The 70849-nt window shown below is 48.9% G+C and overlaps 3 protein-coding genes and 1 pseudogene across 4 annotated transcripts; 1 reads left to right on the top strand and 3 right to left on the bottom strand.

Annotated features, from left to right (window-relative positions):
* Window positions 1-4295: 4295 nt before the first annotated feature.
* Window positions 4296-5303, bottom strand: LOC109758566 (glycine-rich RNA-binding protein GRP1A). The gene is made up of 2 exons (XM_020317429.4): window positions 5025-5303; window positions 4296-4946 (listed from the first exon to the last, which is right to left on the bottom strand). The coding sequence occupies exons 1-2, from the start codon at window positions 5139-5141 to the stop codon at window positions 4596-4598; spliced, it is 468 nt and encodes a 155-aa protein (XP_020173018.1). The 5' UTR covers window positions 5142-5303; the 3' UTR covers window positions 4296-4595.
* Window positions 5304-15068: 9765 nt separating this feature from the next.
* LOC109758557 (uncharacterized) lies at window positions 15069-16379 on the bottom strand (annotated as a pseudogene).
* Window positions 16380-17735: 1356 nt separating this feature from the next.
* On the bottom strand, window positions 17736-23342 carry LOC109758573 (tRNA (guanine(37)-N(1))-methyltransferase). Its single transcript, XM_073501507.1, has 11 exons — window positions 23105-23342; window positions 22849-22946; window positions 21639-21743; window positions 21281-21342; window positions 21111-21185; window positions 20003-20525; window positions 19838-19912; window positions 19494-19640; window positions 18903-19009; window positions 18681-18755; window positions 17736-18184 (listed from the first exon to the last, which is right to left on the bottom strand). Exons 1-11 carry the CDS (start codon window positions 23206-23208, stop codon window positions 18101-18103), a joined length of 1455 nt encoding a protein of 484 aa, XP_073357608.1. The 5' UTR covers window positions 23209-23342; the 3' UTR covers window positions 17736-18100.
* An 18994-nt stretch (window positions 23343-42336) lies between these two features.
* Window positions 42337-46366, top strand: LOC109758575 (uncharacterized). Of its 2 annotated transcripts, none has more exons than XM_020317440.4 (6): window positions 42337-42522; window positions 43213-43327; window positions 43401-43727; window positions 43826-43911; window positions 45745-45832; window positions 45960-46366. In XM_020317440.4, the coding sequence occupies exons 2-6, from the start codon at window positions 43270-43272 to the stop codon at window positions 46097-46099; spliced, it is 699 nt and encodes a 232-aa protein (XP_020173029.1). In that variant the 5' UTR covers window positions 42337-42522; window positions 43213-43269; the 3' UTR covers window positions 46100-46366. The 2 variants fall into 2 exon arrangements, with proteins under 2 accessions (XP_020173029.1, XP_020173028.1); XM_020317439.4 differs by having other exon boundaries at window positions 42362-42522; window positions 43216-43327.
* Window positions 46367-70849: the final 24483 nt, after the last annotated feature.

Here is a 70849-nt window from a genome sequence, read left to right as displayed (position 1 = left end):
CGGTAACGAGATTGAACTAGGTATGAAGATACCAACGATCGAATCTCGGGCAAGTAACATACCGATGACAAAGGGAATAACATATGTTGTCATTACGGTATGACCGATAAAGATCTTCATAGAATATGTGGGAACCAATATGAGCATCCAGGTTCCGCTGTTGGTTATTGACCACAGAGGTGTCTCGGTCATGTCTACATAGTTCTCGAACCCGTAGGGTCCGCACGCTTAACGTTCGATGACGATTTTGTGTTATATGAGTTATGTGTTTTGGTGACCGAATGTTGTTCGGAATAGCAGATGAGATCACGGACATGACGAGGAGTCTCAAAATGGTCGAGAGGTAAATATTGATATATAGGACGATAGTATTCGGACATCGAAAGTGTTCTGAAGTGTATCGGGTACATATCGGGTCACCGGAAGGGGTTCCGGGCACCCCCGACAAAGATATGGGCCTAATGGGCCAAGAGGAGAAAACACAGCAGCCAGCAGGGGCTGCCGCTCCCCCCATATGGGCCGCACCTGAGGGGAAGGAAAAAGGGGAAGAGAGAAGGAAGGGCAGGGATTCGGCATCGCCTCCTTGGTTGTCCCCTCCCCCTCTCACCTATATATACGTGGGGAGGGGGCGCCTAGAACACACACCATCAATTGTTAGCCGTGTGCAGCGCCCCCCTCCACAGTTTACACCCCTGGTCAAATTCTCGCGGTGCTTAGGAGAAGCCCTGCGCGGATCACATCACCATCACCGTCACCACGCCATCGTGCTGACAGAACTCATCTACTACCTCGACACCTTGCTGGATCAAGAAGGTGAGGGACGTCATCAAGCTGAACGTGTGCAGAACTTGGAGGTGTCGTATGTTCGGTGCTTGATTGGTCGAGACGAGAAGAAGTTCGACTACATCAACCGCGTTGTTAAACGCTTCAGCTTTCGGTCTACGAGGGTACGTGGACACACTCTCCCCCTCTCGTTGCTATGCATCTCCTTGATAGATCTTGCGTGAGCGTAGGATTTTTTTTGAAATTGCATGCTATGTTTCCCAACAATAATAACCTGGATAGTGGGCATTTGAGAAAAATATGTTGAATCATATCCTCTTAATCACAAAAACAACATCGTTTACTATCTTCCCATCTATGTTTCGCCAAGTTCTCTTTAGTCAAAATCATTCCCTTGTGCACAAACAACATAAAGACCTTGATTTTTAATGGCACCTTGAGTTTTCAAATATGAATCGACCTTGGGATTGGTTCAATGTTAATCAAGTCGACATACATAGATTTGATTGACAAAACGCCTAAAACCAAAAGTTTCCAACATAATGTATATGACACATTAGACAGATCGATCTCCATCAACCTACGCACTAAATGTAACCATATATCCCAATGTTACCCCACTAGTACCCTCCTGAACTGAATGTTTAAGTGAACGGAACATAACATTATACTCAGGAAGATGTCTTTTCGCTATACAATATAATATAGCATCGGATACTGCAAGGCTAGATGTGTCTCCTTCAGCCAAGTATCTTCCCAGAATCTAGTAGTGGAATCATTCCCGACTATGAATTTACTCATGTTAAAGAAAACGACCTTTGTCCTCGTCAACCCCTCGAAAAAGGGGAATCATGCGGTTGGGCCGTAACTTGTGCTAGAGTTTTGGAATGCAGATATTTATTATGCAATAATTGCATTCACACCCCCATCCTCTTCTACAGACATCAGATATAACCATTTGCTAAGTAGACACTTGTTCTTTACTTTGAGGTTTTCAATACCCAAGCCCCTCCGTCTTTCAGTCTACAAAGCATGTCCCGCTTAGTTAGTTAGTATTTAGATTTATTCTTGTCACTTTGCAAAAAAAAATCACAGTCGATAAAAGTCAAACCTTTTCCGTAACCCTACACGTACCTCAAAGATGGATAACAGAAATATCGACATGCTTGTAAACACGGAATTAATAAGAATTAACGACCCCCGTAAGACATAAGTTTGCCCTTCCAACGACTTAGCTTTTCTCAAATCGATTTTCAATGCACTTTCATTCTTTATTGGTCAACTTTTGGTCATGGATTGGGATCCCTAGATAATGAAAAGGTAGGGCTCCAAGTCCACATCCGAACAATTGTCTATAGTTTACCTGTTCCTCCTTGGCGCGCTCAAAGCAGAACAGTTCGCTTTTAAGGAAATTTATTTTCAACCTGGAGAGTTGTTCGAAGAGACATAAAACCAACTTCATATTTTTAGCTTTTGCCATACCATGTTTCATGAAAATAATTGTATCGTCAGCATATTGTAGTATTGACACACTTCATCCACAAGATGTGGAATGCGCCCACCTACCTGACCGTCCTTCTTGGCTCTACCAATGAGGATCACCAGCATATCGGCAACAACATTGCACAGGATAGGAGACATCGGACCCCCCCCCCCCCCTGTCGCGGTACCTTTTGTGTATGATATAATGACCTATATCATCAAACAACTTAATTATGAACAAAATTTCCCTGGCAGATGCATATTTAAAAATTGCCATGGCATTGTAATTAATATTGCCATGTTTTTATGAGAAAATTGCCATGTATGTAAAATAACACAAATTATGAGCCAAAAATGTCATGGAAAATGCATATTAAAATTTGCCATGGTTATTTTAATTAAAATTGTCATGCTTGTGTAAGAAAATTGCCATGGGCGTACTTTTTTGGATGAATATGCTTTGCATAAAGAAAGTGCACATCATGGCAAATTTTAGGTTTTTATTTCTTTAAAAAAAAACATGTCAAATTTTGGAAGTTCCCCGTGGGGCATTGTAATTTAGGCATTTGGTTCTCTAAAAAACATGGCTAATTTAGGTATTCCAAAATGTAGAAGATAAATTTGCCACATGATTAATAATTGATAATGTCATGGTAGAGACAATTTGCCATGGTATCTACATACAAAAGCCATGGGGAATGCAAAAAAATTGTCATGGTCAAATAAAAAAACAGAATACCTGCATTTTTGCCCAATAGATGTGTAGATAAACATACTTTCTCTAGATAGTTTGATCAGGTGAAGAATTTCAATTTCTCTGTTGGTGATGATTTACCAGTTTGGATGCTTGATCCTTCTAGTATCTACTCTATAAAATGATTAATTTTGGAGGTGCTACCTCTGACCTGAAAGATTGTATTTGGAAAATTGAAAGTTCCACCTAACATTCACATTTTTCTTTGACTTGTGCTGCATAGTAAGAGTTTAACCAGAGACAATCTTTGCTAAGCGTTGACATGTAGCTGATATTACGTGTGTCTTCTATAATGAACCCGAAACTATACAACATCTATTTTTTGACTGCATTGTTATAGGACATATCTGGTCTATAGTTCCTGACATCATCAACATACTTGTTCCTTGTTCTTTTTCCTCTTTGCATTCCATTTAGAAGCAAAGAAAACCGGTGATATTGTTAATTTTGTCACATCTGCTACCTTGTGAGGCTTATGGCTTTTTCGAAATGAATTTGTCTTTCAGGGTTGAAAATGGCGAAGCTTGCGTTGCATCTTGGATTGGTAGGTTCGCTGATCAGCCAATGGGAGGTTTTGTGCTCCGACAGTCAAGTTGCGCTACGCCTCCGCTGCATAAGGTTACTTGATCGTTGCCGCAGGGAGCTTCTTGGGATTGTTTGGTCCAGTAATGTGTAGGTAGTTCGATAGGCTCTTTTTGCTGTGCCAAATGGTATTCCTGTTGAATGCCTATCTATCTGGCTTTAAAACTCTGTAACTTGTAATAATCCATTGCAGCTACTTTCTAGTTTCGGCAGAGAGCTGTGAAACGTTTTGATTGATATTGCCTTGGCTTTAGTAAAAGTTGTGATGGGGAGAGGGGGAACCCCTTTGATTTTTATTTAAAAAAGAGCAATGCTAGAGCTACGTAAAAAGTTCTACGTAATTAACGTAACGAACCAGGTGGATGAATATGATAGGAGATAAGAGGAAGGACGGGCCTACCCCTTGAAAATCAAGGGAGGGGGGGAGGTTTAGTTGTTAGGTAGTTGATTCTCGAAAAAAAAATGTTAGGTAGTTTACGTAAAATGGTACGTAGCTCTTCATAGATGTAGGATTTTCATTTAGAAAATATGGATAGGGGGTGACGGGAGACAGAGTTTAGGCGTTCGCAACGGCTCGCCCATATTTCACAGAAAAATCATGCGTTGACGTGGCTAATTTGCGCTGACCCAAGACTCGTGCAAAATCCAGTAGTTCACAAAACGTTTGCCTCAAAAGTGTAACGGTTCCGTAAAATTTGGAAAAGCCGAGATAGATTTTTTTATTTTTTTGGTAACAGAGTTTAACATTAGCATCACATCCCCACATTGGGATTGCGTCAAAAGTGTAACAAGATAGCACGATACTGACTCCACTGCCTGATCGAGTTTCTTCACCGGGACAGCTAACTAATTTTTCCATAACAGCCAACCACCGACGAGCTTGCGATCAAAAACACAAATGGGAAACCACATAACACAAGAGACAAGATAACTCGGGATCACGACGGCGAACTCGCAAGATGACTGGCCGCGTGGGGCCGTCCCCTCAGCTCCTTCAGTATCCGTCGGAGTTGCCTCCGCGGCCGTAGCCGCCGTCACGCCGCCCGCCGTACCCCCTGCCACCGCCATAGCGTCCGCCTCCGTAACCCCGGCCACCGCCGTAGCCGTCATCCCCGTAGCCATCGTCGCGGCGCTGGCCATACCCGCCACCACCGCCGTACCTGCCACCACCTCCGCCGCCACCCCCGCCGCCGTACCCGCGGGACTGGGCCTCGTTGACAACGATGCTGCGGCCGTCGAGCTCCTTACCGTTCATCCCCTCGATGGCGTCCTGCATCGCCTGCTCGCTGGAGAAGCTGACGAACCCGAAGCCGCGGGACCTCCCCGTCTCGCGATCGTTGATGATCTGCACGCGCCATACATGGTCGAGTCAGAAAGCAGCTAAGATATCGAGAAGAGCGAGAAGAATGGGTGTACGGCGGACCTTGGCGTCGAGGATCTCGCCGAAGGGGCTGAAAGCAGCCTCGAGGCCGCGGTCGTCGGTGTTCCAGGACAGGCTGCCGACGAAGCAGCGGTACTCGGCACCGTCCGACTCTGCCATTCCCGCGGGAACCTCACACGAACCAAGCGTACCGGATGGAGAGAAGGAGACAACCCACCACACTCTGCGAGAGCAATGAGAGGAAGGCGCCGCGCGCGGCCGAGCTTTATAGCGACGTTGACGCACCGTCCGGATCGCGTCCAGCTGACACCGATCATGGCAGAATACCAACATAGTGACGACATACATATACCAAACTGAACCATGGTGTCGACATTGTAGATCGAGAAATAAGAACGCTCTCTAAAACCAGCTAATATTGTGAAGCTACGTTGAGACACTACGTCACTATACATGGAAGGCTCAAGGAGGGTTCGCTACCGTAGAAAGCAAAATGTCTCATTTAAAAAAAAAAAGCAAAATGTCAATGGGCTCAAAGAGTTTCTCATGCCTGCTGTGCTCAAGACGATGCATGTAAATCTCACAAGAAATCGACACAAACACGCCGCGATGTACTTGATGATATTGCTTCAGCGACACGGAAATTATCATAGTCGTGGAAGATAGAGTAAATTGCTCAAAGCCACCACATTTGTGGCTAGGGTTCAAAAATCACAAAAAACCACCAACTCTGAGGTAAGTGAGTAACAAATCACACCGATTCACAGATTAGCTCGCACAAACAGCAAAACTGACTGGTGGGACCCACTTGTCGGTCCAACATGGCATGTCTGTGTACACTTTGTTGAGGTGGAACGTGGGTCCCACATGTCATCCACCCACCTCCTTTTCCCTCTCTTCTTCTTCCCCATCCTCTTCTCCTTCCCCGTCCTCCTCAGGTGCGGCCATGGAGCTCCAGCGGAAGCGGCGGGCTGCGGTGGTGCATCTCAGGTGCGGCCATGGCTGCGGTGCTCCCGCTGGGACACGCGCACTCGGCCCGGCCTTCTCTCGCTGGGACACAGGCAGCCGACCCGGCCTTCTCCCGCTGGGCGAGCGCGTTGATGGGAGGCGGCCGGAGGAAAGGGAGGAGCCGACGGCGGATCCCGACGGCTGTAGCCGGATCTCGGCCGCGGGCATCGGGACCACCCCGTGCGTGCGCGGGATCCAGACGACAGGAACAGATTGGGCGGCGTCGCGGCAGGACTGCCTCCGGCAGCTCGGGCTCCCGGCACGGCTCCCTGCGCACGTGCGCCGCTGGCATGGCTACCTCGACGGGAGGGACACTCGCCGGAGCTGGAGCGGCGCTGCTCGCCAGCTCGGACTCCGGGCATGGCTCGCCGGGCTCGTGCGCCACCGGCATGGCTACCTCGACGGGAGGCGTGCTCGCCGGAGCTGAAGCGGCGCTGCTTGCCTACCTCGCCTGGAACCAGGAACCAGGAGTCGAGGCTGTCGCCGTCAGGGCAAGGCCGGAGTCAACGGGGGAGAGGGGGAAGGGAAGAGAGATGTAAGAGGCATGGAGCTGTCATGTGGGACCCTTGGCCACATCAGCGTATTGTCCATGTAGATATGCCAAGTGGACCCGACAGGTGGGCCAGCCCTGTAAGTTTTCCTATTAGTAGCGGCTTGCAGCTCGTTTAGTGCAATCTGTTACTCACTTGCCTCAGAGTTGGTGGTTTTTTGTGATTTTTGACAAAAACGGTAGTTTTGCAGTACCCCAGCCACAAATGTGGTGGCTTTCAGCAATTTACTCTGGAAGATAGCATGGATTTTGATGTTTGCATGCCACCCCTTAGAACACCAAGGCTTGCACAAGGAGTTAGTTTTTTTTACAATCGAAGTCGCTCACACACGAGCACACTCACTCACATGAACGCACACACAACACATCCCTCCTACCCCTATGAGCACCTCCGAGAGACTGAAACGGCATAGCATTTTGAGATTGACAAAGTCATCATAGACACCTCGTAATTGACGGAAACGTCTCTTCCACTGAACGAACATCACCCAAAAGTCTGAAATAAATTCAAGAAAATGCGAGCACCAATGGACATCTTCAACATGGGCCCGTAAAATGGATATGGTATCCATGTATGGACGTGTTTACGGACAGTGATACGGAACTGGCCTCCAACCGTGTACCTTAAACGTCCACGCACATTTCAAAAGGAATTTGGATAAGGCGAATGGTTTTCATGCACATCGATGATTTTCATTTAAACCTGATCACATCCATCTCATTTTTTCATTAAACGAAAGCGTTCGGAAGTTACCTAGTCTAAATCTTCGCCCGCATCTGTGCTCCAAGTCCTTGTTGTTTCCCATGTCTAGCATCTTCGCCCATCGTGAGCCCCGGGTGAAGCTGTGAGTCGCCGGCGAGGAAGAGTAAAACATCGGACACATACGCTTTCATCTCCCATGTCCTACTCTTCCTCATCGGAGTTTGTGGCCTTGACGTCGCCGGTAGAGGTGATGTCCATAATTGACTTGGACGGGTCGGCCTCGCATTCGTAGCAGCCCGGCGTGAATCGTGCGGGCAGTGTGGTGCGAAGCAGCTGGTGTTTCCCGTCCATGGTCGCCGGTGCCACCTTCTCTTCCGAATGCGTCGCGACCACGTTGCTGCCGCTGCTCGGGCACGAAGTTTGGATTCTCCGCGGCCAAGACCTGCTCGCTCGCGAACTCACTGTAGATTTGACCCTCCGCCGGCCGATGATGCGCGAGGAGGGTGAGGTGGTAGCGCTCCTCCTCTTGCGCCTGCCGGAACACCGACACCAGTGGCGCCAGCTGCTCCTCCGCCATGACGGCGCTGAAGCGCATCTGCGCCCGCTCCATGGTGAAGTCGGCATGGACAGGCATGGGTGCGGGCGCCGGCTCATCGTCTAATGCCTCCTCCATCGTGGGGTCGTCGTCTCTCACCTCCGGCAAGCTCGCTGGCAAGCCAGCCTCTATCTGTCGCGCATGATGGGTCTGCCAGCTAGCCTCAAGGCCAGCTAACTCGTGGTTCTGCTCCGTCAAGAAGCTCTCCCACATTGCTCTAGAGCTCGCGGTCACTGCTGAGGTGGTGCCTGAAGGAGGAAAGGAAGCGGACGTGGTGTCGTGCGGACCGTGCCGGATGTGGCCACATATAAATAGCGGGCGTCGGAGTTGGTTTCTCCAACGCCATGCATGTTTAATGTCGACAGGCGAACAAATGGGTAGCTGGTTTGATTGCGGTAGATAGTCATACCATCTTGTCCAGTCACGTCTCTCCGGCATTGAACAGGTGCACAGACCGGGACGTGGTGATGGCGGACTCTCGGCCAACGCTTCGCTTCATGCTGGCTCCAGTGACCGTCCGCGTCTGCTCTAGACTAGCATGAATGCGGCACGGAGAGCGGAGCTGCGTTCGCACGGGAAAGGGCGCGGGCACGTGAGATGTTTTTGGGTAGGGTGGGGTGTCATACGCCTAGATGGTGGTGGTCCGGACGCCCGCAAAGCTCCCCTGGTTTGCATTTTGTTGGCGGAATTCTGGACAACCAGACGCGTCTGTGGTCAGATGGTACTGCGTTCGATAGCAAACTGCGTCCGAATAGCTTGGTCAGGACGTTTGCAGGCGATTTGAGGGTTCTCGTTAGAGGTCATCTCTAGCATGGGCCCCTTAAATGGACAAAGTATTTGTCTACCGACAATGATATAGAAACCGGCCACCCAACCGTGAACATTTCAAGCTGAATTTGAACAAACCGGATGATCTTCATGCAACCAGACGATTTTCATTTAAACCGGAGCAAATTCGTGATTTTTTTACATATATTTCAGTAAACAAAAGTTAACCTAATCTAAATCTTCACCTGCGTGCGTGTCCAAATTCTTGTTGTTCCACATGTCCGGCATTTTCGCCGGTCATGAGCTCCGAGAAGTGAAGCTGTGGGTCGTCGCGGAAGAGTAAGACATGGAACACAAAAGTGCCACATGGGACAGACCACTCTGTCACCTATGCCCTACTCTTTTTCATCGAAGTTCTCAGCCTAGACGTCGCCGGTCGAAGTGAGGTCCATGATAGACGTGGATGGCCAGCCTCATGGAGGTAGTGGCCCGGCTCAAACCGTGTGAGCGGCGTGAACAACATGGAGTTGCCAGCGTTCCTGTCTGCTGCAATCGCGTGCACCGCCAAGACCGCCTATGTCCTACTGGGCCGCGGCCGCGTTGTAGTTGGTGCAAGTGCTACATGCAGCCTCGTAGAGCACCCATTATTCAGCAACAAAGTCTGGGTCTTCCGCGGCCATGGCCGTCACGGCCTCCTTGCTCGCGAACTCACCGCCTCAAGTTGACTCTAGTGACCGGCATGAACGTGAGGTAGAGAGCGGAGGAGTGGTTGTGCGGGGGAGGGCACGGTCGCAAAAGATGTTTTTGGATGGAACCGGGTACACTGCGGTGGTCCGGACGCTGCGTCCATACATTGTCATAGATGCCCTAAGCTGGACTGTTAACTTGAGGGGTGTTTAATGCTCCACGCAGTTTGAACTGCCGTGGTTTAGAGTATCTCCAGCCGCGTCTCCAACAGGCCCCCCAGGCGAAATTTTAGCGCCGGTGGCCGAAAATCGGCCCAGTCGCGCCCCCACAATCTCGTTTAGCGCCGGTTTGGGCGAAATACAGAACCGATGATCCCGCCCCGAACCCAAGCGGCCGGGAGTCGCCTGGGCACGCCGGCACAAGCGAAAAGCGGCGTAGGGCCGCTCTGTCGGCGAGGGAAGCCTGTTTCCCGCCGTTTTCTCCCGCTTTCCCGCCTAGGATCCCATCTCTTCTCCATTCCTCCCGCCAAACGCTCGCCTCCTCCCTACCCTTCCGCCCGCCATGCCACCGAAAAAGTACGTGATGCCGTGCGCCGCGGATCCCACAGCCGCCGTCGCCGCCGCGGCCGCCGCCCAGCTGAAGCAAAGGAAGCCGAGGGCGCCGCTATCCAAGCCCACCGGCATGACCAACGCCGAGTGGAAGGCGGATGTGGAGCGCCGTGAGGCCGTCACCGCCGACAGGCACAACAGGGCCAAGAAGGCCAAGGAGAAGGCGGCGCACGCTAAGGCTGCGGCGGCGGCGGAACAAGCGGAGGCGGCGCGCGCGACGATGATGAATCCACCCGGTGGGCACACGTACGCGGCCTGGAGCCAGCAAAGCGTCGGCTCTCCGGCCGGATTCTCGTCGTCGCCGCACCCATGGAGCACGTCGTTGTCGGGCTATGCCGATGGGGACGCCCATGGTGGCTTCAACCCCAACATCACCTTCCCCCATGGGCACCCTGTATAGCGCACGCCCTCACCCGCGTTCGCCGGTGTGCAGTACCCACCGTACACGTACTCGCCGCCGGACTACGCAGCCTCACCGACGCCACCTCTTCGCCGCGTCCTCTACTCGCAAGCCGCCTCCTCGACGCATCTCGGCGACGCCGACGCGACGGAGGCCGACATGGAGGACATCATCGCAGCCGGCTCGGCTACCGCCGCCGCTTCCCCCGGGTTCACTACCCAGGACGGCTCGATTGACCTCGGCGACATGGACGACGAGCTCGACTACGGCGAGGAAGAGCCGGAGGAGGAGGAAGAGGGGGAGGAGGAACCGGTGCCGACGAGGAAAGGCAACAAGAAGAAGAAGAATGCCAAGCCCGGCGAGCCACGCATCAAGTGGGCGTCCAAGGAAGAGGAGTGCCTCACCGAAGCGTGGAAGGTCGTCTGCCTCGACCCGGTCACCGGCACGAACCAGAGCATCGAGACGTATTGGGACCGCATCAAGGCCGAGTTCGACGAGCAGAAGCTCGTCGACCCCTACTTCAAAAGCGTGCACATGCAGCGTGGGTCGAAGGCGATGGCGAACCATCGGGGGCTCATCGAAACGACGTGCAACAAATGGCATGGGATCGTCAAGGAGGTCGCGGCTCGCCCGGAGAGCGGCACCAGCATCGAGGATCAGGTATCGCATACTGTTGCCTTCAGCCGTGCGCGCCGCGTGCGCGTCGAGGACGCCGACTGATGTTCTTTCCTTCGGCGCAGCTGCTTCGCATGTTCGCCATGTTCCGCGATGACAATAGCGACGCGGAGTTCAAGTACCTCCACGTCTTCAGGCGGATCGACAGGTGCGAGAAATGGGCGGCCGTCCGACGCACCCTCGCCAAAGCCAAAGAGACGTACAAGCCGGACGCGCCGACCGGACGGCAACAAAGGTGCCAAGAACGCGAAATACGCCGAGTTGGCTGCCGCGCGCGTGCAAGATTCCATCGAACACTGCCTCGCCGACGCCAAGACCAGGGCCGCCCAGCGAGAAGAGAAAACTGAGGCGAGGTGGGCTGTTTTGATAACGAACAGCGCCGTCAAACTCGACTTGCTCCGGACCAATGCCGCCACGAAACTCAAAGCTCAAGACGCGAAGAAGAGGAACAACGACCTCGCCTTCTTGATGGGCGGCGCTGACATGCTCCAGAGCGGCGACGAGAAGCTCAAGGCGTGGTTCTTGGCGGAGTGCGGCCTCATCCTGAATCAGATACCGGCGACGCCGCCGCCGCCGCCCAGCCCGGTGGCTAATGACGATGCCTCCGCGACGCCCAGCCCCACCGATGATGCCTCCGCCGCCACGCCCAGTAGCACAGAAGCCGCGCCGACCAGCCCGGAAGCCGCGCCGACTCCTTACAGCCCGCATACGCCGACGACGACGCCGCCGGAGGTTGAGCTCGACGTTTGATGCACTCCTTCCGCGTCCTTCCTTTTCTGTACGCCGAACTACTTCGTGTCCTTTTATTTGATCGCCGAACTGTGGCACCGAATCGCCGAACTATTGCGATGATCGCCGGTTTGTTGTTTCTTTGAGCTGGAACGATGGAGTTCGAATATGGGGCGCCTTGGGGGCGGCACCTGGGGGCCTGGCTGGGGAGAAACGAACCCCAGGGGCCGATCTAGCGCCGGCTCGCCCCCAGGCCGCTCTTTTTCGGCGCCCTGGGGGGCCGAATGGCTGGAGATGCTCTTAGCTATCAAGAAAGGGAAACGTTTCAGCTCGGCGCCCCGGCGGAACGCTCGACCGGTCGCCTCCCTCACGCGTGTCCTGCATGGGCCCCACGAGCTTATCCTTTCCACCGCTTTCCTTCTTATCCCCACGATTCTCTCCCTTCCGGTCTCCTCTTTCTCTAAATCTAGCCAGAGATTTGCCCTTCGATAAGAGACCTTCACCGTAGCATATGAGGTAAAAGCACCCCAGGTACACTAAATAGCAGAGAATGTGATGATTTAGTCCCAAACTTGCAAAATGCAACTCCACCATACCCCAACTTGCACTGGATGTGACGATTTGGTCCTGGGCCTATCACAGCGAATCGTCCTGGGCCTATCACAGCGCGACAAGTGGCAGCCAGATGGGTGGACCGGTCTTTGCCTGCACTTTTACAAAAAACACCATGCCATCTTGTCTAATTAACCCGCGCTACATGGTGAACGATCAGTGTTCGGTGGTTGGACTAAAATTTTCAACATCGATCCTTTGGATGGGAGCACCATCAGTAGCACCTCCCGTGCAAATGGGCATCAAGAACTACAGAATCTATTCTATGAAAAGAACATAAGTCCAGTTTGATTTGATTCCTTACCTCAAGAACCTTCTCCATTATGCCCATGTCCAAAATGTCCGGCTTGAGTCCCACTCCATTTGCAGTGATTAGGTGAGGCCCTGCAGATTGGTTCAGTTAGCAGCATGAGTATATAGAAACTAAAAGAAGAAGAATACATCATTTACAAAAAGCCCGATAGGCTACCTGGCTTGCCACCATTCAGAATATTTGCTTGGGCGGTAGGTTCAACTCCATAGATCTTCGCATTGGGATTCTTCTCCTTGAGGTACTTGCCGACACCGGTGACAGTACCGTCACTGCCGATCCCCATGCTATAAACAATTGGACAAATGCTAATTTGCTATAAACAATTGGACAAATGCTAATTTGCTATAAACACTAAAGTTTGCACAAAACAATACTGGATGGAAATTAGCACTGAAAGCTTTAGTGTGCATCATGCCAATATATTTATCTACGGGTAATTGCAAGTGGCAACGTACTCCTCATGGTTCCTGAGTTAACTGCCTGCTGCATGATTTCCGAGTTGTACAAGGACTATTCACTCCGTAATTTAGCAAACACGTGTCTGTAACCTCAACCATCTCTAGTACAAAATAAAAAGAAGTGCACACCACGATCTGTTTTATTTCCTTGCAACTACTAGTAAATGGTTCTCAAGAAATAGTGTCACTAACTTTTTTTTAGAAATGGTGGATGACCCCCGGCCTCTGCATCTAGGAGATGCATACGGCCACTTTATTGATTATTCTCGAGGACCTTACAAAGTATTACAAACAATAAACCTGAATCCACCATCTTGGCAACATATGCCGCTACTCATATCCATATAATGAAGGGATGCTAGTTGGGCCACTACCCAAACCACTCACCTAAACCTAACATCAAAAGCCGAAAGCCCCAGCCGAGCCACATACCGGGTCTGGGGCACAATCCGGTCAGACGCACTCGTGTGTCGTCGCAGCCATCTTTCACAGGTTCGTCTTCAGATTATATTGAGGCTTCTACCTTGTCTGGCCACTCTGCCATCGACGTCACCATGACGCCAGACAGCTACCTCCTCCTGCGCGAGTCCATCTCCGCACATCGGACGCCGAGCCTCCACAGCGCCATGCCGCCGATCGCCGCCGCCATCAATGTGTGAGATGAAGTACCGCTCCACCACGGCAGGTACAAGGTAAGGAAGGGCGAGGTCCCCATCGGAGACACGACCGGAAGAGGAGCACCACAGCCACGAGACAAAAACACCTGCCCGGAGCTGCGACGCAGTAGATCAGACGGGCCGCCACCAGGAACCAGACAAGCTCGCCATGCACGCCCAACATCCCCATGCCCAAGTCGGCGCCTTCAAGAAGGTGACGACGTTGTGGCGCCGCCGCCGCTTATCCACCGGGGCTAGGGTTTTCACCCGAGCGCAGGGAAGGGGGGAGGCAGGGGAAGTTGAGCCTCGGCGCCGCCACCAAGGAGGGAATGGCGTCCGGGACGCCATCGACGCCGTGACCGCCACCGGCGGCCAAGGGTTTCCCCCGGCCAAGCACCCTGCCGCCACCTCCGAACCAGCCACATTATCAGCAGGCGCGAGCACGCCAGAGATCCAGGCCGGCCGGAGGTCATACGTCACGAGCGGCCCAGAACGCCTCAGATCTGACTAGGGGAGCCCGGGGCCTCCCCGTGCCACGACCAGCACCCACCAGGACCTCGCTGGCCGCGCAGCCGAGGGGACCCGGCCAACCTCACCGACGAGCACTCCCCGCCGCCGGAGGAGCGCCGTCCGCACCAGCGAGGCCGCCGCCTCAGATCCGGGCCCTCACCACCGAAAGGGAGCGGCCAGAGGCCTCGCCGCCGCCCTCACAAGCAGCCGCGCGGGGGCCCCGGCGACCGCCTCCGGCAGTGGCGAGGAGGAGGGGGAGGTGGCGGCGCGAGGGAACCCTAGGTCGCCCCTGAGTCGCCCTCGGGAGAGCGACGCGGGGGAGTCGTCAGCAGATGTAACCTGTCTATGTAATTGCAACTGGAACTGCAACTGGAACTCAAAACATAGCTATGTAATTCTGTATTTTTAACAGTATAGATAAATTTGATATACGCAGAAACTATAATGCCACGGAAATATCACAATTGTAATTTAATCATTTCCCCTAGTTTCTGCATGCAACAGGTAAATGACAATTTCAACAACAACTTGAACTGAATGGAATGGGAATTGTTTTGTGCAAAACTATAATGATCAGTACACTAACAAAGATGATAAAAAATGGAGCATGAAAAACACGATTTGTCAGACCATGGCAGTTCAGCAGTGAGAACACAATCAGATTGGAAGAACATATTGAGCTTAGTAGCTTACCTTTTGCTTCTACGATGAACCGGCCATCTTTGTGGCCTTTCGACCATCAGCTTCAGTAGCACATATACTTTCCCGCGCATATTCTAGCAGCCAAGGCTGTAGTGGCGGAGTGAGCATCGAATCAATAAGGCAAACGGATTTTATTTCACCTTCGACAACTGGCTAAAGTACATAATGAACCATACAATCCGTTATTTTACAGGATGAACGACAGATTGCCGGCAAACACTAACAGCATAACGAGAAGCGACAAGACTTAACAAACTTAGGAGTGACTCGATTCCTTCTACAACTAGTATTGGCCAAGGAGCACGACTGCTTAGAGCTAAAACAGCTGCTCTAAGCAAACAAAGCAGTAGAACAAGAACTTGACTGAAGAACATACCCAAAACTGATCCATAATAAGCAGCCGGCTCAGAGGTTTCATGGTCTGGAGCAGAGAGGACAAATCCATCTCGTGCAGGCAAACCTGCGAGATGTAGGCCGTATCGCTGCGGTGGTAGACGACAACCGCCTCTTTTGTGGCAAGGTTGAGGCGAATGAGGCCAACTCTACCGACATATAAGATGACAGTGCCACTCCTCAGCCCGAACCCCTCAAACTGAACTGAGCTGTGCACGCCCCAGTCCTGCTTGTCTATCAGCACCTGCCGGATCCATCTCGGCGGCGAGCTCGGCTCCCCCTCGATGGGTGGTAACATGGTCCACATTGATATAACCTGGGTCTCCGAGACCACAACCTTGAGCTCCCGTCCACCGAAGCGGCCAGGAGGAGGCCCCGGTGGCTCATAGAGGCAGTCATTCTGCTAGTGCAGCCCCGCGGCAGATCAATCACGGTGGCCTCCATGGTGTCGACGTCCACGGCGACGATGTACGGCTCCGGGCCAGACAGGTGCCTCCCCGGCGGCAGCGGCTCCGGATTGCAGTGTTGCACAGCCAGTGGACGGTGCGGCCGATGACCAGGGGGTAGGAGTCGTGGAACGGCCTGGACTGGCGGCGGGGGAGCGCCGCGCGGACGGGCCCCAGCGGCCCTCCCTGGAATAGTAAATCTGGATGCGCAGGCGCTCGTCGGCGACGAGGAGCTCGAAGGCGCGGAAGAAAACTTGTACTGTTTCTCTAGGTTTGTAACTTTCTTATCCAACTCCTCCCGGAGCCCACGCGCCGCCGCCGCCGCAATCCCCGCGTCCGCCTTGGTCTCGGCGAGCACGGCCTTGGCCTTGCGTAGCTCCGCCCGCAGCGCATCCACCTCGGCGGTGTCGCGCTCCCGCGCCTTCATTTTCCTGCACATCTCCTCCCGCGCCGCCGCCGCCTTGGTCGTCTCGTCGAGCTCGGACTTGGCCTTTGCGCAGCTCCGCGCGCAGCGCGTCCGCCTCGGTCTCCCGCGCCTTCAGCTTCCTGCGCAGCTCCCCCTTGGCTGCTGCTAGAATTTGCATGGGAGGTGCTACTGAAGCCGTGCTCCCATCGAAAGGATCGATGTTGAAATTTTCAGTCCAACCACCGAACACTGATCATTCACCCTCTAGCGTGGGTTAATTAGACAAGATGGCAGGGTATTTTTTGCAAAAGTGCAAGCGAAGGCCGGTGCAAGTTGGTGTATGGTGGAGTCGCATTTTGCAAGTTAGGGACTAAATCATCACATTCTCTGCAAGTTAGGGTACCTGGGGTGCTTCTACCTCGTAGCATATCCTCTAGCCACGCCGCTCTGCCCTTTCTCCTCTAGCCAGCGGAACCCATTGCCGCAGCTGGGGGGCTACGAACTGCGTGGGGTGTGGGGTGAGCGGTATGCTGTGGCCGGCGGTGTGCTAGCAGCCTAGCACGGCGTGACGGTGGTGTTTTGCTGCGACCAAGGGCTGCCGGCGCCGGTGTTTTGCTGCGAGCTGCGACGTGCAGGCGACGGTGGGTGAACTGCGCCCGCCGAGTGCTACAACGGTGGTAGCCAGATGCTGGAACCAGCGGAATTTTTTGCTTCCACCGAAGTTTTTGTTTGCTGGAACCAGGGTCAATTTTGCTTTTTTTTTTTGCTACCATCATTGTTGTGGTTTGCTGGAACAGCGTCATTTTTTTGCTACCAGCCACTTTTTTGATTTTTGCTACAACCAGTGCTCAACTTGTGTTTTTGCTACCACCGGCGTTTTGGTTTGCTAGAACAAGCTAGAATTTTTGCTACCACCAGGTTTTGGGTTCGTTGGAACGGCCGCGATTTCAATTTTTGCTACCACGCGTCATTTGGTTTGCTGGAACCATCGCCAAATTTTGCTACCACAGCCGTTTGCTGCGAGACCATGGCATGGTCGCCATTGATTTCTGCAGGGTGGGTGTGATTTTTTTTGCTCGAACTGACATGATTTTTGTTGCTACCAGCATTGAGGCCATCTCCACGGGAGCTGCAACCACAAGCGCACGTTGTTGCATGCGTAGAGTCGGCGAGACGCGCAGGAGGCGACCGGCGGCGGTGCTTCAAGATTTGTTACCTGGGTCATCCATGGCGAGCGTTGACGGCGACATTGCTTTGTTTTTTCCTCTGCTTTTGTTGGATCCCTTTTTTTCCGTGGGGAGAAAACGATTCGGGGCCATCTGACGGTCAAACGCAATCAAATCAGACGGCTGCGCGTCCACCGGCCGAAATTTGGGCCGGTGCCTAGCACTCGCCATCAAGAAATAAACTGACGTAGTTACCCAAACAAGACACAGCCTCGCATAAAATTGCATTCCCATTTTTTTTCTTTTTTGCGGTCAGTGTTGCCATTGTATTGCTAGCCTGACCAACATTGAAGATATGAAACAGATAGTGTTCAAACTGCTAATATTTCGGATTTCATCACGACTCAATCACATGGTAAAAAATCTGGAAACAGGAAACCAATCTCTCTCTCTCTGTACTTACGTGAAGCCTTACAAAACCACCTAACAAACACTTCACTGTTTGCTCATGTAAGCAGAACTCAAATCAGTGCTAAATTTCAGCCCCGAACAACAAACCTCCCAGGTTAAATCTGACAGAACATCCTATTAATCCCCTTCATCATGGAATGGTGATTCAGTTCAGACTGCACCGCATAGCTCGAAGATTGCTAGGAAGATAGACATTTCTTCAGAAACCTCTTGGAAGTACCAGGAAACAGCCGTAGCTTCAGAAGCAATGCATGGAAGAAGGCTAACCGTCAACTGATCGAATGTGATCTTCAGTTTCCTCCTTAAGACATTCCACGGGTAACCTAAAACTTAAGCAAAACATAGCCTGCAACAAAAATCAAACATCACAACAAGTCCAGGCAAGGTTTACCATGTGTCCATGATCAACGTAAAGTAGCAAAACTAGTACTGGTGGCCAAAAAGACAAAGTCGCACAGATGATTTTGGAACAATCTATCCATGCTTCATGTCTAAATAAAGCTCATCATCTTCTCCTATCCATGTATTCCATTCATCACATAAATATATCATACTCCCTCCGTCCGGAAAAGCTTGTCCCAAGTTTGTCCCTCAAATGGATGTATTTAGCACTAACTTGGTGCTGTATACATCCATTTGAGGGACAAATTTTTTCGGACGGAGGGAGTAGTACTGTTTAAAGACCATTCCCCATGAGCAGTTTTGGTCTGGGTCTTACACTGCTCAAATCCGGAGAAAGGGGAAAGGAGGGGAAAATGCATGTGCTAACATCAACGAAACAAAACGAAGTACGCACAAAATTTTGCAGACAATTAATATGAATCTTTTACTAGATAATCTACCTTGTTAGGTGCAACATCACGAACCCTATGGAATATTGGTTCTGCTATCTTGGCATTCAGTTTATTTTGTGCTTCCTGCGAAGAGGGAAAGAGCTGTCAAAAGAAAAGCAAACACCTCGTAACACAGATATGAGCATACGGAAACTGTCAATACTGTTGTATGGTATGATCAAATGGAACATTTATCATTTACTGAGAAATAACCAGCGAGGATAGGCTTACACATAATATAGATTCTTCAGATTCACTTGAACGGATGAAACAATAACAGTGGATCCAAGGTAATGATCCTTTCCAGTATCTCTTATGAACAAGACCATCAAAACAATCTGCAGAATATATATACAAACAATGAAACTAAAACATAGAGCAACTGTATGTCTGTAAATGTTAAATAATATGAAATCAGTTGCACCAAATATTAACAATAGAACTACATGTTTGTTACTTACAGGCAGCAACCAAAGGTATTTTACACAGAAGGGAAATCCTATCGTAAGGGGGAGAAAAACTTATGTTTCCAATGGGCTGAACTGAAATGTGCATACTGACGCAGGACCAGGATCTAAGAGGTGAAAGTGGCTGACAGGTTGAGAGATTTTCCAGAAGCAGATGTGTTATGTTTATGTAGGGAGCCAGTTTATCACAGCCATATTCACAATGTACGGTTATGGTGTTGGAGTTTAAAAGGCAGGGGAAAAGTTCATATAAGAGGTGATATAATTTAAGTCTTTAGCAAAAGTGATTAATGCATACGAAACAAATTGTGCTGTGCAGAAATGCTATGATAAAGTTTACAAGACAGAACATTACCGAGAAACTGCAGTGCAGAAGCAGGGAGATTCATTAATACATGGTCAATGTGCTCCCAAGGCTTGACAGGTAGTGGCCCTGAGCTTTTTACTTTCTTATTGTTCCTCTTTTTTGTCTGATTGGCATCTTCTTGGCAGGCAACATCACCTACAGGAAGCATAACAGTGTGACTCTACCACAAGAAACAGAATAGCTAAACTTGCCATGCTTATTAAGCTGCTGAACTCACTCATACGGCAGTTTCAGTTAGCATAAACTACCAGGCTATAAACACTTAAGAGAAATTCAGAAGGAGAATAGATTTCTAGCAAGGTTCTTACAGACATAACATACAATGACATTACCTTCGTTAGAGGTTTCTTGACGCCTTTTGGCACTAGTGTTTACCATGGAGGAGCCATCGAAACTCTCCTGTACATCTATTATAAAGTAGCCTTATCGTGAGTTGAGCAAAAAAAGAATCACCATACACTACAGGGGGGTGTGGGGGGAGGAGGTGTAGAAAGTACCATTCTGATTTTCATTTGACGTAGAATGTTCATTACCAGAAACCATTTCTTCAGAACAACAATTAGCAGCAACAAATTGACACTTGGACTTAGTTTCTGGGTCAGGTACTGCCATTAAACTTTGCATGAATACTCTAGCATCCATGTTATATGTGAAGATATAATCCTCCACCTTGTTAATCTTTGCATTTGTCTTCAGATAAAGAATACTGTCTGGATTTAAATCATTTGCATATACAACACATCCTTTCTGTCCGGCTGGGATAGAAAATGGGCCAATACCAGCAAACATGTCACAGATAACATCTCCTTTCTTGAAAAGGGAAACCAATCTGATGTGTTCGTGCTCAAGTCTTGAATTCCAGTAGACCAAACCATAGTCAAGTCTAAATGTAGCACCATACTGTTTAACTTCAGTCACCATATCCTTTTTCCCTGCTAGAATCTCAAACTGTGGAACTCTAAATTCATTTGAAATTGCCCCAACTTTATTCACCACTGTTTGAATCCTTGGATGATTTTTCTACATATAAGCACAACAGGAAATGTTAGCTGGATAATAGAAGTAGGCAGACTATTCTAGAATGTTCTAAATCGTTCTAAATGACCACATGTTCATTACACAGTTTTTACAGTGCCTACTGCCTTACAGATGTGACAACCTTTTTAGCCTACTTATCATGTGAAAGTTGCATCATCGGCTCATATGCTGAAAATGAGTAAACATTTAAGAGCGGTATAAAGGTTAAAGTGGAGGTATGCATGGGCAGGACCTTGCACTTATATGAAGTATATGCTGAAAATGAGTAAGCAATTCGGAACAGTATAAAGGTAAAAGTAAAGTATGAGCAGGACCTTCCACTTTGTGATATGTGAAGTAATAAAGTATGTAAATACAACAGAATGCTAGGTGATTTTTTTTTGGCACATTATGACTTTATGAGTAGTACTACTCGAGATGTTTTGTCCTTATACATTGAGAGGTAAATTCCAGCTGTAGTTCATGTACATGAACAAGCACTTTGCTCCAAATTAAGTGTCCCTGATTGTGTAGGAATTAGTATAAGAGCGAGTTATTCAGTAATAAAAATAGGACAAGCAGCCTTACATCATAGATAACCTTTGCTATGACATCTTTGTATGCTAGCAAGTCATCAGGTATGTTTAAGTGAGCAACATGGCCTGCAAAATTCATACAAAGCACTATTAGTAACAAGATCAAACAAAAATGAAACAACAGAAAGGAAGCATCATGAAGTAAAGTTTATTATACTTAACAATTGTTTCAAAAGAAGAGGGCACCTCTACTCCTTCAGGCAATATTTGCTTCAGAATATGATCTGCGCAAAATAAAAAGATAAGCATCTAACCAAAGACATGAAGCACATTTACTGGGAAAAAATGACTCCTGCAAGATGAAATCCTAAACTCTAAAGAGTGGGGTTATTAGCAGAATTCCTGATTTCTGATGAGCAAGCCAGAATGTTCAAAATGTGCTTGATTTCAATTAAGAAAACTGATTTACCATCTGCACTTGTAGAAGAATGACATACAGGAACACAATAGATCACGACTAAGGTGCACACCACAACAAAAGTATAGGTATCAGATGACCTAGAACAGAAGAGAAACTTACCAACACTCCAGTAAGAATAACCAAGAGTCAACATGTAAGGTACAACATCAACACTGCACAGTTGCTTCAAGGAATTGTAAACCTGCTCCGGAATGTCGGACAAATCTACATATGCCAGATATAATGGACATAAGAGAAATGTTAATACATTTAGTACGTGTTTGGTTACTGCTTTAGTCACATAATCTGATTACAGCGTTAAGAATACCATGAAATCATGTTTGGTTCGGTGGCTCTGTAATCTAGTAACATGGTTTCAATTCCCAGCCCAAGGCAAATCTGATTCCGCCAGAAATCCTCCATAACAGAAAACGTTACAGGTTACAACTATGTCCTCTCCATATTCCCATCTCACACACGAGCGATGTCACCATGGCCCAAGCGTGACCAAAGAATCAGGCTGTCGGCGGCTAGGCGCTCGAACCGATTCTCACCTCTGGACAGCCATGCATCACCACGCTCTGGTTCAGGAGCTTGAAGCCCCGCAGGCGGCAGCCGGTCATGCTCATGTCCAGCCGGCAGTGGACCGACGCCGACGGCGGCGGCGGCGCGTCACCCCTCTTCGTCGACAACGTAATGCGCCTCAGCTCGACCTTCAGCCTTGATGAAACGCCACGGTGCCGGGAATGACCAGTGGTGGCCGCTCGCCGCCCCAGGCCAGCAGCCATATCGCCAGCGTTCATCTCTGTATTGCCACCGCATCATCGCCACTAACGTCAAGCACTCGAGCATGACCTCTACGTACCCATTCTCCTCCTCATCCGCCTCCTTCAACCGCATGCTCGCACTACTTTGCTGCCACCTCCAGCAGATGAGTTGATGCACGACAAACTCCAGTGTTTATTGCCATTACAGTAGATAACCAAACATACATTTAAAAAAAATCCCATCACGTTTACATTACTAGTGTAAACTCATTGCGTTTACGTTTGCGTTACCAATCTGGAACCAAACATGTGCGTAAGTTTCTCGTTTGACACAATAGAACCCAACAAGCACAACAGGGTACAGCAGTAGCAATTGAGACATGGGCGAGCAAATGGGTTTAACAAGTCTAAATTCTTGCTATGGTTTTCAAGCTTTGACGGTAACTAAAAGTTCTAGGTTAATTCACAGAAGCAGGTTTGATGTCAGTAGTTCTTACAAACAACAGACAAGCACCTCACAAGTTTAAAAATCTGCTTGGTTCCAGGGAGAGGTTAAGGCATACCTTGGTTCTGAATCTTCTCCGACAGCACCACGAGTCTGTTCTTGTCACTCCCAGGGTCCTCAACTACAGGCTTGACCCGCGGCATGTCCAGTAGGGGCCTGGAAGCAGGGGGGCAAGAAAATTCAGCGCTGCGCTACTACTCCGATGCCCCTACCGCTGTTAAACACGACGGCCACTTGGAAGTTGGAACCATCAAGATGTTGTGCTATCCTCCAACTGGGACCATTAGATCATAGAGGTGAGCGGCGGGTGTTACCCGGAGCGAAGCAGGCGAGTGACGGCGGAGGCGAGCTCGCGGGGGATGCGGAGAGCCCAGAGCTGCAGCTGCTGCTCGAACTTGCTCTCATCCAGCTTCTCCATTGCCGCCCACCCAGACACGCGCCCTCCTTTCCCTGAGGTTTCTAGGGTTTTGGACGCGGGGTGGGGGGAGGAGAGACGGCGGTCGGTGGGACAGAACTCGCTCTCGGCCGGAGTCGTGTGGGGCAAGAGGCTAACCGTCGTGAATTAGGACGCTTAATGGGCTGGATGAAGCATTACTCGGCCCAAATCATTTTTAGGTTTTATTTTTTATTTTTTTTGCATGGTAATACATGTCTCATTTATAAAATAAAGATCCGGTTACAAGGCACGTAAGCACCGACATTACAAGACTGAAAATATAGGATAATCCTATGCAAAATACTGGCGCCTGTTCCTCTCCTCCGACATCACCGAAGCGGCTACCAAAGGGAAAGAAAACAGATCACCTCTTCACCCGAGCTCGACGCGGCTCCATCGCTGATCAGCAGCTTTACAGACCTCGAAAGTAGTTTTCCAGAAGCAAAACCATTGCCGTTGAAAGAATCAGACCGGGGCAACATGTCCCCAGACACGCCATCAAACTCTAGATCTGACACCCCCGTACGACAACGACGTCGATGGAGGAAACCAGAACTGTCAGCCACCAACCACAAACCCAGCACGGGATGCACCATCTTCCAGCTGTCACTTGCGCGGACAACCATCTGTGCGTACTCCTGGATGACAAAACCTCCCTGCTCCACCATGACGTCGGAGCAACGCCACAGCAACGGGGACAGAGCAGAAGGAGAGACACACCTGATGGAGTCGGCGCCGCCGCCTCGCCGACACCATCCATCAACCCTAACACAGCCAATCTGAAGGATCGGCAATCACACGATGCCATCAACTCCGAGACGCCACCATGAAGGGCACCGCCGGTATGGGAGTGAAGCTGAGGCAGATTTATTCATCCGGGCGCCGCTCCCACCACCCCAACAGCGCACCACGACCTACAAATCTAAAAGCTAACTACAGAGCGAAGGAACGGGGTCCCCCCTCCCTCCTGCCACCGGAGCAGCCGGAGGGAGAGGGGGCCGACGCCCTGGCCGGCTGAGATCGGAGGAAGAAAATCGCCTCCCTAGTCGCTTGGCGTGGTGGCGGCTAGGGTAGGGAAGACATACATGACATTACCTTCTTAGGTTTTGTTTTTTAGACAAGTATTTTTTAGTTGTTGATTGTTTTTTGAGGTAGTTGCCTACTTATTCCAAGCGGGTTTTAGACAAGCACTTTTAGTTCACCACTTCGGAGGACGCGCGACGCAGGGTTGCCAACCGCGCATTTTTGGCCCCGCTCGTTGGGCCCGTGATGCGTCGGTTCCCATCTGTTTCGGTTTTGAAAAGGTCCTACCCCTATAACTTTTCCTGGACAAGTTTCCATTTTTTATATTTTTCCCTTTTTATTGAGTCCAAGCAAAGTACATTACCCTCATCAAGGACACGCATGATAATGTTGTGACAAGTGTTCGAACAAGTGGTGGCGACACTGTTGACTTCCCGGTTAAAATAGGACTGCACCAGAGGTCAGCTTTGAGCCCTTATCTTTTTGCTAGGGTGATAGATGAGGTCACGAGGGATATACAAGGAGATATCGCATGATGTATGCTCTTTGTGGATGTTGTGGTGCTAGTTGATGATAGTCGGACGGGGTCAATAGGAAGTTAGAGCTATGGAGACAAATCTTGGGATTCAAAGGTTTTAGACTTAGTAGAACTAAAACCAAATACATGAGGTGCGGTTTCAGTACTACTAGGCACAATAAGGAGAAGGGGGAGGAGGAGGAGGTTAACCTTGATGGGCAGGTGGTGCCTCATAAGGTCACCTTTAGATATTTGGGGTCTATGCTGCAGAAAGATGGGGATATCGATGAAGATGTGAGCCATAGAATCAATGTGTGGCGCCAAGCTTCTGGCATTCTCTGTGACAAGAGACTGCCACAAAAGCTAAAAAGGCAAGTTCTATAGGACGGCGGTTCGACCCGCAATGTTGTATGGCACTAAGTGTTGGCCGCTAAAAGACGACATGTTCAACGGTTAGGTGTGGCAGAGATGCTGTAAGGGCATATTTATCCCTAAGATGTTTTGGTGCTTGATGACAATGCTTTTGCGGACTAATCGTGTGCGTTGAGTGTTTTTCAGAGATTCATTCTTTTGGCACGAGACGATTTCCTCCCCTCGGAGCTTAAAGCGAAGACGGTGTAGTCCTTTCGGATTAGTTTGGTGGACTAGTTTCATAGGGATCACCGTACTATCAAGAGGGGGTCCGTTTTGGAAAGGCTGGGGCGGAATCATCACGTACACTTCCTTTGCCCCTCCCTCCGAGTCTTTCCGTTTCGATGATGGGCTTGGTTCTCCTCTCTTTGTGCCCTCTCTGGTCCCAGCGGTAGTACTGCAGGCCAGAGCGGTAGTACCGCTTGGGTGCTACAAGCGGTAGTACCGCTCTGGAGCGGTAGTACCGCCCAGAGCAGTAGTACCGCTAGTAGCCCCATGTGTGTACTATCTCTGGTCCCAGCGGTAGTACCGCGGGACGGAGCGGTAGTACCGCTTGGGTGCCACAAGCGGTAGTACCGCTCTGGGCGCGGTAGTACCGCTCTAGAGCAGTAGTACCGCTCTGGGCGCGGTAGTACCGCTCCAGAGCAATAGTACCGCTAGTGGCCCCAAGCCGTAGTACCGCGGTGGTCTCGTGCTAGTACCGCCTCGATTCGAGGGCTCCTTTTTCGTGTCGGGTTTTAGGTACTGGCCGCGGCTGTGGGGGGCCATAGTACCGCTCCTGTGCGGTAGTACCGCCCTCCCTCCGCGGTAGTACCGCTGTGGGCCAAGCGGTAGTACCGCGCTTTGGAGCGGTAGTACCACTTATAGTGGCAAGCGGTAGTACCGCTGGCACAGCGGTACTACCGCTCTCTTCGGGGCAGAAGGGGGGTAACGGTTGGTTTGTTCCCCCACTATATAAAGGGGTCTTCTTCCCCAAAGTTGACCTACCTCTTCCCCCAAAAGCTCCATTGTTGCTCCAAGCTCCATTTTCGCCCGATCTCTCTCCCTAGCCAATCAAACTTGTTGATTTGCTCGGGATTGGTTGAGAAGGCCACGATCTACACTTTCACCAAGAGAAATTTGATTTCCCCCACTTATCCCTAGCGGATCTTGTTACTCTTGGGTGTTTGAGCACCCTAGACGGTTGAGGTCACCGCGGAGCCATAGTCCATTGTGGTGAAGCTTTGTGGTGTCGTTGGGAGCCTCCAATTAAGTTGTGGAGATTGCCCCAACCTTGTTTGTAAAGGTCCGGTCGCCGCCTTCAAGGGCACCAGTAGTGGAATCACGGCATCTCGCATTGTGTGAGGGCGTGAGGAGAATACGGTGGCCCTTGTGGCTTCTTGGGGAGTATTGTGCCTCCACACCGCTCCAACGGAGACGTACTTCCCTTCAAAAGGAAGGAACTTCGGTAACACATCCTCGTCTTCACCGGCTCCACTCTTGGTTATCTCGTTCCTTTACTTTAGCAAGTTTACTTGTGCTATATCTCTTACTTGCTTGCGTGCTTGTTGTCGTTGCATCATATAGGTTGCTCACTTAGTTGCATTTCTAGACAACCTATTTGATGCAAAGTTTAATTTGGTAAAGAAAAATTAAAAATTGTTAGTTGCCTATTCACCCCCCCCCCCTCTAGTCAACTATATCGATCCTTTCAGATGCCCATGTTGAGATGGATGTATGGCCACACAAGGAAGGACCGAGTTCTGAATGATGATATACGAGATAGAGTTGGGGTCACGCCGATTGAAGAGAAGCTTACCCGACATCGTCTGAGACGGTTTGGGCATATTCAGCGCAGGCCTCCAGAAGCGCCAGTGCATAGAGGACGGCTAAAGCGTGTCGATAAGGTCAAGAGAGGTCGGGGGTAGACTAAACTTGACATAGGAGGAATCCGTAAAGAGGGATGTGAAGGACTTGAGTATCGATAGAGAATGGTCATGGACAGTGGTGCGTGGAAGCTTGCTATCCATGTGCCAAAACCATGAGTTGGTTGCGAGATCTTATATGTTTCACCTCTAGCCTGCCCCAACTTGCTTGGGACTAAAGGATTTGTTGTTGTTTGTTGTTGTATTGATTTCCCGGTACTTTTTTTCTAGCATTTTTACTATTTTCCATTTTAAATTTTCTGTATATTATTAAAACTTTGAAACAAAATATTTAATTTCGCAAAGGTTTTTGAATTTGTGAATATTTCCGAAATCCATTACATTTTATTATATGCAAACATTGTTGGAAATCACGAATATTTTTTCAAATACTTTAATTGTTTGACATTCTTCAAAATAGCAAACATAATTTTAAATTCAAAAAAGCATCATAGATTTTTTTATCAATTCTTGTAGATTTTTTGAATTCAGAGACATTTTTTATTAGTGATTATTTTTACAAATCCATAATTAAATTTTAACTCATAAACATTTCTTAAATTTTGAGATTTTTTAAAATTCGGGGATATTTTCAAATTCAATAACTTTTTTTAATTTAGATACGTATTTTCAAATTCATGATTTTTTTGAATTAGCAAACATGTTTTGGTTTCATTATATATTTTTTGAATTCATAGTAGATTTTTCGAATTTGTGAAGATCTTTTCAAATTCAGGAACATTTAAAACTCTTGTTTTTAATTAAAAATATTTTAAAATCAGGACCATTTTTTAAAATTCGTGAATGCTTTCTAAAACCATGTAATTGTTTCTTCAAAAAGGAAAAAATAATTAATATTGCACATTTTAAATACCTTTTAAAAATACAACCTATTTTTATACTTTTTCCATGAATTAAAAAAAGGGCAAAAAAGGAGGGTAACATGTAAGTTTTTTTTAGACAATCTCATAAAACTTTATTAAATCGTCACAATGATTACATGAACAAAAGTACGGGATCTGGACTAACCTAACCAAACATGGTGATTAGCCCCCAAAGATAAAGTATGCCTCACTAAATTTTGAGGCTCGACATTCAAGCTCCTAATTTCATGTATGAAATTACACCTAGCAAAGACTCTAGAACGACAACGATTTATTGGATAATTGACCATAACTTGTTGTACTTTCTTGCTTGATATCGTCTATGACCACATTGCAATCTGAAGCAACATGGATCTAATGAACATATAGATCGTCATCTAGTGCCAAAGCTTCCCTCGCTGATAGAGCTTCCAAAGCTATTGGATCCTCCATCCACACAAAAACTATAGCAGATGTCCCCCAAAAACCTTCAAGCTGGCCCCTGCATACTACTCCAACGGCTCCAATCGATATGTTCCTCGTCAGTGCTGCATCAACATTTTTTTGCATTATCCATCAGGTTCAGCCAGCTAATGGTCTGGTTGTGGAGGGGCTGATCTAGTGCTCGCTAAGGTAGGTTTCTCCAAAATATATATCTCAGACATAAAAGAATTTATGAAACGGCACGGGCTTTGGAATATAACCTCGTGTATCGCCTTTCTTAGCATGCTAAACAACCTAAGGTGTCACCATTATTTTGATGAACTCATCACGTGGTATAGAATCGTGCAGCGTAAAGATCCAACTTTTTGCATCTAGATCCTAATTAGGGCCCATGTGTTTAACCAAACCCGCGAGAGAAAAAGCCCAGGCACTCCTGACCATGGAACAATCAAGGAGTGTGTAAGTGCATCTAGTGCCCCTTAGTGATTTTGGTGTATTGAAGACTTATAGGTTAAGGGACTAATGCGTTTGTGAGTGTACACAGATCTATAAGTCTATGAGGAGTTTGATAATTACAGTGAAAGTCGACCCCTAAAAATGAAGTTCTTCGACTGAAGACTTTGGATTTCTGAAGACTTTGAAAGTGAAGAAATTGGTGTGACCTTGAAGACTTGGTATTCATTTGAGGAATATGAAGCGTGAAGACTTTTGTTTTCGTAGTTTCATTTTCTCTTTCTTGAGTCATAGGAAACACCGTACTGTTAAAGGGGGTCGAGGAAATACTAAGGAAAAAATTCCATGTGATGCTCAACTCAAAATCCTACACCTACCAATCCCTTCGAGTGAAGCTATTGGAAATCTCATACAGTTCAGTCATAGTCTTCAGTGACAGAGACGAAGTTCTTCTGGTCTCTGAGGAATTTGTTCTGACTGAGGAGTTAGGAATTCGCCAGTGCGGATTGCCTACACAGTGAGGAATATGATAGCCCTGAGGAATTTGAACCTCAAATTTCCGACCGTTGCTATGCTATGCGCCAGCTATCCCAAAATATCTACCCACCTAACGGTCATATCATTGAAGGGCATTTATGTCTTATCATGCGGGCTGCTCCCTAGGCTATAAATAGCCGCCCCCTACAACCACTAGCTGGTTGGCTGCTCCGAGAGAAACTGACACTTGTCATTTGAGAGCATCCCATCCTCCGAGGACTTTGAGCGAAAATCATCAAGTGAGGAAAACCCCCAAACCCAAACACCTACAAACCCAAAGTGATTGAGCATCACTGAAGAGATTGATCCTGCGTGGATCCGACGCTTGTTACCTTTGAAGACTGTGCTTCTTCCAGACGGTTAGGCGTCATGGTCTAGAGCATCCAAGAGGAAATTGTGGATCGCCGAGTGACCGAGTCTGTGAAGGTTTGGAAGTCACCTGAAGACTTACCACGAGTGATTGGGCGAGGTCTGTGTGACTTTAGCTCAAGGAGAATACGGTGAGGACTAGGTGTCCTGGACTGTGTGTTCAGGACTGGGTGTCCGGGACTGTGTGTCCTCAGGTTTAAATACCTAGCTGCTCCAACCAGATGTACAACTGAGATAGCAGTTGGAACTGGTCTACCAAATCATTGTCTTCACCAAGCTTACTGGTTCTATTTCCTCAACTCTTTCATTTCCTCATAACTGTGTTGTGTAATTGTTCATATCTGTGTTTGAAGACTTTGACTGAAGACTTTCTCAATTTCCTCAGTTCAATTTCTTCAGTCTGTTTGTCTTCATCCTGTGCCATCCTATGTTTACGCTTCTGTACTCTGTGCTTGTCTTCAATTCATCATGATGACCATGCTTGTGTTCTGCTATGCATACTTTTGAGTACTTATTCCGCTGTAAGTAGTTCTTCGCTAAGGAATTTCCTCACCCATAAATTCCTCAGTGAAGAATTTATAAAAATCGCCTATTCACCCCCCTCTAGTCGATATAACGCACTTTCAATTGGTATCAGAGCAAGGTACTCCCTTGTTCTGTGTGATTTTGGTTTAACCGCCTGGAGTTTTAGTTATGTCGACCGCAGGTATGATCAAGGTCTCTGCTGGGTGTCCTACCTTCGATGGGACGGACTACCCCTACTGGAAGAATAAGATGCGAATGCATCTTGAGGCAATTGATAACGATCTCTGGTATGTTGTGGAAAAAGGTGTTCCCTCTGTCTCACCCTCACTGAATGCTGCCGATGTGAAGAGATTCAAGCAACTCGATTCTCAAGCGAAGAATATCATATGTGGCCATCTGAGCAAAGGACAGTATGGAAGAGTGAGTGCTTTGGAAACTGCTAAGCTTATCTGGGATAGGTTGTCCAAAGTAAATGAAGGAGTCTCAACACAGCGTGACTCTCGAGTTGATGTTCTTCGCAATCTCTTCAACCGCTTCAAAAGACTCGACAATGAGAATGTTCAACAAACCTTCGATCGCCTCACTGACATCTCAAATGAGCTTCAAGCACTTGGTGCCACTGACATCACCGACCACGAGGTGGTGAAGAAACTGCTGAGATCGCTTGATTCCTCATTTGATACTCTGGCCTTGATGATACAAGAGTGTGCTGATTACAAGTCACTTGATCCCGCTGATATCTTCGAAAGCCTAAACACTCATGAGTTCCAGCTTGCTGAAAAGAGAAATCTCTATGGTTCGAGCTATGGCAGATCACGTGCACTGAAGGCCAAGGCAATTTCTGAGTCTGAAGATGAAGACTCTGAAAGCAGTCTTGGTGATCCTAAAGAACTGAGCCATGATCTAGCACTGCTTGTGAAGAAATTCCAGAAGCTCTCAAGACATGGTCGCTTTGGAAGACTCTCAAGGAGCAATGATTCCTCATCCAGTGACTACAAGAAGAGGCTTTGTCACAAATGCAAGAAACCAGGACACTACATTCAAGATTGTCCTCAGTGGAAAAAGGAATCAAAGAAGAAGAAATACAAGGATTACAGTTCTGATGATACGAAGAAAAAGAAGAAATCCTCAAAATCTTCATCATCAAAATCCTCAAAGTCTTCATCTCACAAGAAGAGTAGCTCCAAGAAGGCTCGGGCATTCATTGGCAAGGAAATGGACTCTGAGGCTGAATCTGAAGAAAATGAGGAAGAGGAGGCATCTGAGGATTCCGAATCCGGTGTGGCAAGCCTAGCCCTCGCTACTGCATTCGTCAGCAAGTCTATCTTCAACTCTGAAGAAAATGACCTCACCAACAAGGCTGATGAAGGCAATGATGACTACGCTCCCACCTATTGCTTCATGGCAAAGGGTGCCAAGGTACTCAAATATGCCTCATCTGAATCAAGTAAAAATGAATATGATGAAAACCTTAAGCCTAGCTATTCTAAACTTGCTAAGATTGCTGTGAAACAACAAAGGGCCCTTGAAAAGGTTCAAAACATGCTAGACAAGAGTGATGATATGTTGGGTGAAGAAATGGATCGCACTAAAACCTTGACTGAAAATCTTCAGAGACTTCAGACTAGGTATGACAACCTTCAAGGTCATCATAACACTCTTTTGTCTGATCATGAGAAGCTTTCTTATGAATTTCTTCAAAGAAAGCAAGATCTAGAGAAGCTAAAAGTGAGTTATGAAGATCTTCAGAAGGAGCGTGATTCATTACTTGCTCAACAAATCAGCGCTGCTCAGGAAGAATTTGTTCCTCCATGTTTGAAATGCATTGAACGTGAATCTGCTAATTCTTCACCTGAATGTTCAAATGCTCCTAATGCTACAAATTCCTCAACTGTCTCTGCTATCATTACTTCCTCATCTGAGGACATTGCTAATATCACTAACGATGCAGGGCTGAAGGAATTGTACATGACAGGCATGTACAAAAGTCTCAAAGGGCATCAAACTCTTTGTGATGTGCTTAAAAAGCAGATCCTCAACAAGAACCCTAGGAAAGAGGGTATTGCCTTTGAAAGGAAACTCAATGCTGATGGTACATATTGGAAGCCTGAGCAGTACCCCAAAACCTCATGGGTTGCTGCAAAGGGACCTCCAGTTGATCCATCTAATTTATCTGGCTTTACATGTGAATCTTCTCATTCTTCTGATGAGTCATTTGACTCCAACTATAAACTGTTTAAAAATCAGAATGGTGAAGTATTTGCTAGATATGTTGGCACTAACTGCAGGAACGGTTCTCCTACGAAGAAAATCTGGGTTCCCAAAAGGTGCCTTGAAAGTCTTCAGGTGAATGTCCTCATGACACCACCTGTGAAGAATAGGAACCCCAGATCAAATTCTTCATATGGATCCAAGTCCTCGTACGAACCAAATTCCTCACATGGATCAAATTCCTCAAAAGGATCAAAGTCCTCATATGATTATCATCGTGCCAACAATTCTGTTTCGCAGGGAAGAGCCAATGGCTATGAATATGAGCATTATTCTTCTAATCATTTTGTTCATAAGTCCTCAAAGAATTTCTCTGCTTATTCATATGCTTACCCTAACTTCTCTTATGTGAAACAAAACGGATTGGCTTCTATGCCACCTTTCTCATATGGAGCTCGCAGAGTGATGAACTCTTTGCCATCCCTTCAGATGTGGGTGGTGAAGAAAAAGAACTAATCTCTTCTGCAGGGTCGGGTCTCCAGACGTACTTGAACGTCTGAAGAATTTGCTGGAGACCTGAAGTTTGCCTGAAAGGACGCAGGCTAATCATGAAGAAATGAACTTTCATTTCTCACGTCCTCATACTGCTTTATCTGTTCTATTGCTTGATGAAATTGATCTGATGAATTGATGTCATATTCTTCACTGATGAAGTATATGAAGTTCGTAAGCTGCACTAATTCATCTGCAGGATGATCAACCCAAAGCCACTGAGTGGGTCCTCGATAGTGGATGTACAAATCACATGACTGGTGACAAGAATCTATTGATTGATGCTCCCTTATCACCATCGCATCTGAAGCATATCATCTTCGCTGACAAAGGCAAAAGTTAGGTATTGGGTCTAGGTAAGGTTGCGATCACAAAGGATCGACACATGGACAAAGTCATGCTTGTCGAGTCCTTAGGATACAACCTCATGTCTGTCTCAATGCTTTGTGATCTTGATATGGTAGTTGTCTTTGGCAAGTATCGTTGTGTTGTGGTTATGGAAGCTGACAATTCCAAAGTCTTCGAAGGCTTTAGGAGAGGAGACTTGTATATTGTTGATTTCTCTACAGGACCGCAACCAGCCGTGTGCCTACTGGCAAAAGCTTCAGAAGGATGGCTATGGCATTGACGACTTGGTCATGCGGGAATGAGGAATTTGCACACGCTTGCGAAGAAGAAGCATGTCATTGGCATTGAGAATGTCAAATTTCTCAAGGATCACCTATGTGGAGCTTGTGAAGCTGGAAAGATGACCAAGGCTAAGCATCCAGCGAAGACTATCATGACCACTACTCGACCATTCGAATTGCTTCACATGGACCTCTTTGGTCCTAACCATTACTCAGCTGTCACAAATGACGCATCTCTCTATGGGCTTGTTATTGTTGATGATTACTCTCGTTACACATGGGTACACATTGTTACTTACAAACATGAAGTGCAGGAAGTCTTCAAACGATTTTCCTCGATGGCTTCAACCAACTTTGGTGTGAAGATCAAGCACATCAGAAGTGACAATGGAACTGAGTTCAAGAATTCTGGTCTTGGTGACTATCTTGATGAACTTGGTATTACTCATGAGTTATCTGCTCCTTACACTCCTCAGCAAAATGGCGTCGTGGAGCGCAAGAACAGAACTCTTGTTGAGATGGCTCGCACTATGCTTGATGAGTACAAGACGCCTCGTCACTTCTGGATTGAGGCAATTTATACTGCGTGCCACATCATCAACAGGGTATATCTTCACAAATTCTTCAAGAAGACTGCCTATGAACTCCTCACTGACAAGAAACCCAATGTGAGTTATTTCAAAGTCTTCGGTGCTAAATGTTGGATTAGAGATCCTCATCACAATGCTAAATTTGCACAGAAAGCACATGAAGGTTTTATGCTTGGTTACGGAAAGGACTCGCACACCTACAGAGTCTTCAACACCGTTCTTCACAAGGTTGTTGAAACTGTAGATGTGCGGTTCGATGAAACTAATGGCTCGCAAAGAGAGCATCTACCCTCTGTGATAGATGAACCAGCACCTGAGGAAACTATCAAGTTCAAGGCTACTGAGGATGTCATTCGTACCGAAGAATCTGCTGAAGAATTCATTCTAGAACGTGAAGAACGTCGAGCTAATGCACCTGAAGAAATTGCTGAAGAAAATGGTGCTGAAGAAAATGCTGATCAAATTCCTCGACGACAACCTACTCATCCTCGCGTTGCAAAAGAAGTGCAAGTTGAGAAGATCATCGATGATATTGAAGCACCAGGTCCTCTCACACGCTCAAAAGCTTCACATTTATCTAACTTTTGTGGGCACTATGCTTTTGTCTCTATCTCAGAGCCCACTAAGGTAGATGAAGCATTTCTGGAGCCTGAGTGGATTCAGGCCATGCAAGAAGAATTACATCAGTTCGAGCTCAACAACGTTTGGGAACTGGTCAATCGTCCAGATCCTCGCAAACACAATATCATTGGCACAAAGTGGATCTACTGCAACAAGCAAGATGCAAATGGCCTTGTGGTGAGGAATAAGGCACGGCTAGTAGCTCAAGGCTACACACAGGTTGAAGGAATTGATTTCGATGAAACTTTTGCACCTGTTGCTAGACTTGAAGCTATTCGCATATTACTTGCTTATGCTAACCATCATGATATCACCTTATATCAAATGGATGTGAAAAGTGCATTCCTCAATGGTAAGCTTGAGGAAGAAGTATATGTTGCTCAACCCCCAGGTTTTGAAGATCCTAAGCATCCTGACAAAGTCTTCAGACTAAATAAGGCCCTCTATGGCCTCAAGCAGGCCCCTCGGGCGTGGTATGATACTTTGAAGGAATTCCTCATGAAGAAAGGCTTCAAACCCGGTTCACTCGACCCTACTCTTTTCAATAAATCATATGATGATGAATTATTTGTATGCCAAATATATGTTGATGACATCATCTTTGACTGTACTGACCAACGTTATAGTGATGAATTTGCCTATATGATGAGTGAAGAATATCAAATGTCTATCATGGGAGAGTTGAAATTCTTCTTAGGTCTTCAAATTCGTCAACAGCGCAATGGCATATTCATATCTCAGGAGAAATACCTCAAGGATGTACTGAGGAAATTCGGCATGCAAGATTGCAAAGGCGTCAAAATTCCTATGCCCACAAATGGCCATCTGTGCACTGATGAAAATGGTATTGACTTCGATCAAAAGGTATACCGCTCCATGATTGGTTCTTTATTGTACTTATATGCATCTAGGCCAGATATTATGCTTAGTGTTTGCATGTGTGCCCGATTTCAAGCTACACCGAAGGAATCACACCATAAGGCTGTGAAGCATATTCTTCGATATCTAGCTCACACACCAACACTAGGATTATGGTACCCCAAGGGTTCGGCTTTTGATCTCGTTGGATATTCTGACTCTGACTATGCTGGTGATCATGTGGATCGCAAGTCAACATCTGGTACATGTCATTTCCTCGGACGATCTTTGGTCTGTTGGTCCTCGAAGAAGCAGAACTGCGTATCACTGTCTACTGCTGAAGCTGAGTACATTGCTGCTGGTTCTTATTGTGCTCAACTGCTTTGGATGAAGCAAACTCTCAAGGACTACGGCGTCAACGTGAAGAATGTGCCTCTCTTCTGTGACAATGAGAGTGCCATCAAGATTGCTCACAACCCAGTTCAGCACTCAAAGACAAAGCACATTCAGATTCGTCATCATTTTCTTTGTGATCATGTGTTGAAGGGCGACATTTCTATTGAGCATGTGAAGACTGAAGAACAGCTAGCCGATATCTTCACAAAGCCCTTGGATGAGAAGAGATTTAGCAAGTTGCGGTGTGAGCTAAATATCCTAGAATCTTCGAATGTTTTTTGAAAAGGACACTCATCCTAACACTTATGAAAAATTGATGACTTAGATGTGCAACACATGAAGAAATGTTTTTCTTCAATCAATGAAGAATAACACTCCAAGTGTGAAGAAATTAATGAAGAATTTGATTCTCATAACCCTACGATAATTGTACACGGTGTCTGAAATCATCATTCTTATACGGTGGGTCACGCCACCACAAAAGTTGAAAATCTTCAATTTGAGTTTTTTCCTCAGTTTTGAAATTCCTCAGTTGTTCATATTCTTCAACTTTGCAGAATCTTCACTGTTTCCGTCGTTTCTATTCATTGGCTATATATATATATATATACATATATATATATATATATATATATATATGATTTTATGTCCTCTACAACATTCACTTATTGCTATTTCTTCAAGTTGCTATTTCTGCTAAGTGAATGTGATCGGACCCTTCCCCCTCTATGCTATACTCAACCCAATCTATTCATAAATTCTTCATGTGCGTTCTATTTGAAACTCGTTCAAAATCTTCACTGTGTCCTTGTCAGCTGAAGAATTTGCGAACGGAACTTTTAACTTATCTTATCCAAATTTTCGGCTTTGCCGCTCAAACCGTTCCGCTTCCCACGATATACTTATCTATTCACCCACGATCTAACACAATCTCCACTTCTCAGTACGTGGGTGACACATGTCATGCGAATGAGAAGGGTCAGGGGCACGTTCGTCCAATTTCTTCAGGCGAACCGTTTTTCACCGTGGCTATAAATACCCCCTCTCCCCTTCCTCACTTCTTTTACTCCGCTCGACCTCTCTCCAAGCTCGAGCTTCTCAAACCCTAGCGCCGCTGCTACATCATCATCACCGGTGAGGAAGAGCTTCACTGCCTCGACCTCGTCGCCGCCGTACTCACGCCGGCCGCGGAAATCTTCACTCCGCCGCCGCCGTAGCCGTCTTCCTCCGCCAAGTTAGGGCGTGGAAGATCTGCACAGACGAGCTTCACTTCTCCACGTACCAGTTCGTCGTGTTCTTCGTTGTGACGCCCGGATAATTAAGCTACAGTAATCCCACGTTAACAATGCCACATCACCCCGTTTACTGTTGATAAACTCTCGATAGTTCAGAACCGATCCAAATTCAAATTTTAATTAAAGGCAAGCAATAAAAGTTTTCAATTCTCAAAACTAAAATATTCTTATTGTGACAATTAAATCATCGATAGTATTGGTGGAGAAACAACATTTTTATAAAATAATTAATTACTCTAAAGTGATTAGAACTGCAGCAAAACAATTAAGTAAATACCTTTTTCGATTAATAAAATTCTAAACTAATTTATTTCGGGGTAAAACATTTATGGCAGTGGGTGGTTCTCAAACATAAATTTAGGAGTTGTTATCATTTTTTTCTAAGCTAAAAACAATGTGTATCTAAAATAAAACAGAACAGAAAAATAAAAATAAAAAGAAGAAAAGGAAACAAAAAAAAGAAAGAAAGGAAAAGACCCCCACCCCCCGCTGGGCCTCGGCCCAGCTGGCCACTGGGCCACCAGGCCAACCCCAGGCCGGCCCACCCCTGCCTACTAACCCACTCCCCCTCCCACCGTAACCCTAACCGACACCCATCCCCCCCACGATTCCTACTCCCCCAGGATCCACTCCTCCGTCTCCCTCCCACTGGCCGCGGCAACCCGTCGCCCGAAGCCGTCCCCCTCGCCACCACCTCGACCCCGCGCCCCCTCCTTCCGCGCGGCGCTGCCCGACCCGAAGCCGCTCGTCGTCCCGACCCCTTCGCTCGCGCCGTCGCCGGATCGCCGGCGCCACCTCGCCCCGACGTCGCCCCGCTGCCTCGTCCTCATCACTGCGCCGTCCTCGACCTCCTCCTCAACCGCGGCTCCCCCGAGCCTCGCCGGCGTTCCCCTGCAACGGGGGTGAGCCGCCGTCCGTCCTCCTCTTCCCCCTCTGCCCCGATGCGTCCACCACACCCCGCGCCAAACCCCGCCGTGGCCACGCGCCGGTCGCGCCTGTGTAGCGCCGGCCACGTCCGACGCGCGCGCCCGCGAACCGCGGACCTTCTTGGCGCCCTCACTGCGGTCGCGCCCAGCCTCTGTCCCGCGACCGCGCGCCCGCCGGAGCTCTGCCGCTCGGGCCGCCCCTGCAACCGCCTCCCTCGCCCTACTCCGCCTTGCCGCCCGCTTCCCCTGCTCCTCCCCGGTCACCGCCCGTCGCCGCCGCCCCTGGTTTCTGCTGCTGTGCGCCCCCGCTCGCCCCCCCTTGCAGCCCCGCTGCTCCGGGCGCGACCACAGTCGCCGTGCGCCCACACCCGAGCGCCCTTGGGTGTGCGCCGATCGGGCAGCACCCGTTGCCCGTTCGCCCGTGCCCGTTTGGCCCTATGGGCCACTGCCCAGTGGGGGCCCCCGCCCCACGCCCCTCTGTTAAAAAAAGGTTTTAAAAAATGATAATAATAAATAAAAATATTAATAGTTAATTAATTAATTAACTTAATTAATTCTGTTAGTTATCTAATTAAACCTAATTAACCTGTTAATAAAACTAACTACTGATAATTAGTTAGCTGTCAATGACAAATGGACCCCACCTGTCAGTTGACTGGTCAACGGTCAACTTTGACCGCTGATGTCATGCTGTCATCATGATGATGCAGTAATTTCTTTTCAAATTAATTAATTAATAATAATCCCAGTAAATGATTAAATCTTTATAAAATATTATAAAATAAACCGTAACTCGGATGGGAAAACTTTGTATATGAAAGTTGCTCAGAACGACGAGACGAATCCGGATACGCAGCCCGTTCATCCGCCACACATCCCTAGCATAGCAAACACACAACTTTCCTCTCCGGTTCATCTGTCCGAAAACGTGAAACACCGGGGATATTTTCCCGGATGTTTCCCCCCTTCGCTGGTATCACATATCCCTACGTTATGTCACCCCTAGCACAACGTATTGCCGCGTCTTGCTTTGTGTTACATTTGATTGCTCTGTTATTTATTGTGTTCCCCCTCCGTTACTTCTTTCCGGTAGGCTCCGAGACCGTTGCCGATACCTTTGTGATCGGCTACATCGACGACGACCCCTTCTTCTTGCCAGAGCAACCAGGCAAGCCCCCCCCCTTGATCACCAGATATCGCCTATTCTTCTCTATACTGCTTGCATTAGAGTAGTGTAGCATGTTACTGATTTCGGTTAATCCTATTCTGTTGCATAGCCTGTCATTGTTGCTACAGTTGTTACCCTTACCTGCTATCCTACTACTTAGTATAGGATGCTAGTGTTCCATCAGTGGCCGTACACTCTTGTCCGTCTGCCATGCTATACTACTGGGCCGTGATCACTTCGGGAGGTGATCACGGGTATATACTATATACTTTATATACATGACACATGTGGTGACTAAAGTCGGGTCGGCTCGTTGAGTACCCGCAAGTGATTCTGGTGAGGGGGCTGAAAGGACAGGTGGCTCCATCCCGGTAGAGGTGGGCCTGGGTTCCTGACGGCCCCCGACTGTTACTTTATGGCGGAGCGACAAGGCAGGTTGAGACCACCTAGGAGAGAGGTGGGCCCGGCCCGGCCGGCGTTCGCGGATACTTAACACGCTTAACGAGATCTTGGTATTTGATCTGAGTCTGGCCATTTGGTCTATACGCACTAACCAACTACGCGGGAACAGTTATGGGCACTCGACGTCGTGGTATCAGCCGAAGCTCTTCTTGACGTCAGCGACGGAGCGGCGCGCGCTGGATTGGACTGGAACGCCTGCTAGGCTAGGTCTGCTTCCGGCCGCGTACGCAACGTGCATGTGTGCAATGGGCGATGGGCCCAGACCCCTGCGCGCATAGGATTTAGACCGGCGTGCCGACCTCTCTGTTGAGCCTAGGTGGGGCTGCGACGTGTTGATCTTCCGCGGCCGGGCATGACCCAGAAAAGTGTGTCCGGCCAAATGGGATCGAGCGTGTTGGGTTATGTGGTGCACCCCTGCAGGGAAGTTTATCTATTCGAATAGCCGTGTCCCTCGGTAAAAGGACGACCCGGAGTTGTACCTTGACCTTATGACAACTAGAACTGGATACTTAATAAAACACACCCTTCCAAGTGCCAGATATAACCCGGTGATCGCTCTCTAACAGGGCGACGAGGAGGGGATCGCCGGGTAGGATTATGCTATGCGATGCTACTTGGTGAACTTACCATCTACTCTCTTCTACATGCTGCAAGATGGAGGTGGCCAGAAGCGTAGTCTTCGACAGGATTAGCTATCCCCCTCTTATTCTGGCATTCTGCAGTTCAGTCCACCGATATGACCCTTTACACATATACCCATGCATATATAGTGTAGCTCCTTACTTGCGAGTACTTTGGATGAGTACTCACGGTTGTTTTTCTTCCTCTTTTTCCCTTTCTATACCTGGTTGTCGCAACCAGATGCTGGAGTCCAGGAGCTAGAGACCCCGAGGATGATTCTACGTGGAGTTCGGCTTCGAGGAGTAGTTAGGAGGTCCCAGGCAGGAGGCCTTGCCTTTTCGATCGTTGCTACTTTTGTGCTAGCCTTCTTAAGGCAAACTTCTTTAACTTATGTCTGTACTCAGATATTGTTGCTTTCGCTGACTCGCCTATGATTGAGCACTTGTATTCGAGCCCCCGAGGCCCCTGGCTTGTATTATGATGCTTGTATGACTTATTTATGTTGTAGAGTTGTGTTGTGATATCTTCCCGTGAGTCTTTGATCTTGATCGTACACATTTGCGTGCATGATTAGTGTACAGTCGAATTGGGGGCGTCACATTCGTTCAGGGTAATTAAAAGTTACTTTTACTACCCACTTTAATTCAAATGTTTACTACAAAATCTTCAAAGGTGTTTTTCTTCAAATCCTCACACACTAAACACCTCACATGTCATCTGCTCTTAATTCGTTTCTCTAAGCATCACTGTTCTGTTACTAAGGAAAACTACTTACGAAAATTGACTGCTCAGTCCCCATAGAGAAATTCGGCTACGCGTTATTTTATAGATTAAAATGGAAAATATGTTCATGGATTTAGAAAGATGATCACAGAAATTTAAAAATGTTCATGAATTTCAAAAAATATTCTTAGACTATAAAATATTCAAAATTTTAGAAACTTAAGTAAGTATTTAAAAATAATGATGAGTTTAAAAATGTCAACAAATTTAAAAATATCCATGAATTTTAAAAATATCTGTGCATCAACAAAAGTCTTTATTTATTTTAATTTAAAAGGAAATAAAAACACAAGAAAAACCACCAAGGAAACAAAAGAAAAACTTCGCCCTTACAAAATCTGGATAATAAAAAACAATCTAAAAAAACCTGTTGTGCGAAGTGAGAGTTGTAGGAAGCTTAAACGGGCCAAGGATCAAAGCAAACCAAATGCGCGAATTCTCCGGAATGCCTTTTGCTGTTCGCTACAAGCGAAGAATATGAACACTTTAAATTCCATGAAAAAGGAGACTGGTGTTAAAGGGCATCTCCAACGCCAGTCGCTCGCGTTCGTGCTTGACCCACACTTAAACGGCCAAGGATCAAAGTAGACTGGAAGTGGATGAGAAAGTAGAAGAAAGGAGAATGACTGAATGGATACGTGGTCGCTCGCGTTCGCGCCTGATCCACGCGAGAGCGAACGCTTGCTGCAGCTGATGTGTCATGGGATTCACCCATCAGGATTGGTGAGTGCATTTGACGGTAGATAAAGCGTTCGGGTTGAGAGTCTAAAAACTGATGTCATATATTTATCATTTATCAATTTTGATATTTTTTTGGACAAATTCGAATTATAACCGTGCAAAGCGCGAGTTTACATCCCAATCCCCAGGGTTCCCGATTTATGGGCTATCCGTGTCGGGCTGGGCCACAACAAATGAAAACCCTAATAACCGGGCGTGGCCCAACGGCAGTTTCCCGCACCGCCCATCGAAATCCGACCGTTGCGCTCTCCTCGCCTTTTGCCCTTTTCCTTCCCACCGCGCCGCTCCCGCAGACCCTACCTAAGTTTTCCCCAATTCATTTGGCTCCAATCCATCCCCGAACAAGGCAAGAACACGGACAAGCCAAGAACAACAACTCCCCAGCGTCTCCGGCGAGGTACTCCTCCTTCTTCCCCCTCTTCCTCTCGCGTCCTGACCAAGGCTCTAAATCTCTCCTACCTCCGACGCCTCTCACGCGCGTCGCCGTTCGCGTTCTTTCGCCGTCGGGACATCGCGTTCCTGCCGTCTCCGCCTCCGTTCCGCGGCCTTTGGCCATAGGGTTTTGATTGAAGTATGCACGAGGCTGCTCTCATCCGGCCATTACTGAGATCCCACCGACCTTCGCGATTTCCGGGGCGCACCACCATCTAGATCCGCCCTGTCCATCCATCTGGTTCGCGTCTTCTTCTTCTTCTTCTCGGGCAGGGTTATGAGCATCGACGCTTATGTCTTCTGATCTGTTTTCTTGGACACGCCAAGCGTGGTCTTTCTGAACACGCGTTGCTTATTTTCACAGCGCAATTGCTGTTAACCTAAAATATATGTGAGATCTGGGTTTGCCTTTTCGAAACAGCGTGTTATGATGTGTAAATCCTGTGCAAGCTGCAATTTCTACACCGCACAATAGGATAGGGAAGTCCTTGATTCATATCTGTGAGCGGAATCTTGGTTGCCTTCACAAAATAATGTGGTCCGATGTTAAAAATAAATAAAACCATATGCTGATTGCAAGTTTCTTTACAGCACAATAGCATTGGGAACACGTTGTGTATTGCTTCTGTCGTCTGATTGATTTCCCTTTGCGCAGCAGCATTTAACTCCATCCAGGCTTTCGAGGTACAAGAAGAAAGGCTTCTGTTCGGCCATGGCTTTCCCAGCTCCAGCTGCTGTATTCCTTGATGAGAACCTGCCAATCCATAGAGGTGAGCCTTCTTTCACTCGAAACTAATTCATGGTATGGAAGTTTCCTGTTGTAAGCGTGTTCCTGCTGTGCAGGCAAGAGGGCTGATGGGCTGAACGCGAGGCCACTGAAACCATCAGCAAAGCCATCAGCAAGGAAGGCCCTGCGGGATGTGTCCAACACCAGCAAGCCCCAAGCGCCTAGCATTCAAAAAGGCCACCCCTTGAAGGACAGGTCCGTCCTGAAAGACAAGTCTGCTCTTCGCAGCCAAGAAGCCATTAAGAAGAATCCACTGAGCAAGACTACAATCTATGCTGATGAAGCCACCAAAAAATGTCATGAATGGGCCAAGGGTGGGGTGGAGGGCACCCACTTCACTGGGAATGATGCTCAGAGGTTGGACAGTGACAAGATAGACAAACGTGAGAATTTGTGTCTTATAGTTTGCTTCATTTGCCTGTTCGTATGTGGGCGGACTTTTCAATATGTGCATGTAACTGGTTATATCATGTCTGTGCAGGTGTCAAGAAGAAAGTGGAGAAAATAACGTCAGCATTGCATGACTGGTCAGATGTGATATTTGATCCTCTGCTGTTTCCAGCTAAGGTAAGCCACCCACATGCACTGTGTTTTTAAAACTCCTCCAGGTTATTTTGAATGTCTACATACTTCTGTAGGCATTTCGCCAGTTCACACATAAACATTCTGTTAGTATTGGTCTCTTGGTTCGATAAACTGCTAAATTTACATCCGGATTAACTAATTATGGTAACGTAAATAGGAAGAATGTTTATCTCAGTATGCCTTACTCAGCTGTCTTTCATAACCGAATGCACTATCTACCTACTGAACTTGCTATGCCTTTTACTATGACATTAGCATAGAAACAGAAATTACATGATTACTTGGCACATAAATCAATGTGTAAAAATTCATAAATGTGATCCTTTCACGCCTCTTGCATAGAGGAACTGTATCATGTCCTTTTACCACAAAAGAAATATTTGTCATTAGTGATTGCTGCAAGCTTGTTCTTTTTATCTGTAGAAGCAATTAAGAAGTAGTAAAAATGTGGACTAGGCAACAAAGATGTACTCCCTCCATTCCAATGAATAAGGCGCACACACATTTCAAAAATCAACTTTGACAAAAAATTAAACCAACAAAATGTATGTTATATGTTATAAAAGTTATGCCATTGGATTCATATTTGAAAGAACTTTCAATGGTATAATTTTTAAGTCACTAAAATATATATTATTGCTGTAATTTGCGGTCAAAGTTGGATCTCGAAAAGCATGGGCGCATTATTCAATGGAATGGAGGGAATAAGTACTTGTGGATGTTGCTTCTGAATTCATATAATTCTCTGTTGGATACTCCCCTTGCAGCACTCAACAACTAGCTATAGTTAAACTTGTGGATGATACCGCTGATAATTCTCAATCTGGATTTCCCTAAAATATTTGTTTAAGCTCTCAACCACAGTTTTATCTGTTTTTTCTTTTGGAAAATTTGTTTATGTATATGGATGTGGATACTCGTATTAGTTTCCACTATACTGTCGACGTGTGTCTTGTCCTGTTTCAGTTTATTTACTTTGAATTTGTCCCGGAATCTTCAACTTTCCTAATTGCTACTAGCACTGTAGGAATTTGTTTCCACTATACTGTCGACGTGTGTCTTGTCCTGTTTCAGTTTATTTACTTTGAATTTGTCCGCAATGATTTATATGGATGTGGATACTCGTATTAAACAATGGTATATATATTATCTTCTTGCATCTGTTTTGTGTAAATAAACACATGGCATGTATAAACTGTTGGAAGGGGTGATCGGACAGAGAGGAAATATGCGCGCGAGAGACAAGTTTTGTGCAGTATAATCGTACTGCTTTTCTGTTCTTCTTCTCCTCTACTTATTCTTTGGCTACAAACTAACTTGAGCTAAAAATGGGCGTTGGACTGAGTTTAACGGCCATGCCTCCCATAGCCACTCGACCTTCAACCCTACATAGCCGCCCAACGACCATTCCATTGCCATCCCATAGCCACTTGTCCTTCTCTCCCCTACATAGCCGCCACAATCACCTTGATCTGTGTCATCCCACGGAGTGAACCGGCAGCCCTAGTTCTAAGGAAACAAGGCCAAGACGTGCACATGCACACATTACATGGCCCCTTATTCAGCTGACTGAAAATCAAACTAGCTAAGGGATTATAGGCTAACATAAACCAACAGTCATTTCTTAGTCGTCTAGTATGTTCCCGTTCCTTAGTTTGCCTGGTATGTTCTTGTTGTCGGTCTTTACATGCTATTGAAGATATCCTTGTTTGTCATTTGCTCATGCTCCAGTGAACAACATTTGTTGTTTCTGTTCCGCTCTTTAATGCATTATGTTGATACCAGAAATGTAATATCTGTTTGTTGATGATTCAGGCAGTTGCACCGTTTTATGAAGAAGTAAATGTGCTGGAACTGGAGCCTGAGATTCTTCCAGACATCAGTGGGCGTCTCTCGATTTCAGGTCTCTTTCTCCTCGCACATTCATAGGCTCACTCTAGTTTGTTTAACGTGTCACTCAACGCATTACATGGCAATCTGCAATTTTGTTTCAGTTTTTTCACATGTAACTCGTGTGCATTTGCATCCAGGCGATAAGGCAAAGCTGACTGAAGATTCTTTTGATGAAGTTGAGCTTGACTGCTGCTCATTCCTGGAGGACAAGCCTGTTGAGTTTCAGCTGAGAGACGAGATAAGTCGTTATCCATGGAGCCTGGAGTCAGTGAACTGAAGAGTCCCTCTGCCCACCTGAAAAACTTCAAACTCCACTGCTGTCACTGCCTTTGCAACACTGCTTGCTCAGGAGAAGTCGACTGTAGAATTAGAATGCTAGATGCTGCTGTTCTTTTCTCTCGTCTGTTGTGATGGATGAACCTAACATACTATCGGGTTTCGGTGTTGCAGTGGAAGCAGCTTAGCTTCCTGTTTGTTTTGGCTGAGATGCTTTTTTAGTCAGTGATGCGTAAATGGTCGCATAAGATCGCTCCTCTATTGTGAACTGTGCGGGTTTGATCTCTGATTTTTCAGCTTGGTCATCGGCTAACTGTCTTTTGCCAAAATTGAAACTTTCATAACACATACACGGTTTTATGGAGAGGATGGTTTTGGAATAGAACTTTGGTTTGTGCAAAGAAAGCATTTTGCTAAGTGGATAGATGAGTCGGGCAAAGTCACTTCAATCTTTATTAAAAGCAGAACGCATTAGCAGGTAAAGAATCTGCCTGTTTAGATAGTGATGACCAAGCTTCTCATTTCCTCAAGTGGAGCTTTGCCGTGCGTGCACTAAGAGCATCTCTAACCTTGTCCTACAACTCCTTAACTTCCTCCCAAATCTTAACTTCTAAAAAATGAGCAGTCAAAAACTGGGCGCACCTAGTCCTTTCTCTATATTTAGCTCCCTAATAACAATTTTCTGACGGATTATTCCATACTTCAGCACAAATATTTCAAACAATTGCACAACAATTTAAACAATTGAAATGCACTGCGTCCAACAATTCAGCTAAAAACCTAAACATAGTTCACCCAATCCAATAATTTAACTAAAAAACATAAACATAGTTCATCGAAAAGCCACCAAATCCAACAAGTTCATCCAAAAACCACCACATGGCACATACTTCATCAAAAGCCACCATCAAACTCCACCAGATCATGCACTCTCATGGTCACTACCACCACCACGAGCACTCAGGGCTGAACCACGATTTTGTCATGGTCTCTCCATTAGTGAGTTGTCAATATTGTCTCGCCATTTCATCCATCGTGCCCGCATCTCCCGGTATTTCTAGACCGGCGGTATCATCGAGAGATGACAAATTTATTCGAAGGTGTTGTGAGAGTTGGATCAAGATGGTAGCACACGAGATTCACGATCTACCTAGGTTCTGACCCTACCCCGAGTTGAAACCCTACTCCTGCCTTTGGTGGTTGTGTTGCCCGAGTGCTCACTAGCAATCGGGAAGATGGTCGGAGATTGGTTTCCTGGGTCAAGCTTTCGGCCTTGGCGGCGGAGAGGAAAAAGATGGTGGTCGGTGAAACCCCTAGCTCTAGATTGATCTTGCATGTGTTCAATCTTGCCCAGGAGGGCCCCTAGCTCGCATTATATACCTGGCCGAGGTAGGGTTACATGGCTTAGGTCAGAGTACTACTGGGCTCGCGCCCCTTGATTGGATTGGACCGTGCCATGCTACAATGGCACTCTACCCTTGTCTCCCAAGTTGGTGCGGAGCCAGGTTAGCGCCTATGCCCAAATGGATCACTCAACACCTTGGTCCATGACGTGGTAGGGCTTGCGCCGGGCTACCATGTTAGCGTGTCATATCCTCGTCAGTAGAACTCGATTGTCGTTGACCTACCTATTGGGAGAGACTTGTTGAATTCCTGAAGGAAGAAAGAGAGAAAATAGGGTCACATGGCTCTGGAGCCATCTATCGCGCAAGGGAATCTCGTCGGGTTGCCAATGACGCTTGGAAATCCCAAGAGGGTTGCTTCCAACTAGTGTCCCAGCAGGGGGACCATCTTGGCGCCTGTTGTGAGCCAATGTCTTGAATGATGACGCTCGGGATCTGAGTGAATTTGAATGGCTTAGGGCTCGACTCATGGCCCGTTGGGGGCGTATCATAGGCGTCCTTGACTCAGATGCATCTGAATGTAGCGCGATTGTTGAAATCAGGTGCAAACACCATGGTCAGCTGATGGGCCACCTTCTTAGTAGCGTCGCTACAGTTGGGCACCAGGGGACGAAATGCCGCTCCGTGACTATCACTCAAGCGGATGTGGGAAATGATAAATCTCCACTACCCCCCTTTGTCGAGTGATTACTCGATGGAGGGGATACATGCGTCAGTTGAGTTCGCGTCGATTCCCGATATGCGATAATCATGATGCCTTGTGGCAGGCGATTGGTCAGAGAGAACGAAGCTCTGCCAGCATGGGGCGCCGCGCCACCACTCTGAAATGTTGCATCACAACTAGCACATGACACCCTGTAGGGGCGTGAGGCTTCCGCCTCCCCTCCTCCTATATGGGCATGAGAGTGGAGGCAAAGAGAACTTTGTAATTCTTCTGTCGTTGCTACCCTCTTCCTCGTACCCTCCTTTCTTCACAACTGTTTGGTTGACAGTGAGGGAAGCGCCCAAGGCCTTTCGCCGTGCCTCATTGTGTTACGCCCTGCGATGGCATCTTCCTCCTCCTCTGTCATGGGTAGCACCGCCAGTGATCTGCAGTCATCATCTTCTACACGGCTTGATAGTGCTGCCAGTGACCCGCAACCGTCATCTCTTGTTCCACTTGCCTGTTAGTTGGTCCTTCTTAAGAGAAGTGCTCATTAGGAAAGCGTTCCTTGCTGGCTTTATCCACCATATTATGAGTCTGGTCTCGGGAGGACAAACTTTGATTTGCATTAATGGTGAACCAGGCCCATGTTTTTGCAGCAAGTGAGGTCTTAGACAAGGGGACCCAATCTCCCCATTGCCCTTTGACATCATAGCCGATGCCCTTTCTTCCATGATTTCCAAAGCCAAGGAGGCTGGTCACCTTAAAGGTGTCATTTCTCACCTCATCCCGGGCGGAGTTGCGCACTTACAATATGTCGGTGACACCATGCTCTTGTTTGAGCATGATCCTATTAGTATTTTCAACTCTCATGATCCTTCTCATCTGCTTTGAAGCCATGTTAGGGCTCAACATTAATTACACCAAGAGTGAATTGTGTCCTGGAATGGATGTGACGGAAGGCCAACACATCGCTAGCCTTCTCAATTACCAGAGGTCTGAGCCGTCGATTGCGTACCTAGGTTTCTCCTACTCCAGTTATTCTCCGCAAGCTTCAGAAATGGGATATGATGGTACTCAAAGTTGTCGAGCATGTAGATCAGTGGCGGGGAAGGCTCATGCCCTCGGGCGCCACACTCACGCTTACGATTGTGTGCCTTTCTGCTATCCCAACCTTTGCTATGGGTTTGTTCATCTTGGGTGATGGAGTTCACGGGTAGTTCGATAGAGTTTGTTCTAGATTCTTCTGGGAAGCGGGTGACACCAAGCGTAAAATATCAGACGGTTCGTTGAGAAGAACTATGTAAACATAAAACCAAGGGGGGACTTGGGATTACCAAATCCAAAAATATGAGCCCTTCTTTAATTTTGAAATGGATTTGGAAAATTTCTCAGCGCGACGATAGCTTGTGGGCTAGGCTCTTAAATCTAAATATTTCTCCAACTCTTCTTTTTTTGCGTCCTCTTCCAAAGGGTCGCAATTGTGGAATGGGATCCAATCCTGCAAAGATATCTTCAACAGTGGGCTAACTTTACGGTAGGCGATGGGGCCGTTACCAAATTTTGGACATGCAAGTGGATGGATTTCGGATGTTCTCTTGTTCATCAAGTTCCCTTAACTATTTGTAATTGCTCCTGACCCGGTTATCTTAGTTAAAGACGTGCGTGTGGATGACACCGCTAACATTTCATTCTTCTGTAACCTTTCTATCCTCGAATCTGACTCCTGGGAAGTTTTATAGAGTATCACTAATCAGACCCAGCCCCCCAGTTCAAAAGACACAATATCTTAGGACCTGGAACCTTCGGGAAGTTTCTCAGTCATATCCATGTACTCTAAGCTATGTCATGGTTCTAGGTTCGGATTTTTTTAAAGGATCTTTGAGCGACACGCCTATCTCAAGCTTCTAAGATCGCCTCCCTACTGCGATGAATCTTCATAGAAGCAACAACCTTGGTAATGGCATGTGTGCCCTGTGCGGCACGCCTGAGAACGTAGATCACTTGCTCTTTCAATGTGCTCCAACTTTGTTCCTCTGGAGCTGTGTGCGCCAACCTTTTGGCGTTGATTGGCGCCCTAGATGCAAGGTCTGTTAGGCTTGCTTCAGAACGCCTGAGGCCAATCACAGAGATTAGCATGGTGTACTTTTGGTGCATTGGTATGGGTTGGACCCAAGCTTTTAAATCTAGGCCGATACAACCGATATACAGGGCAATATATCACTTTTGGGGCCCTGTTGATATAAAAACATAACATATCATTTGGTAAATATCATTTTTCGATATATCATCCGATATGGACTGAAATATCGACCGATATGACTGATATCTAGACCGATATGTCCACCGATGTCGGATCACGGGTTTCGCAGACCCTTGAGAGGTTCGAACTCTGGGGTGCGTGCGAAGAACTCGTCCTCCCCAGTCTGCCTGCTAGCTAATCTCACGACCTAGCTTGATGAACCAAATGGAAAAGAGACACAACAGTTTACCCAGGTTTGGGCCATGTTGCAGTGTAAAACCCTACTCCTGCTTTGTGGTGGATTGGCCTCGAGGGGCTGAGGATGAACTAGTACAGTGGGAGAACAACCTCAGGAGGAGAGGTGTTCTTGTGCTCGATGAGGTGATGGGGGAGAGGATGATCTGAATCATTCATCCCCTTCTACGGTGGTGGTGCTGCTCTATTTATAGTGGCCTTGGTCCTCTTCCCAAATGTAGGCGGGAAGGGATCCCACAACGGCCAAATTCAAAGGGGGACAGCTAGTACATGCTATCCTCACAAAAGTGGTCTTCGCCTGCAAAGCCTCTGGTGGCGATGCCGCGGTGGGCTCGGCGATGACCTTCGTCCCGCCGTCCTGGCGGTCTTGGTCTTGTTGCACTGGAATGGAAACCTTTGGCTGATTCCTCGGGACCCCGCGCCTGCGCTTACCTCCTTAGCACTAAAGACGAAACTGGTACACTGTGCCCGTTGGAGCCCACCTGGCCTGGGTCGTCATGGCTCACGTCATCCGAACCTCATGAGGTGAACCTTGCATAGAAATCTCCGCTCCTCGGGAGCCAACCTGAGGAGGCCGCCTCTCGAGGAGGTCTTGGTGCCGTCCGCCTCGCGAGGCTTGGCCCCTCGCGAGGGTCTTGAGTTGTTGATGTCGAGGCTAGGCCATACCGGGCCGTTGATGGAGCCACGTCGTAGGCCGCAGGCAGACAAGTCTGGGTACCCCGTTCCCAGAACGCCGACAGTAGCCCCCGGGCCCAAGGTGCGCTCAAACTTGGCTTCGAGGCGAAGCCAAATGGCAAGTGCGGAGCGCCGCGGGCCCTAACCGCCTGCAGCCTCGATCGACGCATGGCGATTGATGGGACGTGGGCGTCTCCGCTTCCCCATGCAGCCTTGATATCCGTTCGACTTGACGAGACACTGCTGCATGCAGAGAAAACCATCATTGCGTGCGATCGTGGAGGCCGGCGGTTGGCCATCTTCCGGCTAAAAATGAGGAGAGGGGCGGAGCCCCCTTTGCTCATCTCTGTCTTCTCGTCGCCCACTCCTTCTTCTTCTTCCTTGCCACAACACCCACAGCGCCGATCAGGAGGTTCTCTGCAGCGGAGAAAGGGAAAACCCCCCGTGAGGAGCAGGGTCCGCTCCCGCCGAAGAAGAGGCTCAACCGCCCTCGCGATGCCGGCGAGAAGCCAGAGGTGACGCGGCCCTGGTACGAGCGGCCTCCGCCTGGCTTCCCGCTCCCTTTGTACGCCTGTGCGCAGGGCTCCGGAGAGGGCGATGGGGCCCAACACCGCGCGGGCCATGGCCATGGCGGCCAAGTTGAGGCTGCGCGGGCCGCCGGCCCGCGGACCCACACTGAAGGCTCCTCGCGCGAGTTCGTGGTGTGGCCGGTGATGCCACCGCGCACGTGGATCCAGTTCCCGCGGTTCTTCGCCAAGGAGATGCCGCCGAGAGGGCCACTCAAGCTGTGGCTGCAGCACGCCGGGTGCTGCAGTCTGGACACGGGGGCGGAGGTCGTCCCCCCAGGCAAAATCTTCATGACCCAAGGATGGGGCGAGGTCGCCCGCGCCTGCCGCGCGGAGGGGGCCCTCGCCATCCACTTTGTGTACAACGACGCCTCCACGTTGTTCTTCAAGGTCTTCGACGTTGCCTGGAGTGCTGCCCGGAGGAAGCAGCCTACGTGGCATGGCTGCGAGCGTCGAGCCCGCCTCCGGTCCTGCCGACAGCTCCTCTAGCAGCAGCGACGACTCCTGGGAGTCCGGCGACTCCCCTGAGCCTAGCGATTCTCCGGATTTGAGTGACGATAGCTACGTGCCACCGAGCTCTCGCCGTGCCCGGAGCGCGACAGCGGCATCCGCTCGGCGTCGTCGGTGAGGCCCAGCAGCCAGGGCTCCTTGAAGCTTTCTTCTTTTGTTTTCCCTGCGTGGAATTGAGACAAACCCCATGGGGATATGTAAAGAAATTGTAATGCTTTTGCTCTGATGTTTGCTACACCTAGTATAAGTTTGCAGCTGTGTGTCTCGCTTCAGCATTGCTCCCCCTTTTCGTTCTTGCGGTAGCTTAGCGCTCTACACAGACAGGTCCTAGTCCCCAGGCAAGCTTCGACCGTCGCTGGTATGCCAGGTCACGATGCCGTGGTCATGGCCAGGAGGTGAACGACTCGAGGTCAGGTAAGAGCTCCTGAGGCGCGATGCTCAAGAGGTTCCCTTTGGCGTGCAAGCAGCTCCGTGGAGGCCGAAAAGGAAAATGGTGTTGCTGGAGCGAGATTGCGAGAGTCGTAAACGTTGGGTGGCGGGTTCACGCTGATACGTATAGGTGACTTATCTTAGTGAGCCTGAGGTGATTCCTTTGCACGGTGCTTGATTGTGCTTTAGCGGTGATGCTACCAGGTAGGGCTCACGCCGGCCTCCACTTTCCTTGCTCATCTAAATGCTCTACATCCTCGGGTCCCGACCCTCGAGCTAGGCTCAGCCGCCGCTAGTATGCCAGGTCGCGACGCCGTGGTCAAGCCCAGGGGGTGAGGGCTGGAGAGTCAGTAGGAGCTCCTGAGACGCGATGCTCAGGAGCCCCCCTTTAACGTGCAAGCGAATTGCATAAAAAAGGGACGGCCAGCGGGGCCGCGTGCAGCCAAACTCCAGGGATTCCTGCGGGTTAGACCGAGAAGGGAACATAACTCATAAGCGCGCTTGCTGTCCTGCTGCTGATCTTTCCGCAAGAAGATGAAGGCACTGAGGATCTGGTGAGGTGACGTGCGCGGGGCGGGCCGCGAGTCAGAGCTCGATCTCTCAGATTTTTCAGGGTTGCATGGACGGACTCGAGCACAAGCACCGTGCTAGCATGTGTAGCCCCCGTTGCGGGATGTGCGAGAGACCGGACATCAACGCGGGAGGCCGCGACGGGCAATAAACAACAGACAAGTGGGTGATAACATAAATCATCTCATGGATAGAGTAGAGCTAGTTTTGATAGATGCAGAAAACGATACATACCGTAGGGACGGACCCATGTGGCTTGGGGATGATGCAGCTTGAGGGGCACCCCTAACTGAGCAAATCAAAGACGCAAAAGGATACATGCCGCAGGGACAGGCCCATGCGATCTGGGGATAATGCAGCATGAGGGGCGCCCCCAACTGAACAAACTAGAAAATGTCACCTGGCACCACTGATGAAGGGATGTTGATGTAGCTGAAGACGCGCGCTGAAGAAGTCGCTCCTCATGAGCCACCTAGGTCCTGGACCTTGATACATCTCCAACGTATCTATAATTTTTGATTGTTCCATACAGTTTTATTATCAATCTTGGATGTTTTATAATCATTTTATAGTTCTTTTATATCATTTTTTGGTACTAACCTATTGACATAGTGCCAAGTGCCAGTTGCTGTTTTTTCCATGTTTTTTACATCGCAGGAAATCAATATCAGACGAAGTCCAAATGCCACGAAACTCCACGATGATTTTTTATGGGCCAGAAGGAAGGCAATGGGCCCTAGTTGCACCTGGGGGTGCCCCGAGGGGGGCACAACCCACCAAGGCGCGCTAGGAGGCCCAGGCGCGCCCTGGTGGGTTGTGCCCACCTTGGGCCCCCCCGGACCGCCTCTTTTCTCTATAAATACTCCAAAAATACTAGAACCCTAGAAGCGTCGACAAAATATTCATCTAGCCGCCGCAGAGTCCAGAACCACCAGATCCAATCTAGACACCATCTCGGATGGGGTTCACCACCTCCACTGGTGCCTCTTCGATGATGCGTGAGTAGTTCTTTGTAGACCTTCGGGTCCGTAGTTAGTAGCTAGATGGCTTTCTCTCTCTCGCTGAATTCTCAATACAATGGTCTCTTGGAGATCCATATGATGTAACTCTTTTGCGGTGTGTTTGTTGGGATCTGATGAACTTTGAGTTTATGACCAGTCATATCTTTTTATATCCATGAAAGTTATTTGAGTTTCTTTGATCTCTTATATGCATGATCTCTTACCGCCTCGCATTTCTTCTCCGATATTTGGGTTTTGTTTGGCCAACTTGATCTATTTATCTTGCAATGGGAAGAGGTGCCCGGTAGTGGGTTCGATCTTACGGTGCTTGATCCCAGTGACAGAAAGGGAACCGACACGTATGTATCGTTGCTACTAAGGATAAAAAGACGAGATCTATATCTACCGCCATAGATAAACGGATCTTGCTACATCATGTCATCGTTCTTATTACATTACTCCGTTTTTCCATGAACTTAATATACTAGATACATGCTGGATAGCGGTCGATGTGTGGAGTAATAGTAGTAGATGCAGGCAGGAGTCGGTCTACTAATCTTGGACGTGATGCCTATGTAATGATCATTGCCTAGATATCGTCATAATTATTTGAGGTTCTATCAATTGCCCAACAGTAATTTGTTTACCCACTGTTTGCTATTTTTCTCGAGAGAAGCCACTAGTGAAACTTACGGCCCCCAGGTCTTCTTTCTCATATATTTGCTTGCGATCTATTTTTCCTTTGCACTTTTATTCAGATCTATTAAACCAAAAATACAAAAATACTTTGCTGCACTTTATTTTATTTGCGATCTATTATTTCAATCTATTACAAGTTTCTCCCGTCCACGCACCGTTTCTGGCGCCGTACCCCGAAAGGGATTGACAACCCCTTTAACACGTTGGGTCGCGAGGTGTTGTTATTTGTGTGCAGGGGCTGTTTACGTTGTGTTGCTTGGTTCTCCTACTGGTTTGATAACCTTGGTTTCATATCTGAGGGAAATATGTACCGCCGCTGTGCTGGATCATCCCTTCCTCTTTGGAGAAATACCGACGTAGCTTCAAGCGACATCAAAAGGAATTTCTGGTGCCGTTGCCGGGGAGGATCTTCAACATAACCAGGTTCCTAATCACAAATCTCATCTCCTCGCAATTTACATTATTTTCCATTTGCCTCTCGTTTTCCTCTCCTCCACTTCACAAAAATTTGCCATTTTATTCGCCTCTCTTTTTCTGTTCGCCATTCTCTTGCTTTCTAGTCTCGATGGCTAGCGTCCGTACTCCTCCTCTGTCGCCAGATTTTGAAGTCTTGTAGTTCAAGCAAAGACAAGGAGAAAATTTGAAAGATTCCTGGTATAGGCTTATGGAATCGTATCGTATTTCCAACTTAAAGGGGGACGCCAAGGTTTTGCTTCGTAATTTTTACATAGGATTGGCTTTGCATCATAGACAACTTCTCGATTTTGCCGTTAAAGGAAATTTTATTGAACTTGATGCCAATGCTACCTATGAAATCTTAGAGGGAATTTTGGGAATTCCACCTCAAAAGAAGGTGTCGGGGTTCAGAAGTGACACCTATGGGATCACAAGGAATCCCTACTACGGTTGCCGGGGCGCGGGGCTGTAAAAAGAGCGGGTTTAGAAGATCAACGCAGGGGAATTTTATCCAGGTTTGGGCCGCAAGCGATGCGTAATACCCTAGTCCTGCTTTGGTGTATATTTGGTGTTCTTGAGATCTTGAACTAGCTGCGGTGCATGCTAGCCCAAAAAGTCCGAATCCTTCCTCAGTACGCCTCGGGCCTCCTTTTATATGTCAAAGGGGCTGCCACAGTGGTACACAGGAGGTGGAAAGTGTCTACAGTGTACGAGTTTATCTCCTGACATCATAGGACAAAACACATTTAATGCGCTGCCGACGTGTCCTCTTGCTTTATCGGGGACGACAAGGAAGCTCGTCTCGTCTGTCGCCGCCTCGCCTCGCTTCGACGCGCGTCCAAGCTGGCGAGGCATGCAGCGCCACGCTGGCTGGCTGGCTGCTGCGCTGGTGTAGTGGCATGGTCTTCACGAAGATCTGCATGCCACCACGCAGGTGCTTGCCTGGTTGGCCTAGAAGCTGCATGCTGCCACGTAGGTGCGTGCCTAGTTCGCAGGCTGGCTGCTGCGTCAGAACGGCCATGGGGCAGCGAAGTTTTGGTCAGTGCGGGCCTGGTTGTGGCCCTGCAAATGTCCCCGACAAGGGTCTTGTCGGGGTCTTGTGAGCGTCCCCGGCAAGGGTCTTGCCGGGGGCCTTCGTCTTCTGGGGCTCATCTAGTCTTGCAGGCCTTCAGTCTTCACAAAGATCTGCATGCCACCATGCAGACGCCTCCTGAGCCTTGGTTCCAATGTTTTCGATGGTGTCGGAACTCTCCGGCTCAAGGGTGGCGGTCTTGCTGGTGTTGGGTAAGTTGCCCCGGCAAGGTCCTTGCCGGGGCAGCGTAGGTCGTCCCAGGCAAGGCTCTTGCCGGGGGAAACCCACCTTGCCGCTTTGCTCTTCGCGCCTCTGGTCTCAGCGCAGCTGTGGTAGTCTTGTTCCTTGCTTCCTCTGCCTCGCCAAGCGTGGCCGCAGGTGCGGCTACAACTGCCCGTGCACAAGTAAACGGGTACAGAAGGCCCCTACTTTTGTACACCGACAGGAGCCCTCGGGCCTGGGCCACACATAAGCGCGGAGCGTTGTTGGGCCAGGCCCAGAATGGTGCGCGGGCACGCGTGGCAGAGTTTTGACTGTGGTAGCTCCTTCGTCAGTTGCGCTTCTCCATGACCCGCGTTGAATCTGTGACGTGGGGGTCGTTCATGGAATGACCGCAGCATGCTTGCGTCATCCCACGGTGAAGAGTAAAGAGGTGGCTTGCGTCTCCCCCATAAAAGAGGAAAAACTGGAGGGCCGATGCTCATTTACTCTCCCCGCCTTGGAACCGCCGTTCCACGTTTCCCACTACACCTGCCCCTTTTGCCAGGTACGCCGCATGAAAGGCGTGGGGTAGGTGGCAGACGCACGGGATATGGGTAGGCGCGCTATGGCCGATACCCATGCGCCTTTGATTGGGCGGGGAGGGCGGTCGATGACCCCGCTCGTCCCCAACTTAATGAGCCGGATTTGAAACGGGCTCTTCTGAGGCGTAGGGTCAGTCTTTAGCTTTCCCCGCTCAGCTATAAAGGAGGGACTCGGGAGGAGGAGAGGCACCTTCTCACATCTTCCCTTCGCCTCCGTTCTCCATCCACTGCCATGGCGAGAGGACGCGGCCGCGACCGTTCTTCCGCGGAGGCGACCAGGTCTTCCTCTCGCCAGAGAGCCGCGGCGGTCAAGGAAGAGTCAGCTGCCCAAGGCGAAGGCCACACTCGAGGTGGAGGCGCTGGACGGGGCCGTGGTCGGCAAGGCTGTCGAGGCAGAGGTGGGTGCGGCAGGGGGACACCCGCGTCATCGCCGTCTTCGTCACCATCCCCGCCACCGTCTACTCCTACTTCGTCGAGCGGCCACGTCGGGGACACGGCGCTGGAGTTCATCCTGCAGCTGCGCGAGCCACCGCGTAGCCGCCTTCGCCTTCCCGAGGCGTTTGCGAGGGTGCTGGAGATCGACCAGCCACCAAGGTTGAGGCTCCACATGAAGGGGTGTTGCAACGGCGACATGTGGGTGAACACAGGGTTCCCCGTCCCTCACGTGATGCTCCTTCGTCGGGGTTGGAAAACCTTCGCACGTGCCCATTGCTTGATGAAGGGGCATGTTCTCTGCTTCAAGTTAGTTGAGAGCGACCTGCTCTCCGTCAAGGTCTTCGGGCGCTCGGGACACAGGTTAGGGTGCTGCGCGGAGAGCTCGACCGATGATGAGAGCTCCTCCTCGAGCGACGGCGATGAGGAGGGGACCAGTGGGGAGGATGAAGGGGACGGGTCCGACTAGATGTCGGGCGCCCCGTCCCTAGGCGGCACCAGCAGCAGCACCATCTGCACCTGGCCTTCTCCACGGCAGAGCGGTTTGCCGGGGAGGGGTGGTTCTTGGCAGTGGCTCCTCGAGCCAGCTCCTTGAACTTCTCGGGGCCATCGCTTCTGGTGGCTGGCGCTGGAGGGCTGGAGAAGACGAAGAAGGCAGGTGGCGGGCCATCAAGTCGGAGTACGATGGCACCGACGCCTTCGTTGCGTATTGGCGGCCCGCTGCCTCATCTTCCAGCTTCTTCCCCGACACCATCATCACCAGTCTTCTTCTAGGCGGCTGCCGGGACGTTCTCTTGGTGTCTTCTGCTGCTCGTGCCTCACCTAGGCGCTCCTTTTGCCCTCCTGCTTATCCTGATCCGCTTTCTGAGGAGAGGGACAAGAAAGAGATTACGGGCATCTTATCTTTTTTTAGATCTTAAGCCTGCGGGCACATGTCAAATTTAGACCTTGTAACCCCTTGCTCATGTTTACATTCCATATGAATTGTACTTGCTTGATCAACGTATTAATGAAAAGGGGGTTTGCCGGGCTCTTTTGTGCGTGAGCGAGGCCCACCCCAAGGAGCGAGTCCTTGTTTTTTTTTCAAGCAAACAACGTCGCCCGACAATAAGCCTTGCCGTCCTCCCGCTTTACAGCCCGACCGCACTCACGCCCTTGGCAGAGGTAGGGACAAAGCAGGATTAGGCCCCTCGCTCATTTACCTTCCACCGCAACTACAACCAGATTCCGTCCTGAAAGAGATTTAGGCATAGGAAAGAGGGAGCACGGCGGTATAGGAATGATTGAAGTCTCGTACGTTCAAGTTTCACACGGAAACACATGGCGGGGGAAATAAAACTTATCTGAATTCGCAGCCCCCGGCAACCTTGGCTTGCCGGGGTCAGGGGTGTCGATCCACCTTCTTTCCTCCGAACGGCCCTGCAGAAATGCCCGTGCAGCCTGCGAACCAAGAACGGACTGGAAGAACCAAGAGACATGACTCGACCTCTATGCTAGGGGTTAGCCGCCGCCAAGCACTATCTACCCTAACATAGAGAGAGACTCAACCTAGCATGCATGCTAATTTCTAGGGCGCCAACGCTTCATTTATTTATCTATTGCTCAGGGTCTGCCCCTGGCTTTGTACAAAGGGTTACATGCCTTGCCGGCAAGGCTTGTACAAAAAGTGGTCTGCCGGGAGGCCCGGCAACCGCGCCTTATGGGTAGAACTTGCGAAGATGTTCGATGTTCTAGGAGTTGCTCACTGGAACCCCATCTTCGGTCTCCAAGCGGACTGCGCCGGGCCTGGTGACTCATACTACCCGATAAGGGCCTTCCCACTTTGGCGTCAACTTGTTGGAATTCTTGGCGGATTGAACTCACCGAAGAGCAAGGGCGCCTTCCTCAAGGCTTCGGGCATGAATCTTGCGGCTATGGTAGCGGCGCAAGGCTTGCTGGTAGCGAGCAGCTCGCACAACAGCCCGAAGACGATCTTCCTCAAGGAGCATCGCATCATCTTGGTGCAACTGCTCTTGCTCAAGCTCATCATAAGCGAGCACTCGAGGTGACCCGTATATGATTTCCGTGGGGAGAACTGCTTCTGCCCCGTATACTAGGGCAAAGGGTGTCTGGCCGGTGGCTCAATTTGGCATTGTTCTGATCGACCAAAGAACCGTCGGCAACTCATCAACCCAGCGCCTTCCGCACTTGTGTAGCTTGTCAAAATTCCTTGTCTTGAGGCCTCGCAACACCTCTGTGTTTGCCCTCTCAGCCTGACCGTTACTTCTGGGGATGAGCCACAGAAGAAAAACAAACCTTGCCGCCGAGGTCTTGGATATACTGCATGAAGGTGCGGCTCGTGAACTGTGTGCCGTTGTCGGTGATGACTCTGTTCGGCACACCAAAACGGCAGACTAGCCCCTTGAAGAACTTGACGGCTGACTGTGCTATCACCTTTCTCACCGGCTCCACTTCCGGCCACTTTGTGAACTTGTCGATCGTGACGTACAAGTACTCAAAGCCCCCGACAGCATGGGGAAAGGGGCCCAGTATGTCGAGCCCCCGGACCAAAATGGCCAGGAAAGAGGGACTGTTTGGAGAGCTTGAACTGGTTGATGGAGCTTCTTCGAATGGAACTGGCACCCTTCATACTTGGTTACTAGCGCAGTTGCATCCTGGAGGGCGGTGGGCCAGAAGAAACCTTGCTGGAACGCTTTGTCAGCAAGGGCCCTCGACCCTATGTGGGAGCCACACACGCCTCCATGTATCTCTGCCAACAGCTCCAGTCCGTCCTCCCGAGGAATGCACTTCAACCTCACGCCGTTCGGTCTTCTCCTGTATAGGGCATCATCCACAAACTTGTACATGCTAGACCACTGGGCTACCTTCTCTGCTTCTTCCGGTTCCTCAGGGAGCTCCCCTGTTTGGAGAAAACGGACGGTGTGCTGCGCCCATGCTGGAGCCTGGGGCTTGACGGCAAGGACTAAAGGCTCGTCTTCGGCCGTAGGGGTAGCTATCTCTACAGCCAGGGCATGAGCTCCTGCCGGAGACTGCTGCTGCTCGGCAGGCTTGGGGCACCCGGCAGCCCCCTTGCCGGTGGCTTCTGGGAGCTCAGCGGGAAAGTACTTGCCGGGGCCCGCCTTCCTTCGCTTGTTCTGTCCTGCTGATGGTTCAACGGATGGCTGAGTTAATTGAAGCACAAAGGTACCTGGTTCCACAGGCAACTTGAGGGCAGCGCGTTTCGACAGTTCGTCGGCAATGCTATTCTCTGATCGGGGAACATGCTCTGCTTGCAGTCCATCAAAACGCTCTTCCAACTTCCTCACTTCATCCACATAGGCCTCCATCAACGGGCTCTGTTAATCCTTGTTAACTTGCTTGACGACGAGCTGCAAATCACCTCCGATGATGAGCTTCCTGATTCTGAGGTCTGCCGCGATCCTGAGACCGGCAAGCAGTCCCTCGTACTCCACCGTGTTGTTCGTCGATTTTTCCTGGGGGAAATGCATCTGGACCACGTACTTGAGGCGCTCTACGGTGGGCGCGACGAGTAGCACGCCGGCACCAGCACCTTGTAGTGAGAAAACTCCATCAAAGTACATGACCTAATCGCGACACGTCTCCTTGCCGGGAAGGGTGGTCTCTTGAATTTCTTCGTCGGGTGTTGCGGTCCATTCTGCTACGAACTCTGCCAAGGCTCAGATCTTGATTTTTGAGGTGCTTTCAAACTTGAGGCCAAAGCTTGATAGCTCCAACGCCCACTCCAAAATCCTCCTAGTTGCATCCGGGTTGTGCAAGATTCGTTGCAAAGGGAGGCGGGTGACGACAGTGATCTCATGTGCTTGGAAATAGTGGCGCAGCTTTCTCGAGGCCATAAGGAGGCCGAAAAGCAGCTTCTGCATACCAGAATATCTCGATCTAGCCCCCTGCAAGAGGGAACTGACAAAATAAATCGGGTGCTACACCACCTTCTTCTGTTCAACCTCGCCCATCTACGCCGACCCTGTCTTGCCGGGACCGGGGCATGCCGGAGGTTCCGCCTTGCCGGCGTCAGGCCTTGCCGGGGAGAACCCCGGCCCATCATCCGACTGCTCCACTGCCACTGATGCTTCTTCCTCAATTTCCCTCTGTGCCACCAGTGCAGCACCGACCACTTGATTCGTCGCCGCTAGATATAGCAGCAACGGCTCCTGTGGCTTAGGTGCGACTAGTATTGGCGTGGAGGAGAGGTACCTCTTCAAATCTTGTAGCAATGCCTCTGCCTCCGGAGTCCATTTCATTGGACCCGCCTTTTTCAAAACTTTGAAAAAGGGGAGGGCGTGCTCAGCTGATTTGGAGATGAACCTACTCAGGGCAGCAACGCAGCCGGCGAGCCTACGGACGTCTTTGACCCGTCTTGGCACCTCAATCTGCTCAATTGCTTTGATCTTGTCGGGATTTTCTTCGATCCCACGGTGAGACAGAAAGAACCCAAGAAGCTTGCCGGACGGGACACCGAACACGCACTTCTCTGGGTTGAGCTTGAGGTTGATCTTGCGCAGATTTGCAAATGTTTCTTCTAGATCTTGCACGAGCGTGGCCCTGTCCTTGGTTTTGAACACTATATCATCCATATAAGCTTCCACATTTCTATGTAGCTGGGGTTCAAAACCAATTTGGACTGCTCGGGCAAACTTCGAACCAGCGCTTTTCAACCCAAAAGGCATTCGTACAAAACAGTACGTACCACATGGGGTGATGAACGCGGTCTTTTCTTCGTCTTCCTTCATCATGAAGATCTGATGGTATCCTGAATAGGCGTCGAGGAATGATAGCAGGTCACACCCGACAGTGGAGTCCACTATGTGGTCAATTGGTGGCAAAGGGAAAGGATCCTTTGTACACGCCTTATTGATGTCTGTGTAATCAATACACAACCTCCATTTCCCATTTGCCTTACGCACCACCACTGGATTGGCCAACCACGTGGGGTGGAGCACTCCTCTGACCAAGCCTGCTGCCTCCAACTTCCTGATCTCTTCGATGATGAACCCCTACCATTCCAAAGCTTGCTTCCTGACCTTCTGCTTGACGGGCCGTGCATGAGGATAGACAGCAAGATGGTGCTCAATCACCTCCCTGGGAACGCCGGGGATGTCGGATGCTTGCCATGCAAACACGTCGACATTCGCCCGCAGGAAGGCGACAAGCGCATTTTCCTATTTCCTGTCAAGGGTGGAGCTTATAGTAAAAGCTCCGCCCGTGCCATCCTCCTTGACGGGCACCTTCTTGGTCTCTGGTGGTGCTGCCTTGGATTTCTTGCTCTTGCCGGTGGAGCTCTCTGGCACATCCTCAACGGGAGCGTTGCACTCCAAAGAGGCGCGCTTGCCGGAGTGGGTACATGAGGTCTTACCGGAAGAGGTCTTGCCGGTCTTCTTCTCCCCCGGGGCTACAGCGGCAGGAGCAAGTGCCTTGGCGGCGGTTGCTGCAACTGCCTCCCGTAGAGCTGGTCGGCGCAGATGAGCGCGTCCTTCTTGTCAGAGGGGACGGTGATGATGCTCAGTGGCCCGGGCATCTTCAATGTGTTGTAGGCGTAATGTGACGCTGCCATGAACTTGGCCAGCGCTGGGCGGCCAAGGATCCCATTGTAGGGCAACGGGATCTGGGCGACATCAAAGACGGTCTTCTCCATCCTATAGTTCAGCTCGCCCCCAAAAGTAACGGGCAACGTGATTTTACCCTTCGGCTGACACCTCCCTGGGTTGACCCCTTGAAACGTGCCTGTTTCGTCGAGATGTCCATCGGGGATTTGCAGCTTTTTGATCACAGCAGGTGAGATCAAGTTCAGACCGGCCCCACCATCAACTAGCACTTTGGTCACATTGAGGTTGCGTATTGTTGGTGAAACCAACAACGGCAAGCACCCGACCGCAGTTGTGCGGTCAGGGTGATCCTTGGTGTAAAAAATGATAGGTGTGCTGGACCACTTCAGTGGCTTCTGGGCATCGAACGATGGCTCTGCCGCAGTGACCTCACGCGCCCACTGCTTCAGCTGGCGGTGAGAGGTGTGCAACGAAGCGCCACCATCGACGCACATGGCCTCCATGGCTTTCTGGAACTCGTGCTTGCCGGACTCGTCGTCCTCACCATGATCATCATCCTCCTCCTTGTCACGGCCCCGAGCGGGCCTCTCTTGTTGATTATCCTTGCCATGGTGACCTCCTTGGCCGCCACGCTTCTTGCCGGACCCCTCAGCGCCATCCTGACCCTTCTCCTTGTCCCGCCTTTCATATTCAGCTTTCTGCTTTTCCTTTTGGAGGTCATGGCCCTTGGTGCGATGGATCTTGCAGTACTGCTTGTCGGAGCCTCCTGCCTTGTCGGCAGCCGCCAAGGCCCGGCAGGCGGCGCCGGGGTCGCCAGATCCCTCAACGGCAAGCACGGGTTTGCCCTTACGCTTCCTGTTGCAGCGTCGGCCCTTCTTTGCTGGAGCGGCGGCGTCTTCGTCTGTGGAGTCGGTTTCCGCACCGGCGTCCTCGCCGGGGTACTTCCTTCCTTCTTCAGCCCGAGCACATCTGTCAGCCAGAACATAAAGCTCGGCTACATCCTTGACCTTGTTCATCGCCAGCTCTTCACGCATCTTGTGGTTGCGCATGTTCTAATGAAACACACTGATGACGGCGGCGGGGTGAACATCTGGGATGTTGTACTGCACACGGCTGAACCTTTGGATGTACTTGCGCATGTTCTCGCCATCCTTCTGGAGGATGACATGCAAATCACTTGCCTGGCCAGGAGCTTGGTGGCCTCTGGTAAAGGCGCCAACAAACTCGTGGCACAGATCCAACCAAGAAGAGATGGAATCCACTGGCAAGTGCATCAACCATGACATGATGTTGGGCTTAAGTGCCAACGGAAAGTAATTGGCAAGCACCTTGTCGCCGCGAGCCCCAGTGGCTTGCATCGCGTTAGTATAGAGCTGAGGAATTCCGACGGGTGAGTCTTGCCGTTGTACTTCTCCCCAACATCAGGCTTGAACGTGCGGTGGGAGGGCCACCGGAACTGCCGCAGCTCACGGGTAAAGGCCGGACAACCCACCTCGCAGGGTAGGTCGCCGGAACCCCTCGGTGCTGGGTGGTCCATAGTGGGCCCTGCACGCCTATCTGACTGATAGCGTGCTTCCTGGTGCTGCTCGATGGTGGCCGAGCATCCTCCTGGGCTCGCTCCCGAAGAACTTGATGTTGGTCGCGGCGGGCTCGTGGGTCGGACGACGCTGTGGAAACGTTGTCACAGGCGTCGGCCCGACGAGCCGGCGGCTGCTGTTGCTGGTGCGGGGGAGGAGAGTGCACCGTGGTTGCAGCGCCTTCGGTCCTCCCACCATCGGCGTGTGCCGGCTCTACGGAGCGCCGGCACAAGGGTCCCGCTGGTCGCGGTTCATCTTTGTTGGCGAAGCTGATGAGGCTCCGAACGGTGGTTCTCCACTCGTTGAGCTTCTCCGCAGCAGGAGGGAAGTCGAGGAGTAGCTGCACGCGCGCCAACGCTTCCGCTGGCATGGGAGGTAGCGAAAGCTGCGTGAACCGTGATGCGCTTCGACTTCTAACCATGTTAGGAGGAGCTCCATCAGGGTATCGCGGTCGCGCGCCGCTCCCGCATGCGTCCAGGTGTGCACGCCGGCCCGGCGCGTCCTGAGAATGACGCAAAGGGCTCTTCCTGCGGCGGCGCCCAGGGGCACCGTCTTCGCTGTGTTGCTCATCGCGCGCGGCCTGGGAAGGTTGTGGCGCGGGCACTGGCTGGGACATCATAGAGGCTGCCGCGCCGCCCGTGGGCAGCACGGCCCCGCCTCCAGACCCAGCGGCGCGTGGCTTGTCGTCTTGGGCCCGAACGATGCCGCTTGCCTTGCTCCGATTGCCAGAGTGTCGTGGATGCTCACGGGCCGCGCCTCCGGCACCACCCATGGCCACCCCATCGCCCGCCCGTGCTGGTGCGGACGGGCCGGCTCCGGACGACCCGATCACTGTGATCCCCTTCTTCTTGGGGGCCATGGCGATGATGTAGTTGGTGAGTTGGCTTCAAAACCAGATTTTTCACAGCTTGCGCCCCCTACCTGGCGCGCCAAAGATGTCGGGGTTCAGAAGTGACACCTATGGGATCACAAGGAATCCCTACTACAGTTGCCGGGGCACGGGGCTATAAAAAGAGCGGGTTTAGAAGATCAACGCGGGGGAATTTTATCCAGGTTTGGGCCGCAAGCGATGCGTAATACCCTAGTCCTGCTTTGGTGTATATTTGGTGTTCTTGAGATCTTGAACTAGCTGCGGTGCATGCCTAGCCCAAAAAGTCCGAATCCTTCCTCAGTACGCCTCGGGCCTCCTTTTATACGTCAAAGGAGCTGCCACAGCGGTACACAGGAGGTGGAAAGTGTCTACAGTGTATGAGTTTATCTCCTGACATCATAGGACAAAACGCATTTAATGCGTTGCCGGCGTGTCCTCTTGCTTTATCAGGGACGGCAAGGAAGCTCGTCTCATATGTCGCCGCCTCGCCTCGCTTTGACTCGCGTCCAAGCTGACGAGGCATGCAGTGCCACGCTAGCTGGCTGGCTGCTGCGCTGGTGCGGTGGCAGGGTCTTCACGAAGATCTGCATGCCACCACGCAGGTGCTTGCCTGGTTGGCCTAGAAGCTGCATGCTTACACGTAGGTGCGTGCCTAGTTGGCAGGTTGGCTGCTGCGTCGGAACGGCCATGGGGAAGCGAAGCTTTGGTCAGTGTGGGCCTGGTTGTGGCCCTGCAGATGTCCCCGGCAAGGGTCTTGCCGGGGTCTTATGAGCGTCCCCGGCAAGGGTCTTGCTGGGGGCCTTCGTCTTTTGGTGCTCATCTAGTTTTGCAGGCCTTCAGTCTTCACAAAGATCTGCATGCCACCATGCAGGCGCCTCCCGAGCCTTGGTTCCAATGTTGTCGATGGTGTCGAAACTCTCCGGCTCAAGGGTGGCGGTCTTGCTGGTGTTGGGTAAGTTGCCCGGGCAAGGTCCTTGCCGGGGCAGCATAGGTCGTCCCCGGCAAGGTTCTTGCCGGGGGAAACCCACCTTGCCCCTTCGCTCTTCGCACCTCTGGTCTCAGCGCAGCTCTGGTAGTCTTGTTCCTTGCTTCCTCTGCCCCGCCAAGCGTGGCCGCAAGTGCGGCTACAACTGCCCGTGCACAAGTAAAGGGGTACAGAAGGCCCCTACTTTTGTACACCGACAGAAGGGGTTTCATTTTACCCCCAAGGGAGCTCAAATGCTGGACAAACTTGGTAAATTGCATAAACATATGGTTGAAATACAGAAATATAATGAAACCCTCAAACATGTCAATGGTAGTATCAATCGCATGAATACTCTGATCACTCTTTGCAACAAGCGATTGGATATTTTGGATCTTAATATGGTTTCTTTTTTGGAGAATTTAGGGAAGCGTAAAGAGCCTCCCAAGTTTGAGAAAACCCTTACAAAAGTTTCGAAGACTTCGGAAGACAAAACTTAGATCCTTGCTTTATACCTAGCTAAGGGCGTAAAACTATAGCGCTTGTTGGGAGGCAACCCAATGAATAAAATTTATTTTTGATTTTTGCTTGCTGATCTTGAGTGTTAGCACAATTATGGTACTTTTATGATTGTGTTTTTCATGTTTTAATTAGTGTTTGTGCCAAGTAGAACCAATAGGATCTTCTTGGGTGATAGTTGTTTGATCTTGCTGAAAAAGACAGAAACTTTGTGCTCACGAAAATAATTGTTAAAATTCACCAGGACGTGATAAAATGCCAATTATGTTTGTAGAAGATCAATATATAAATTAACCAGGTTTTCCTAGTTTTTCAGAATTTTTGGAGTTCCAGAAGTATTCGAACAAATCAGATTGCTACAGACTGTTCTGTTTTGACAGATTCTCTTTTCTTTGTGTTGTGTGCTTATTTTGATGGCTCTATGGTTTTCTTTGATGAGTTTTTGACATAGAAAAGTTCGAATATGAATTGGTTTGATACAACACTTATAGTAGTGATTTATTTTTCTTACACTAACGGATCTCACGAAAGTTTTGTTGAGTTTTGTGTGATTGAAGTTTTCAAGTTTTGGGTTATCTTACGATGGATGAAGGAAGGATGTAAGAGCCTAAGCTTGGGGATGCCCCGACATCCCAAGCTATTATCCAAAAATGAGCAACCAACTAAGCTTGGGGATGCCCCTGAGTGGCATCCCCGCTTTCTTCCAACAACTATCGGTATTTTACTCGAGGCTATATTTTTATTCGTCACATGATATGTGTTTTGCTTGGAGCATCTTGTATGATATGTGTCTGTGCTTGTTTTATTTTGTGTTTTAAGTCATCAATCCTTGCTGGACACACCTATTTGAGAGAGCCAAAATTATATCATGACTTGTTAGAATTGCTCTCTGTGCTTCACTTAAATCTTTTATGAGCTAGGACTTGCTCTAGTGCTTCACTTATATCTTTTTGAGCATGGTGTGCTTTGCTATTTTTGAAGAAATGCTCTCTTTCTTCACTTAGATTTATTTGAGAGTTAGTAAAATTTTGAAGAAATTCTCTCTTGCTTCACTTAAATTATTTTGAGAGAAATAAAATTTGTTATGCTCATGATCTTCACTTATATTTGTTTGAGCTTATGAAAAGCAACACATGAAAATTAGTCCCAAAGTGATAGATACCCAAGAAGGATAAAGTAAAAAAAATGTCATGAAGATCATTGGACAAAATAAACTTGATTCTTAGTAATAGTTTTGAGATATGATGATGTGATATGTGAGTTATGTTGATGAGTAATTGTGCTCTAGTAGGAATATTGGTGTTAAGGTTTGTGATTCCCTATGCATGCACGAAAGTCAATAATCATGCAATGAAAATTATATCCTACTTGTGGTGCATTATTCGGTGTTAATTATGCTTAATGCTTGCTTATGATATTATTCATTTCTTGGTTGGTCGCTTCCCAATCTTTTGCTAGCCTTCACTTTGCACCAAGTATGACCTCTACTTGTGCATCCAAAATCCTTTAAACCAGCTTTGCCACATGAGTCCACTATATCTACCTATATGCGGTATTCTTTTGCCGTTCTAAGCAAATTTGCATGTGCCATCTCTAATTTTGAAAATAAACTTCACTTTTGTGTGTTTGTTTCGCTCGCGGAACGGTAACGAGTGGCTAATATTTTCCATGGTGGATGTGTTATTCTCAAGATGAGTGTTTACTCGCTTGTCATTGCACGAGAGTAAGGCAAAGGTTTTAGGGATGCCCAGTCCCGAAAGGCAAAAAAAATTAAAATGAATTTACTTTATGTTGTCAAATAATAAAATCCTTGGAAAGTGTTGGTATGGAGGGCAACCGTGGATACGGCTAGCCATGGAAAGTGAAAGTATGGTGGAAAAAGGAATACAATTTATTTTCTGTTTGGGAACTGCCTATGGCATATCTAGCATGGAAAGTGTTGGGAACTCTAAGTCGTTTTCGTTGGTGGGATGGATACACCTCCCAAAATATTTTTTATCTCTAATCTTTCACTTTGAGCTCTGGCACCTCTACAAATCGCTACTTCCCTCTACGAAGGGCCTTTCTTTTACTTTATGCAATTTTTATTTTGAAATTTGAGTCTCCATCCTCTCTTATAAAAAGCACCAACTAGGAGGCAATATGATCGTACTTAAGTATTAGGTGTAGTTAATATTCGAGTGTGTTTCATGAATGGATCAATGTTTGAGCATGATGGGCTAGGGATAACTTTTTTTAGTGTTGATATTTTGAAAGACATGGTTACTTGTTGATATGCTTGAGTATCTAAATTATTAAGTCAAAACTAGACTATTGCTTTGAATCACATAAAAGTCCAAATGTCCATGCTATAAAGAAAAGAATATGATATGACTTGATGAACAACACTCCACATCAAAAATTCTGTTTTTATCACTTACCTACTCGAGGACGAGTAGGAGTTAAGCTTGGGGATGCTGATACGTCTCCAACATACCTATAATTTTTTATTGTTCCATGCAGTTTTATTATCAATCTTAGATGTTTTATAATCATTTTATAGTCATTTTATATCATTTTTTGGTACTAACCTATTGACATAGTGCCAAGTGCCAGTTGCTGTTTTTTCCATGTTTTTTACATCGCAAGAAATCAATATCAGACGAAGTCCAAGTGCCACGAAACTCCATGGTGATTTTTTATGGGCCAGAAGGAAGGCAATGGGCCCTGGTTGCACCTGGGGGGTGCCCCGAGGGGGGCACAACCCACCAGGGCGCGCCAGGAGGCCCGGGCGTGCCCTGGTGGGTTGTGCCCACCTCGGGTGCCGCAGAGTCCAGAACCACCAGATCCAATCTAGACACCATCTCGGATGGGGTTCACCACCTCCATTGGTGCCTCTCCGATGATGCGTGAGTAGTTCTTTGTAGACCTTCGGGTCTGTAGTTAGTAGCTAGATGGCTTTCTCTCTCTCGCTGAATTCTCAATACAATGGTCTCTTGGAGATCCATATGATGTAACTCTTTTGCGGTGTGTTTGTTGGGATCTGATGAACTTTGAGTTTATGATCAGTCATATATTTTTATATCCATGAAAGTTATTTGAGTTACTTTGATCTCTTATATGCATGATCTCTTATAGCCTCATATTTCTTCTCCGATATTTGGGTTTTGTTTGGCCAACTTGATCTATTTATCTTGCAATGGGAAGAGGTGCCCGGTAGTGGGTTCGATCTTACGGTGCTTGATCCCAGTGACAGAAAGGGAACCGACATGTATGTATCGTTGCTACTAAGGATAAAAAGACGAGATCTATATCTACTGCCATAGATAAACGGATCTTGTCTACATCATCTCATCGTTCTTATTGCATTACTCCGTTTTCCCATGAACTTAATACACTAGATGCATGTTGGATAGCGGTCGATGTGTGGAGTAAAAGTAGTAGATGCAGGCAGGAGTCGGTCTACTAATCTTGGACGTGATGCCTATGTAATGATCATTGCCTGGATATCGTCATAATTATTT

The sequence above is a fragment of the Aegilops tauschii genome, chromosome 6 (assembly GCF_002575655.3).
Source record: "Aegilops tauschii subsp. strangulata cultivar AL8/78 chromosome 6, Aet v6.0, whole genome shotgun sequence".
In the NCBI taxonomy this organism is placed as follows: domain Eukaryota; kingdom Viridiplantae; phylum Streptophyta; class Magnoliopsida; order Poales; family Poaceae; genus Aegilops; species Aegilops tauschii.
Note: the sequence above shows the minus strand (reverse complement) of the source record. Positions and strands in the feature narration are given on the sequence as shown.

Excerpts from the sequence above, each read along its gene's own strand:
- LOC109758566 (XM_020317429.4), bottom strand. The coding sequence starts at position 5,141 with ATGGCAGAGTCGGACGGTGCCGAGTACCGCTGCTTCGTCGGCAGCCTG. Across the intron at positions 4,947-5,024 it reads GCGAGATCCTCGACGCCAAG|ATCATCAACGATCGCGAGAC; the intron begins GTCCGCCGTACA and ends TGGCGCGTGCAG.
- LOC109758573 (XM_073501507.1), bottom strand. The coding sequence starts at position 23,208 with ATGGAGAAGCTGGATGAGAGCAAGTTCGAGCAGCAGCTGCAGCTCTGG. Across the intron at positions 20,526-21,110 it reads TAGCAAAGGTTATCTATGAT|AAAAATCATCCAAGGATTCA; the intron begins GTAAGGCTGCTT and ends GCTTATATGTAG. Across the intron at positions 19,010-19,493 it reads TTCTGCACTGCAGTTTCTCG|ATTGTTTTGATGGTCTTGTT; the intron begins GTAATGTTCTGT and ends TATATTCTGCAG.
- LOC109758575 (XM_020317440.4), top strand. The coding sequence starts at position 43,270 with ATGGCTTTCCCAGCTCCAGCTGCTGTATTCCTTGATGAGAACCTGCCA. Across the intron at positions 43,912-45,744 it reads CTCTGCTGTTTCCAGCTAAG|GCAGTTGCACCGTTTTATGA; the intron begins GTAAGCCACCCA and ends TTGATGATTCAG. Across the intron at positions 45,833-45,959 it reads TGGGCGTCTCTCGATTTCAG|GCGATAAGGCAAAGCTGACT; the intron begins GTCTCTTTCTCC and ends ATTTGCATCCAG.